This window comes from Plectropomus leopardus, chromosome 3, assembly GCF_008729295.1.
Source record: "Plectropomus leopardus isolate mb chromosome 3, YSFRI_Pleo_2.0, whole genome shotgun sequence".
Taxonomy (NCBI): domain Eukaryota; kingdom Metazoa; phylum Chordata; class Actinopteri; order Perciformes; family Serranidae; genus Plectropomus; species Plectropomus leopardus.
The window spans coordinates 36147448-36219536 of NC_056465.1; the positions used below are offsets into that span (position 1 = coordinate 36147448).

General features: G+C 39.3%; 1 protein-coding gene across 1 annotated transcript; it reads left to right on the forward strand.

Annotated features, from left to right (window-relative positions):
• Positions 1-201: 201 nt before the first annotated feature.
• On the forward strand, positions 202-34351 carry znf644b (zinc finger protein 644b). The gene is made up of 7 exons (XM_042512029.1): positions 202-248; positions 5924-5973; positions 24466-27054; positions 28368-28937; positions 31999-32097; positions 32405-32501; positions 34174-34351. Exons 3-7 carry the CDS (start codon positions 24471-24473, stop codon positions 34349-34351), a joined length of 3528 nt encoding a protein of 1175 aa, XP_042367963.1. The 5' UTR covers positions 202-248; positions 5924-5973; positions 24466-24470.
• The last annotated feature ends 37738 nt before the right edge of the window (positions 34352-72089 follow it).

Consider the following 72089-nt stretch of genomic DNA (forward strand, 5'->3'; position numbering starts at 1 on the left):
CTTTAGTGTCGCAGCTGTAAGTTCTGCATGCGCCGCTGTAACTGAGATAAAGTGAGGATAAAGGGTCGGTGTGCAGTTCGGCTGACGCTCACTTCGCTCCCTCCGCCGTGAACATCTCTCTCTCTCCTCTGGACTCTTCAGAGTGCAACCTGCGTGATTTTAAAGCAAAATGGCGACAGTGTGAGCAGAGGGGGAGTAACCGGGTCAGGCGCAAAGACAAACTTGAGGACACGAGTGTCCGTCCTGAGGTAGGTGTTCAGTGTCTGCTGTGTGGTTTGATGTGCGCAGGGATACGGCGTGTCCAGGCGCGGTCATTAGTCAGCGTGTGTCGCTGTGCGGGAGAAAAACACCGCAGTGACCGAGGAGCGGAGCTGCAGCCAGCCCTGAACTTCACCTGCCTCAGTGTCGCTGCTCAAAGACGTGAGAGTGTCTGTGTTTGAGGCTGAGCGCAGAGCAGCCGGCTGTCGCTCAGGCTGCCAAAACCAAGGCACAGATGGTGCAGGCGGCTCCACAGTCCGTTTGTGGAAAAGAGCCGTGAACTCTGAATTAGAGGAAGTTGATTTGTACATCGATGATTTTCTGCTGATGCAGAGCTGCACGCCTGCATAGTAAAAATTTAAGTTTTATATATCTGCCTTCCGTCCAACTTTAACCCATTGAAACCTGAGGAAAATTGGTTATAAAAAAGGATAGTCAATAAGTAACTAGTCAATAAGCTAAAAAGTTACCTGAAAACAAGCACAAAGAAATGTGAAAAACAAAAATAAACCAGAAAATGACCCAAAAAAACTGCTGAAAATGGATAAATTAAACATAATTATAAATATAGTTTTCTTGACAATTTCCTATTTAAAAAAAATTCAGGTCATTTTCTTCTCACCTTTTACTAATTTCTTGCAAGTTTTGGGACATTTCTTGTCAAGTTGGTCATTGCTGGTCACTCTTCCCTCATGTTTGAAAGAAATCAAACCAGCTTGCTCTGGTTAAACAGCTTATGAAAGGCGTCTGAAGGCAGCACAACAAACTGATGTTGATCGAGATTTGAAAGGGTTAAATTCCCCATTAGAAACACAGAGTGACTTTGAGAGTGAGGTAATGTGTGGCCTGTATTGTAATTGTATTGTAAGACCTGTATTGTATGGAAGCTGTTAAATGCCAAAAGTATTGCCAGTGGCCATGCAGGGGTGGAATTGAGTTTAAGAGGTGAGACGGACAGTCGGCGAGTTTCCATTAAACAGATGTAAAAGTATGCACGCAGGTGCTGAACCAAACATGAGAGAAAAGTAAAAGGGCAAAAATGTGTGTATATGTGTATATATATTTGACACTGTGGAGGTTGCAGGACATCGATTGAATGTTTCATTGCATATTTTTTCATCAGATTATGAGAATCAGGTACGATACAGATGTTTATACACATATTTACACTTTTTGTGTGATTATGCATTTATTTATTGATATTTATTGATGTACCTTGTTCATGTAATTGGTCACATGACTCTTCACAGACTTATTTGAGATGGCGTCTGGCAGTGTTAATCTACTCTGATGAAGAGCGGTTGTGCTTGAAACATCACTTTGGTGCATTAATAAAGGTTTCCATTAACCCTCGAATTCTGCTAATAGATGTTACAAATATGAAATACGCCTAATGGGAACATGTGAATCTCAGATAAACTCCCATTTATCGCAAAAAAAGTTTTAACCCTCAGTTGAGGTGGTATTTCAGGCAATTCGAAAAAGCCATATTTCGCAAAGCTGCAATGGAAACACTTTTTTTTTTTGGCTTTAACAGGTCACATGATGTATAACAACGAGTCAAAGAATCACTAAGACAGGTTTTATTGCATCACATAACTCTAAGAAAGTTGAGCGGGTCATCTGGAAGTTTTGAATCCACATTTCCTCTGTGAAATGGACTACATTTCACAGAGGAACTACTGGTGGACTACATCTCCCAGAAATCCCTCATACGTGGCCGCTCCCACGTATAAGGAGCTCACCTTTCCATCATAGCTCCATAACACGTCTACGTGGCCTCGGATTGGAAATAATGACGGCTAGCACGGTGGCTGCAATAGAAATAAAGCTGCTAATGTTTTGAACATCCGTCGCCATGGTTACTGGGATGTTATCATGAGAGGAGAAGTCACACAGCATCACAGTAAATATGAAGTATATGTTTGCTAAAATGTAATGTGCCAACATAAAGCAATTGGGGCTGCACGTCTCTATTTTGTTATGTGCAGTTCAATGTTTTGGTGCAGCTGTTCCATCAAATAGATTCTTGTTGTCACATGATATTAACCCTTACAGACTATCTGATGCATTTTATGCGCTTTTCATTCTTCATTTTTTGATAATTTTGGCTGTGTTCATGCAAATGGCATACATTTCTGGAAAGATTGTGTGTTTTTGTTTCATCCGTGAATTTCCAGCTCAGCTCCTGCAATAAGTCTAAAATACACTGTGGAAACTAGATAGTTAGATTCTGTTCTGGAAATTTGTAGTTAAGTACAACACTGAGCCAACAGTTGTCTTTCTGATAGTTTAATTCAAGCGTTTGCAAACGGACCCCTGCTCTCTCCAGCATGAGACCACACAGTAAGGAAGGGCCCAGAGCAGAGGAAATGCAGGAATAAAGTGCATTATCTTGACCTGGTTACTCTTTGTCCTTCAAACAGGAGAAAGACAAACAAAGACATGGTTTATCACACAGTATACGTCATCATGCACAGTACAGAGAGAACAAGGATTTACACCAAAAGATCAACACACAGTGGTTCGTCACAAGACACTAACAATATGAAAAAAACAGTTTTACTCATTATGATATAATAAAGAGAGAGATGATGATGAGAAATGAAAACTCCCATTACAATTCAGACTGTTAAGGTCAAAAAATGCTCCACTGAAACCCATTCAGACTAACATTTTTGATCCCACAGCCATCAAAGATAAAAACATGACTTGTATTATTTCTGGGCCATTCTGGGCTTTTGACTTGGAATTTGTCATTTTTACAATTTTCCACCTGATAATGTCTTTTTTTAAAACTATATTTAGCATATGGAGAAAGTACACGTTATTTCCACTAGGTGACCTGTCACTATCAATGTTGCTGCAAATCACTGACATATCCCAGGCTTTTTTTTTCATCTAAAAACATAGCAGCTTTTTTTTATCCTTATTTTGAAAAATGCATTTTGTGTGCAGAGCGATACGCGTGAGTATTTGCCACTGCACAAAAAATAATAATGTATAAAAATCAACATTGCTGTTAATCACTGACAGACTGAAAGATGAAAAAAGGAATAAACTTATCATGAAGTATATTGAAAATAATTCTTTTTTTTTCATCTAAAACACAGTGGCATCATGACAAAAAAAACACCCTTGCATTTAAAGGGTTAAAATTCTGAAAATTACTGAATATTTGATATTCATGATTAGGGATAATGTTGCTTGAAAAATAGTTAAATGAAAGTAGAAAATAGTATTAATAAATGATATTTTTATTGCCTGATTTTGTGCACAGAGTGATGTAAGTGTGTGTAATATTAAAGCAGGCCCTAAGGGTTAAAATAAAACATATATTGTGTGCATAAACTGCATTTTCTGCTCTTATATGTAACCTGTCTGCTTGGATTTGAGACAAACTCAGTCAGCTATCTATTTCAGTGTTGTCCACTCATCATATCAATAATCTGTAAAACATAAGTCACCTTCCTTCTGTATCTTTTGCAAAAGCCTTTATGAATTTCATCCACCATTAAACAAAGTAATCCACCGCCAAGATAACAAGCACAGCAGCAGAATTAGGAATGTTTCTCCTGCACACAGCCAGTGTGTATCATAAACTCATATCCGGGTTATGAGCTCAGGAGGTTTTGTGAAATCAAAGTGCGGACCTACATAAGTGAGTCCACGGCTCCCTGCAGGAGTCTGAGGACGAGCTTACACGGATACAGGAAGAAGTCAGTGGCAGCTTAACAGGCGAGTGCAGGTTTTACTGCATCCGTGTACCACAGAGAGTAATGGAGTCAACCGCTCCACTAAATAAATCAGATGGCTGAGGCGTGTTATCCACAAATTGATTATATGTCACTTGCCAAGGTCAAATATTTTAACCAGGACGCCTGAAGTCCCTGAATGCTCGGCATAGCAAACAGTTCTGTGTCCTCCGTCGGCCCGGCCGGCTGCTTACACAGCTATAAATGAAGACACCGGGGACTACTTAAATGGGAGTACACTGTCCTGAATTAGCAGCTCAGCTGAGGAGCAGCTGCAGAGATGAGATATTTTAGTAATCAGGTGGATCTACCAAGAACATCGAGGTCTGCAGGAACACATCAGAGGTGAGGAAATCAGGGCGGCGCGTTTTCGTGGAATCACACCGGCTTAACTGCAATTCATTAAATTGTCTGCATCAAATTAATAGCTATCACAGTTGTTTCTCCTGGTGATGAACACATTGAGATGTTCAGATTCTCACTCATATGACATGAAAATATAAATGTCAGTTCAACTCAGAGCTGCGAGCAGAGATTATTTTCATTATCGTGTTTAATCGTCGGGAAATAGTGAAGAAAAAAAAGTTGTTGCAGTTTCCCAGAGACCATGATTATTTCAGTAAATGCTTGTAAGTCAGTTTACTACAACAGAAAATCTGCAACTATGAGAAGCTGATACCAGAGATATTTTTGGCATTTTGTATATAATGTAATCTTTCATTGAACGAGTAATTGATCTTGTAATCTGTATAAGGTTTACCCTGGACTGCTTTGTCAGGCCTGGTGTTACGCACCGAAAAAACCCTAAAACAGACGCCACGCCTGCTTATTGGCGTGGTTGACTTCAGCCTGATGCACCGGGGATCAACAATTTCATTATTATTTGTGTTCAAATTTTTGTTCACTCTGTATATTAACGCTAGTAGTGAACTCGAGGAGAGGATGTCTGAACAAACTGTGTTTAAAAAACAAAGCACTTTGTGAGCAAAGTGTGCAGATTTCCCTGCTGCACTCTCACCACAGCATCATTCTCCTCTACAATCTTTATTTTGGCTCAGTTGAGAAAAAAGTGAACATATTGCATGCGTGGTACACAGGTTTTTCTTTTCAGATGGTGGCGCTGTGGTCATTTAGCTGACCTTTGACCTTCTTTGCCTTTTTTTTCGCTGTAGTCATTTAAACCTGCTCTCCCATATTCTGGCAGTGAGAGTGAAAACACTTTGGACACATCCTTACGTCACAGCTCGCCATAGTTGATTGAGGAAAACAAAATGATCTGCAAAAGGTGTTTTATTTTGAAATTTGACAGGATTTGCTGCCTGTGACTTCCTGCATGATTTATTTGCAGCTTGAAGCAGCGAGCCCCTCCCTCACCGCAGCCTCAGTCTGTGATCGCCGCAATAAAACGTCACACAGCCGACACAAAATGACTTATGTCCCCATCAGTCATCGGACTTATAGCTGATGGGACTGATGATGAAGTAAGACAAAAATAACATTTAAAAAATAAATAAAAAATAAATTAATAAATTCCTGTAAATCAATTAAACAGTTAATCAACTGTTCATTTCTAATCTGATCTTGCTGGAATCATACTTTCTTGTGTCCTTGTGTGGATGTTTTTGGGGTTTTTTAAATACTGTCCTCAGCTCTTAGTTTTGGATCCCAAACAGAATCTGAATGTGGAGGGACAGATTCCCCGAGGCGGGGTGTGTCAGATGTGATCACGAAATCTCACTGAAACCTAAAATGTTTTTAAAGAAAGTCACACTGATCTGTGCAGCGAGCAGCTTTTTACTTCATTGGCCAAGTTTGGGAACACATACAAGGAGCTTGCCTCCTTTTTTTCACTCTCATGTTTGGAAAACAAAGTTAAGAACATTTTCTTACTATTTTTCTGTCTTTTGCAGGTGTGTTTCCTCAGAGCCATGAGCTGCACTCAGCGCTTCATCACAGACCGGTAAGCACACATTCCCTATTTTCCACTTCATCTTGTTAAACTTCCTGCATAATTACTGAGATGCACTCTGTCGAATCTGACAAACACAGGTGGAGTTAGTCGGATATTTTGTTTTATTAGAGGTGTTATGATCCAGACAAGAATCACAACAAGGTGACCCGCCGTGAAGCGGCACAACTCGTCTCAAATCGCCGCTGAGCTGAAACGATGAAAGGTGAAGTTTTTCAAAAAACAAGTGTTGATTGTGTTTTAACCGAAAAGCCAGAAAACGCGTGTTGCGTGTTGTCTGATGATCTCATTAGTATTATCGTCATTATAGTCACAACGGCAGAGCATAAACCCAAAATGTGACCGGCTCTGAAGAGGTGTTATCACTCAGAGGCACAGTTGTATGTCTTCTTACCGGCTTAACACCTGAAACTGTAGCTCAGACGTGTGAAATGCTCTGAAACTATAGCTGGGTGTGATTACCAGTCAAATTAAATCTGAGATGTCAGTTACACGTGTCAGTGCCTCCACTCCTACACTTGGCAGGTTTGAGGGAGTGACAAGCCGGCTGTTGATTATTCTCCTGTGTGAAACAGAATCACCGACTCACAACGAGTGTTTACCATTCGCCGCTCTGTATTTTAATCTTCTGAAAATGAGAGTCACTATTGTGATTTTTTTATGCTGAAATTGTCAGCACATTGAAACTGAACCATCATCATCAGATCAGTTCGAGCTCTTTCGAGGTTTTACAGATTTTATTCACACACATCATTCTAGATAACAGTTTTTCAGCCTAACTGTCTTATAGTTTAATGCTGGTCATTTCTTTACTTTTCACATACAGGTTTATAATGAACGTAACATGATTGTTATTTTCCACTCAAAAGACTGATATTTAACCCCTTGAAACCTGGAACGACATCATTTTTCTCGTGCTTTTGTCAGATGCCCTTCACATGCATTTAAACTTTTGTACCTTGAGCAGATTTGTTTGATTTATTCTAAAAAACATGGATAAAATGAGCAATTTCACCACAAGACAACTGAAATTTAGTTCTATGAGAGAGATTCTGAGAAGATAATATTAAAAAATAGGGAAAAATTACCAAAAAAATAATTTTATAATTGTTATTATTTTAATTATTAAGTATTTTAATATGCATTTATTTGCCTTTTTTAACCATTTTTCTGGTGGTTTTTTTTGCTACATTTCTTGATTTTAATTTTTTTTTATGTAGTTTTGGGTAATTTTCTTAACTTTTTACCAGTTTCTTGCTATTTTTTGGCGATTTCTTCTTTCTGACTTGTATCTGTGCAAAGTGTGTCAAGTTTGGATTTTTTCACTGCAGTACTGCAACTATCACTGCCAAAAAAAACATCTTAGCAGATATTTTATGTTTCATAAACATTTACGGTGTGTCAGCCACTGACAGTTAACCTACAAGCTAGCATGCTAACAGCAACATGAACAGCTTATTGTCGTTTTTGGTGCACGACAGACTCTTTACCAGAGTCCGGGTCTGAGACTCAAACACGTACGGCTGAATCTCGCCAGTGTTTCCTCTAATGCTAATGCTAGCCTTCTTTATGCACACTGCTCTTTTACTGGTCTAGCACAAGACGAGACGAGAAAGCAAAAACCCACTACGAGCAGCAGTGGTGGTGATTGGCGGTCAGAGGCCGGATCCAGATCCAGAATTTCTCAATGAAAGAAAGAGTAGATCTGCTTTTAGCCTTATGTGGTTAAACCATGTGAAACAAAATATGAATCATATCAGAGTATTTTGACATGCAAACGAGTTAAGGGGGGCACTTTAATAACAGTCAACGAATAGTTAACTATTTTAATTATCATTCTCAAAGAAATATGCCAAACATATCCAAAGTCCTGCGTCTCAGTTGTGAAGATTTGCTGAATTGTTTTTCTCATAGTGCTGACAAAGAAAGTGATCTGTTCTGTTCTGCACCATAAGAGACCGTGACAACATCTCCTCCTGGTGTGGGATTTCTTGCCACTTTGTGCACATGACGTCACATTTCGTAACCTGGCGAGTTTCATTTGAACGCAGCACAAGTGTCTCTGGATTGGACAAAACAAGCTGGAAGATGTCCCCTCGGGATACAGCCAATTGTGATGGTCATTTTACTGTTTTGTGACACTTAACTGACCAAACAAATCAATTAATTAATCCAAAAGATACTTTTACAGCTGATTAGTAAAAGTAAAGTAACCATTAATTGCAATCTTGTTTTTGTTTTTTATCCTATTTTACAGTGCAGAATAAATTTAACACACTGCTCACTTCACTTTTTACACAAATACAAATACATAAATACAGTGAAAATTTAAAAAACAACAACATTTAGTATGCTGCAGTAGTATAAAATGTACATGGCATGCAGTTTAAAGAGAATAGTACGACATGGACACCCTAATATGTTCACAATGCCAGTATAGGACTCCTCATTTTTTATAGATTTGGACTTTTGGAGCCTTTTTTTGTTCGCTCTGTTTCATAAAGTTACACATTTTGAATCCACATGTTGCATGAGGAAGAATCAGGTTTAAACCTCTTTTTCCTGTGCTGTATTCAGACGCCCTGCACAGTATTTAAACTTTTGGAACCTGAGCAAAAAGGTTTAATTCTCCTTAAAAACACGAGGAAAGGCAATGAACAAATTGGCAAAACGTAAATTAATAATGTAACGGAAATTAAATTAATGTAAAAAAAAAATAAAAAAGAGGGAAAAATATTAGAAATTAGCAAAAAAGGTGTGTATGTATATATATTATTGATATTGTTATATTATTATTATTGTTATTTTTATTTTCAAGCATTTTTTCCAGGTCATGTCCTTCTTTGTTTATGTTTTTTACTTTTCTTTTTTTTGTGCTAAGTTTCGGGTAATTTTGCTCATTGCCTTCTTCTTGTGCTTTTGAATGAAAACAAGCTGTTTTTCTCAGATTTCAAAGGGTTAAGAATCTAAATGTAAGACATTTAATTGGCCACCACAAGGATTAATATCAGCTCACACTAAAACTTCAGCTCTCATATTTGTTTGCATTTTCCTGCTTCAGTTTATATCAGTGATCATTCACTGCTGCTGCTGATCACACACTGCTGCACTCCCTTCCTTAATTTGTGACAGCAGCTCTACAGAGCGGGATTTGCAGAAACATATTTTGGATGAATTTACAGGGATCAGGGTTTATTCTCTGGTTTTGATTCTCTGACGCACGATGCAGCCTGATGCGAAAAAAAGCTTCTGAAGCCAGTTTATATCATGACAGCATCCAAAAATGTTTCTATTCTCTTTAGTTTTGGATATTTCTCATGCTCACAAACCCTGAATTTACACGTGAATTTAGTGGCGCTCTGCTTTTCAAAGAGTCATGGGAGTGACTTCTTTTTTAGAGGGGAATTTGTTTGAAAAGAGAGGCAGATTTCAGCCTTTTAAATCTCCGAGGCCGGCAGGTGAGACTGCTTTGGTCCATCAAAGGATGAGCGAAGCACAGAGTCATGAGCTGCAGATGTCCACAATCCGTCCGGCTGCTCGGCCTCTGCACATCAAGCCTCCTGTTTCGCTCCGGTTATGGACCGTTTCCTCCACTAAGGGGCAGAATATGATCACTGATGCGCTCAGCCGTGGCTCAAAGGAGGAGGATGCACTGAAAAGCAGCTTCAGTTTAAAGTGGCCCGTGTTATCACATTACACTGAATAGATGCTAATAAAAGGATTGACGCATGCACACAAAGAAAAACTTTCAACTACAAGGAAAAAACAAAATGTATCAAAATATATATGCAGTGATGACTAAAAATGTACCGCTTTATTATCATAATGATAATATATTTTGATAATTGCACCAAAAAATGAGTAAACTCATGATCAAATCTAAATTTCAGCCGTTTTTGATGTATTTTAGCTCTGATCCACCCAGGACCGTCAAATCTTATCCCTCTGAACATTTCACAAGTCCAAACAACCTCTATCTTTGAGGGTTCGGATTAGCGAGCTTCCACAGTACACGAGCTGCGAGGCGGCTAACCCTTTCTGTGATACCTATCTGAGGTTGAGCTCAGCACTTTCCTCATTAATTTCCCACTTATTCTCGGAGTTGGATGTGATATTTTAGAGATTTGAGCGCGCGGGGCACAGGTTAGGCGCAATTATGCTGACGGAGGGCTTTTACAGCTGTGCTCAATGAAATGTGGAGTGTAGGATTAGACATGTAGAAAGTTATATAGTGATTAACCTTCATTTGAGTCCCCTCGGTGATCTCCAGAAGGCAAATCCTCCTGCTGTCAGGTGTATTTCTGCACCTTGATAAATGACCTTCAAAATGATAGATCGAGGCATTCCTGCTTCGTCTTATGCTTTTGAAGCATTTGTTTGCCCTTTCAGGCGGTTCAAATGCTTCCTTAAACTACATACCGCTTCGATTTCTTTCAGCTGTTCTGCCGTATTGATTCACAGAGAACCTTAAGATCTCCCGTTTAGTTTTTGACCACTAGTCTGCGCTATGGAGCACAGCACAGCTCTACAAGACACCTTTAACATACTAATATGGTATGTTTTGTTGCCTTTAACCCTTTATAACCTGGATTGATATCAGTTCTATTGTGCTGTGTTCAGACACCTTTAACAAGCATTTAAACCTTTGAAACTTTATTTCTGTTGAAAACATGATAAATGTCAGGAAAACTGGGGAAAAAATACAATAAATGGTTAAATGTGACAAAATGACTGTAAAATAAGCTGTGAGGAGATTATTAGATATTAACCCCAAAAAAGGCAAAAATGTCCAGAAAATATAATTCTATTTTTTAAATTATTTTACAGAAAAAAAGTGCATTTTATTTTATTTTATGCACTTTCCTGTGGTCATATCCTTGTCCCTTTCATTTATTTTTATTTTTTTATTTTTCCTTTTTTTGGGCTTTTTTTTTCTTAAGTTGCTTATTGCCGTCTTTTCATGTTTTTGAAAGAAATAAAGCCAATTTGCTCAGTTTTCCAAAGGCTAAAGGGTACTCAGGTCAAGTATCTGTCACCACCTTGTGGAAACTTGTCATGAAATTTTGGCTGCAGGTGTCATCTATTGATGATTTTTGGTGTTTGTTCGCAAGAAAAATATTCCAGTTGGTGAGATTGTTTACATTAATTTACTTTTTTCACAGATTAAAGTTTTTTTTAATAGTCAGTGATCAGACAGTTGTTAAATTTTCTGCCAATTTTTTGTATTTTCATCAGGTTTTCACGTCTCCATGTGCCATCTGTTGGTGATATTTGGTACTGTATGAAATTGTTGTGCTGTATTTATTACAGTATTGCATTAACTAATGAAATGACTGAAACTACTGAAAAAACAAATCTGTGTTTATAAAGATTTTTCTGTTGGATTTCTTTAACTGGTTTGTAGTCACCAGTCCAAAATTTGAAATAATATATTATTTGCTTGCATTGCGGTGTGAATGCAGTTGTGGCTTCATCTATACAGAATAAGATGTTTGTTCAGGTACAAGGAAACCAGAAGTGCTTTCCGATACTGCAAAATAATCTTCATCTCAACAAGTCATTAAGGCCCTAAAATGTAGATATAAGTAAAAACTGCAATGTTTGACTAAAGTTAATAAAGTGAGGAGAAATTTGTTTTTCTTCTGCAAATTTTTGTATTTTTAGCAAGTTTCCAGCTGCAGGTGCCATCTGTGGGAGACATTTGGTACTGGAGAGGGTTTGTTGTGCTGTTTTTATTATAGCAACGATTTAACAAATGCTACAAATCAAATGCTCCAACAAAAGTAAAATTTAGATTTGTTAAGATTTAAAGGGAAAAATCAACCCCTAAAAAGGGTGTTTTTTTATGCAAGAAAACAAAAAGTGCATTCAGGCAACACAAAAAAACCCTCACCATGTTACAAATGACTGTTTCTCAATGAGTCCTAAAAAATTATTTTTTTTCGAAGCAAAAAAGATTTGATTTTTTTTGACATATATTTCTGCTCAAATTCTCTTTTTTCATTAATTATCTTAAAATAATTGTATGGAATTTAAAAACAAGACACAATCAAACAGATTTCTGCACCAAAATCAAGAAACAACACTTGATTTTAGAGTTCCTGACACAACCTTTTATGTTAAAAAATAATGTTTCCCCATTAACTGATTTTTTGCTTATTTAAAATAATAATAATTTTGTGGGCAGGAGGATTTTCATTGTGTGTTTGAACACTTTGTCATGTAGGTTTGTTTTGAATGTGATGTCAGCTGCTGAAGGGAAATCCTGACTTCATCTTCAGTAAATGTTCTTTTCTACCAAGAAACTGAGAAAAAAACTGCTAATTATGAAGAAAAAAATAATGAAGCTGAATTGTCACAGTTGTTAGGCACCATTTAATTCATTAAATACACTGATGCCATAATTTTCTAGTTATTATGCAAAGATATTTAACACTATTATGGTTTAAATTTATATTATTTCATGTCACGACATCCTAATCACCGCTTTTCCTCAAATGCAGCATGATTGACGAATGCTGTCGTGTTTTTCCTGGGGTTTTTTCTTGATGCTGCAGAAAGCTCTTACAACAATGGCGCGTCCCTCCCTCGCCCCCTCCAAGAAAGGACATTTTTGAGCCTCTTTGATTTGGCCCGATTTGTTTTGATGTGAGGAGTGAGTGGTTTTTAAAATCTCCTTAACTCCCCAGGCCTGGCCCAGCCTCCCACAGGGCTAATGACCGCAGCCTGGCCCGTGTTGAATAATACAGACGCTGGCGAGTGTTAGTGGGGAGGAGGGCAGAGGGGTTAGACGTGGGCCCTCCTCCTACAGTACACCTCCATTGATAAGATTGTATTAATTGGTATGAATAGAGAGGGTTTTCTCCCTCTCCTTGTATACATTTACCATTATACTCATTAGCTTCCCGTTGCCTCCCAGCGAGTTTCTCCTTCACATCCCCCGGGGTCTCCTGGGAGGCAATTTGCATCTCTCCATGGTGTCCCTCTGGGGTTATTGAGGAAATATTAGCCCCTTTTCTTCTGTGGCCGACCCTTTGATTTATTTGGAGCTGGGGCTGATAGAGTGGCACTCACATGTTAATGACTGGCGCCTGATACAGGCCCCCGGTGCAAGACGACTCATTGATCGGGGTTGAAAAGGTACAATTGACAAGCAGCACTGAATAATCGTCTTACATGCGCGTGTGTGTGTGTGTGTGTGTGTGTGTGTGGACCTTGGGAAATGACAAGGGAATCCCACTGCTGTCAAGGCTACCGCGCTCAAGCTGTCCACTTTTCCTGATAGAGTTGGATAAATAGGCTTTTGTGGGCCTCTGAATTCCTCGTGACTTTTTGACAGCAGCAGTTTTGGCATTTTCTCGTCAGAGGTTTCTTTGTTCGCGACACGCCCTGCTGCTCATGTCATCTCTTTGACCCCGTGTGATCATGGCAGTGATTATTTTAGCTACTTCTCGCTCTCTAAACCCAATCAGAAGCCACTTTCACACTGCCCGTTCAAGGCGGGAATATTGCACCATTATGCTGCCGGTTCTGCTTATAACAGGATTCCCTCAGTCATGGAAAACCTGGAATAGTCATGGAACCAGTAAAAGTCATTGAAAGTTATGGAAAAATCATGGAAATGTTTTGAGTGAAATTAATCAAATTACATTGATGTAACATAACGGTAACTATATTTTGGACAAAAGACAGGCCTAATGTGGGTCAGAGTGTGACAATGTTTGTTTATGTTATGTTTTTGTTTATTTGTTTATTATGAAAGTTTCTTCATTTTCTCCCCACGTTCCATCTCTCCAGTCATGTTTGCCAAATATAATTTTGGCTTTTTTTTTTTGCAGTTTTTACAGAAAACTGTTTTTGTTTGTTAGAAAAATTACTTTGGAAGGTATATTGTCTTAAAAATTTTTCAGTGATTTTTTTTACCTTATATTTCTGAGAGGCATGTGAAAACAAATCACAAAAATGACACCATTTATTACATCCAGAAACTGTAAAAACAGAAATTACTGTTGGATTTTCACATTTTCAGCAGTCCTTGAACATATCACATGACATGATAAAATTCTGTTTGCATAGAGTTTGAATCTTACATGTTAAGAAACCGCTAGGCAAGTGGGGCAAGAAAAAAACATTTTGGGGTCCTTGAAAAGAGCCTATGCTGCCGCCTACACGCTTGGCCACTCCGTTGTGAGCATATATACTTGTGCAGTGGTGTTTCTGTGTGGCTCAACAGTCAGACCTCCAAAACGGTGGTCGGCCGAATTTCTGTGAAGGGCTTTAAAGTTTGATTGATTGAAAACACTCCCAAAACACACTAAACAAGGCGTAAAAGTAACAACATTAAGCTGTAGTGCACAAATTGGCTTAATAATAACTCACAAGATTCACAGACGAAACACTAATACCAAACATGTTATGTCAGCAGATTCAACATGCTAAAGTTATTAGCACAAGCCCGTGGAATTTTACATTGTATACATTTGCCTAGCAGCTAGCAGAAATTTTCTCTCCTTATATGAAGCCAGAAACAACAGCAACATTTAACAAAGGTGCCATTACAAACATTCTGCTTAATTACAACTCAAGAGGTTTACTGAAAAATGAATTGTCTAATACTACACACATTTTCTCAACAATTACAACATGCTTAAGTTATTAGCATAATCCTATGGCAATTTACATGGCATAAATTAGCCTAGAGGCTAGTTGAGATCACACAGGAGACCTAAACTGCCATTGTGTGGGGGCTTTACTGTCTTCACAATTCATTGTGTCATATTTGTCATATGAAAAAAAAAAGTGCTGAGGGAAATCGTGTTCAGCTTACCAAAAATATACAGGAGGTCTGTGTTACCACCAGTGGTAACATTTTCTTGAGAGATGCACGGCAGGCTACAGTTTGTGTTATGGTGCAGAGCCTATGCTGTTAGCAGTTAACAGATAACTCAAAGAAGAAAAACAGCTGTTGAAAACATCTGCAAATTGGAAAAACAATGAGGTCCAGGAGCGTCTTACCCTCCGAGCAGTGGACGAGATCAGCCGTAAAATAAAAGGGACGTTAAAGATTGTTGTTACTGTTTATAAAATGCTGCAGACGGTCTGTTATATGTCACGAGAGGTCAACACAGATGTGTTTAACGTCACATCTGTCACACCTGTTTTGGTTGCTTGCTATTTAAAGTGCGATATACATGAGATTTTGGGCTGTCTCAGACTAAAGATGACCATCGTGACAGAAACTTGACGATATCTTTGGTCGTGGCTCTAAAACGGTGGTCCTCACGCGGTGAGAGGTTCAAGGACGGCAGTTGTCACAGTCGTGATAAAGTTATGACAGTATCAGAAATTTAGTGTTAGAATCTCGCTGTGTGACTTTTGTTACGACCTACATCTACTAACCAACCGATAGAAATGCAGCATGAAATGACGCACTGATCAGCACGACTCTGCTAAATGTTAGTCGATGTTTAGCAAAATTGGCTTCCCAGGTTGGCATCTTTTCCCCAGCAAGGACCGCACATTTCCTCCTTTTAATTCGACTTTTTCCGACTCGCATGAAAGCCACTAACGCGAGGGCTCCATGATGTTTGTTTACATTTTTCTCTGACCACTACAGCGGCGAGAAAGACTGACGCATGATGAGGATGTTTGTTGTTGAGTATTGACATCGATGGACGTGCGTCGATGGTGTTGTCTTCGTGCAGTCTGCATACGTCAAACTTTTTGTCATACTCACATACTATGTCGCAGAGTGTAGCTGCACTATACTTGAAATATTGCAAAAATCTCACATCTGTAGGAGGCTTGAAATCACACAGTGGAGCAGAACGATGCCGCTGTCGTTTAGTTTGGTGTGAAAACGCAAAGGAGGCGTAAAGACGGGACTTTGTAGCAGCCATCTCCATTAACGCCACACTCGATCCACTCTCTGTTTCGACTTGTTTGTCCCGCTCTAATAATAGAACTCAAGGTGACTACTGAGGACTCACATTGGCTGCCATCACGAGGCCTCTGCTCCCTGCGTCTCCTCCCCTCTCTGCTCCTGCTGAGGCGCACTCATATTATGTTTTAAAGAAAGATAATGAGAGATTTCATCCTAATACCTGCGATACTTGACATGCCTCCGAATTTAAGCTCACTGATGTCTGCTCAGCAATGTGGAGCCTGTCCTCAATTTGGAGAGCAGTTTGACACCGACTCCCTTTCATCTGAATGGTCACATGTCGACAGCAAAGCGGCGGCAACAAAGTTTGATATATATTTCTTTTTTTTTCTCCATCTCGACTGAAGAGGGAAGCCTAATCATAGCAACAACTCCTGCCTTGCTCTGTATTTGTGTACTCTCAGTTATATGGTAATAATAACATTTAATAAAAGTCAACATCCTAACCGCCACTAAACCAAAATACCCGCCGCTGCATCTCCTCTGCATACTTATAACAGATTAGAGGTTATGTATATCAATTGCGTGGCTCATGCATATTGTTATGAAGGAGAAATGCGAGAAATGGAAATGTGCCATTTCAACGAGGCGGCGCAGCTTGCCAAAAGTGGGCAAGTGGGTAGCGCTGGTGGAGATGGCCGGGTTTGTTTTCCTCTCAGTGTTGGGAGATGAGAAGTCGTGTATCTAAACAGAGCAGATATGATGTTTATGAGAGCCATCTGCTTTGGCAGCCCTCCTGTGCCCGCTGCCCTCCTCAACGTGAGAGCCGCCTCATTAAAACCGTCACATGCCTGAGAAATTTCCAACTGCTGTTTTTTTTCTTCTTCCACCCCTTTAAAAGGAGTAGAGTTTAAAACTAACAAAGCCTTGGGAAATCCCCATCAGACATCCCTCCCTTAATCCATTTAATTTTGAAAGGTATTGTTTAAAGCTTTAAAGTTTATATCGTTTAATCCCCCTCCAACACTACGGGCAGCAAATGAGGCCGTGTCAGCAGCTTGAACAGATATAATCTACTCCACACAACAGAAAATCCTCCTTCAAGACAAGGTTGCATGGGTTTCCTGTGAACTCGCTGTTTGATGTTTCTACCTGCTATTGAACATGACTTCTGTCTTAACCCAACTGTCACTCGCTCCCTGTCCCCTTTTATCACTCCGAATGTTCTCGCTTCACCTTTTTTCATCACTAAATCTACCATCACAGCCATTTCACTCATTCTCCTCTTTCGGGGGAGGGGGTAGAGGAGAACTTTGTTGTGGGCAGGTTCAGGATGTCTTTTGCTGGTGTTGAAGCTCGGACAGAGGGCAGGGTTGGTTTTTTTGGTTTGTGATTCTGTCTCGTGTTGTTCAATGCACGACTTGCTGGACAGTTTGTAAAATACACTTATTCATTTTCTTGCTTAGAGTTACATCTAAATATCAATACCACTCTAACGAGCTCAATATGAAGCTACAGCCAGCAGCTCGTTAGCTTAGCTGAGCATGCGGCCTGACTCTGTCCTGTGTTGACAAAGTATGTGTATCACATAAGGCTGGGCGATATGGCTTGAAAATAATATTGCAAAACCGTGAGGATTAATTCACTGTGAGCGGGCAACAAACCAACAGCTCTCCAGTTCATATATTACTAATATTTACAAGTTGCACTGGTGCTCCGTGGATGCAAAATGTGACTAAATAGTTGCAATGGGAGCTCTGCAGATACAAAGACACGCCTCCCCTGCTCACGCTACCACCACTACCACTCATTAAAATAGACTGTTTCCAGCGCAATTAAATGTGATGATTGATTCTTTGTAAGCTGGAAACAAACAAACAACTTTCCAGTTCAGATATTTATAGTATTTTTAAATCGCACTAGTGGCAAAATGTGACTAAATAGTTACCGTCTGGAGCTCTGCAAAAGCCCTGTGTGTGTGTGTCTGTTAGAGGCAGAGAGCCATAGAGGAGAAAGCAAGAGAATGGAAACGCTGGTGGCTTATAAATACGACATGACAATTCATACTCGATGTCTGCGATATAGTCATTTTATATATCGCATGTATAACAAGCAACAAGCAACAACTAACACTGCAGCTAGTACTCTTAAATGGGGTCTCCACTGGAGGGTAATAGTCGTATCGCTGCTTCTTCCAGCTTTCTCTGTATTTCCTCTTCACTGACGTTTTCTTCACCTCATTGTATACTGTATGTAGTAAATTGAAAGTAATTCATTTATTGTGTTTTTTTTTTTTATCTAAAAACATAGAGGTATCATGAAAAAAACTGGCATTTCTGAAAATTAATGAATATATATATAAAATATTATTAATGTATTTTTTTAAGCTTGATTTGGTAAAGCACATTTTATGCACTGAGCGATACAAGTGTTTGTTATATTAAAGCGGGCCCTAAGGATCAGATACCATATATAGTGAGATTATTTTCCTGGATTTTGGCTGGATTTTTTTGTGCAGTTACAAATGTCAATTGGATTTTTTATTAGATTTTCTTGATCTCGGAACACAACATGGAGTTTCCTGTTTCACTTAAGTTCTCTGTTATGGAGACTGCCTGTGTATCCTGTTCACATTATTACCAAAACTCTACTTTTCTTTTAGGCTTGGCTAGCTGCTGGCTGTAGCTTCAAATTTAGCACGCGTACAATACGTCTCCTCACCTAACTCTTGGCAAAAAAAGTAATTGAGAGTTTTTTCCCAAAATTGTTAAAATATTCCTTTAAGTTGCCACTTTTTGTGACTCTTCTCTTAAATAGCTTGGCTGGACCCAATATTCTTAGTGTTAAAGCATGCATTAGCATTTAATTTTCTTCACATAAAGAAACCAATTTTCTTTGCAACATGGCACTCTTCCATTTTCCTTTAGTGTATAATTTGAGTCGTATAACGAGTGTATATTTTCACTCAAGCAGTAAATTACATTGTTTAGTTATCAAAGGCTTTGTGTAATTACATTTGTGCAATTCAGGATGACAGGGCTGATAGTGTCTGCACAAGACGCTGGCATACATAATCACAGCCAAAATCCCATTAGGGAGGATGGAGACCATTATTATGGAAATGACCTTTGGGTGACAAGAATTCAGCGGGATAAAAGAGTGCGTAATCCAGACAAAGACATCGTGTGAAGCCACACGCTCTCTGTTTTCTTGTGCAAATTTAAGAAATTTAGTTTTATGTTTCTGCTGTTGTTTTTTTTTTAGTGTTTGTCACATTGATGAAAGTGAGATTTGGCGTGTTACTAATTTCTTCCCGCTCCTCTGCTGTTTGGCACTGTGGGTAAAACTGCAGTGCTAAGACAGTAGAAGAAGAACTTTTGTGTTTTTTCTTGCAGTGGCACCTTCTCTTAGAGAACACACTCACCGTGGGATTACTCGAGTGTCAAGCTGAATCTCTGTCTGTTTGTTTTGAGCCACGCTTTGATACTCTCACACTTAAGAGGCAGCTTCATAAATTCACATTGTGTCAAATAAATCAATAGATCCCATTAGCCGGGGAAGTTGTGTAGTGCGGTACTTGAGGGACCCTGGCTCCCCTTGTTTAGACGTTTCTCCGGCGAAGGCGATGGCAGAGGAATGGAGGGTTGGCTGTTGATCCGTACAGACAGCTCCAGCAGTTGAAATGGTTTGGCTGACTGGTCCCAGTTGGTTTTTAGCGCTGTCTCCACTGTGCTGCCAGCCTGGGTCTTCAGCTGAACACGAAGAAGGAATTTGCTTCGACATTCACAGCCGCACAAGCCTACAGCGCCGAGTTGTTCCTCCTCGATCTGTGTATTGCCCTCAAAAGGCTCAAAGTTTGAGTATTTCAGCTGTTTGCATGAAATTATTTTCTAAAATGAAAAATGCCAAAAAGAACATACATCTTTATTTTTGTTTTTTTTTTGAATGGACAGCAGGACTGTCTTGGGTTGGTTTTGAATATTAATTAATCTGCAGATCATGTCAGTCAGACATTTGTTGAAAATGTCCATCGCAATTGGTGACTTTTTTGTCTAATGGTTTGTTTTGTTCAACCAACAGTCAAAAAAGATTAACTTCACTGCATGGACAGAAAAAGAGCAACAGATTCTCACATTTCAAGCTAGTGTAGGCAGTTTAGTCTTAGCATCACTGGGCAAAAATACCGTAGTAACATTTGAGCATGTAATTCAACCCCAAAATAGGAAGACTAAATTCATCAAATAAAGACAATAGACACAACTAACTATTGTCAGTATTGGCAGTTATCAATGTGAATGTGTGTGTTTGTCCCTTTTTAATCATTCTGTGCCACCTCTCAAAGTGTGGATATTTTCGGGGGTCTGTGAGCACAGCACAGGCAGTTCTCATTTGAGTTAATGAGTCAGATTCGTGTGGTGGATAACTGATCTGTTGATCCGGTCAGATCGATGGACGAGCAGCTGCACAGAAGCGAGTAAAGCAAACTTGTAGACCCAACGCAATGAACGGTAAAGTTTCACTTTCACTGCGCCTGATGTTCTGCTGCTCCATCTGTACCCAGAGTAGCTCTGTACTCCAGAATATTGTAGCAGCCTTCCACAAATAAATACATGTGTTGTAAACCCTGTAAATATACAACAAATATGCATTTACACAAAAAAAGTTGGCACAAAAAAATTCAGATGTTTTAGAGCTCCGCCTAAATTTCTCAGATGAGGCTTTTGGGGGAGCTGAGCTCCATGTAGTTTTCCATATGTTGGACCCTAATGTCACGTTACATTACTTTTATGTAGCAGGTTTTTTTTGTCCTGCATAAAGGCCACTTCAACATGTGAGACATTTGAACCAGCGACTCTACCCCCAAGCTCCTACATCATATGAAGTCCCATGACTTAGTTTTGATAGAGGGTTATTTATATTATACTGTATTTCTTAACAATTGCAGGTTTTTCAGCACATTTCTTTACTGTAAAGAATATATGTAAATACCTATTTAACACAGTTCTAGACTTTAATGAAGCAATTCTTTCAGTTTTTCCAAAGTGTTTTGGGATTTTCATTTTTCATTAAATTACATTGTGAACAGTAGAGAGTAAGTGACACTGAGGTTGTGAGCCAGACTCCAAAAAACACTGATGTGAGTACATGGCCTGATTCCCAGCCCGCCAACTCTCAGAGATCCTGCACGAGATCATTTTTAACTCCATAACTCGAAATGATTACATTTCAGCTGCTGGTACAATTTTTGTATTGCTCTGAACCTGCAGCACACCTGTGCCATCTGATACAATCCAAACAACAGCCCATCAATAAATGGCATCTACACTTAACTATATAAGCTACATTAAGATAGAGCTCAACAGGCAGAGGATGTCCTTGAGGCTATAACTAATAATTATTTTCATTATTTTTTAACTTTTTTATTATTTTCTCAATAAATGATTAGTTGTTTGTCTATAAAATGTCTAAAAAGTAGTGAAAATGTAGACCTGTGTTACCCAAAGCCCGAAATGACGTCCTCAGATGTTTACTGTCAAAGAGGAGTAACTAAACCAGAAAATATTCACATTTAAGAAGCTGGAAGAGAATTTTTACATTTCTGTTTTCCTTAAAAAAAACAAACAAAAAAGAAACCAACCTTAAACCGATTAATTGAATATTTAGGCTATCAGAGACTTAATGATAATGAAAAGCATCAAAATGCAGCACAAGACTCATGTTGATCTGGGTGTTAAAGAGTTAATTAATTAGCTGTTTGGTGAAAAATGTGGACGTGTGTTTCCCAAAGCTCATTATAAACAGTTTTTAAATGTCTATATAATATTCACATTCAAGAAGCTGGAATAAGAAAACTTTGACTTTTATTTCTTCAAAAAATACTTGATAAATTGTATATTAAATTAATTGGCTATTCATTTAATAGTTGATAACGAATCAATTCATCAGTGCAGCTCGAGACTTCAGGCTTGTTCTATTGGATTTGCTTTACATTTTACCTAATAATGGCCACTGAGTGTATATTGACTGTTTCTTATATTCTGTCCACTCAGGACAGATTTTAAGAAACGCCTTTTACTATAACTTGTAAGCTTAACAAAGATATGTTTATTTGCGTGTCTGATATTTTGAGTTACATCAAATTTCATGGATCTACATAATAAACCTCGAGTTGTATCGTAGCAGAAGCTCACAGTATCTTGAGAAATCCAATTTGCAAACAGAAAAGGAAGTTAAAAAAAAATCAAATAAATAGCTCAATGCAGGACTGTGAGTTGTTCTGTTTTGTTTTCTATTGTCAGAGCACAACAATGATGACGCTGTTCCTAAATCTCATTTACCAAACGGAAAAACGAGGCGAGCGTCTTGGGGAAAAATAGCAGACAGGGTTAGTAAAAGCTCATAGCAGATTGATCTGTGCATACAGCTTAACTGTATTAAAGCTCATAATCCCTGTAAATATCTCCAGGCAAGGCAAAGTCAGCCTTTTAACATTGACTAAATGAAGTAAATAGAAGCAAATAAATTCATAAAAAAATTACATTTCTGTGGAACCTCTGTTCGTTATATATAGAAGCGAGTTGTGTGAGTTGGCTGCTAATGAGGCTTACACATTTTCAAGCAAGATATTTTGATGGTTTTGCCACCCCGCCGTTTGGGGGTAACAGTGAAGTTCACTTTAAATGGAGAGCGTCTGTTCCCCCTTCGAACCTCTTACACCACAACAGATGGGGAGAATATGGAGCTCGGAAGGTTTTACCTCTGAGGTGGTAACAGTGAAGCCACTCATTAACACTGAATTTACCACTTCGTTAGCAACGCGGCTTCCTGTAGAGAGCGACCAGCCCTGGATGTCAAATCCACCGAGCATACATTTTAAACCACATCAGCTCTGGACAGCAACATGCAATCTGTTATAAGATGTAGCACACACATGTTAAATTATAATATAATCCCATAATCAAAACCTTTTGTCCAAATAAATATGAAATAAAAGGTGCAAAAGGCTTGTGTTTTCTTTGTGTGGGTCTGTGTTTGTGTTTCAGACAGATTGTGTGCCTGCCAATTTGTCGGGATTCGAGTAACAACAGTCTCATGCTGGGATCCGTGTTGGCACCATCACGGAGTGATAAGACGCAATATGATCTCATTGGAGGTGTACTTTGTTCCCATGGAAATTGGTCAATTTTAGCAGACGACTGAGAACTTTAGGTGGAGACGCAGGAAGGTTGAGTCCCGGAGGTACGCGCACATAATTAAGCATCCTCGCCAGGGTATTCAGGGCTAACAGCAGGGTTTGTTGTGAATAGAGGTGGCGAAAGAGGGTGTTGGAAAACCATAATGTGGCACAGAATAATACCACTCTCATTTTATGGAGAAAAAGGAAAGAATTTTTATTTAACAGTGCCAGATTATCAGTGTGAATGAGGAAAAGGAGCTAGACTTTCGTGCAACGGTGATTTGTAATTTGCATTATTTCTTTGTGGACGCTTGATTCTGCACTTGAGTAAAGAAAATATGCTTTTTAATCCTTTAACATCCTGCTCAACTGTTTGGCAGAGCACATTTTCAGTCACTTTATCTTTATGAAAAATGTGTTGAATTCAACTCAGCGTGGTTGAGCCATCTCTGCCATTCAGTTTAGGTTTGTTATGCACAGAAAATCCACTAGATGTCGCTGTGCCCTTAAACAGTCTGCCTTTTTAGGAACAACAAAAATTACGGCAGACGAGGGATTTTCAAAGGTAGACATGTTCATTTGACATGTTAAAGTTTTAAGGTCTTAATAACATTTATATGATTTTGAACAAAAAATAAAAATCTAATAAGGGTAAAAAAAAAACAAATTTAAAAAATGCTTTACCAAATGGTTGATTCCTCTCTGGTAAAGGTGGGGAAGCTAAGCTAATGAATTTAAAATTAAATATTTGCTAAGCTATAAATTGACTTCTGATCATTCATTATGGATAAAATGATACATTTATGGTGAAAACAAATTCCTAAGTATGATTTTTTACGGTCTAAAATCATGTTTTACCAAACAGTTGAGTTGGTTTTTTATGGTAAAAGAATTCAATAAAAAACAATTAATATTCACTTTTTTAATACAATATATTTAATGTTAGTCCATTATATATTTGGTGAAAGAAATTGAATTAATATGTTTTTTTGACACCATTTCTGAGACATTTTCAAAGTACTGTAATGACAAATATGTGTGGAAATAATAATAGTATTGATAATATTCCTAAATCTATGGTCACAAATTTGATTTATGTTGGTATACTAACAAACTATTATAACAGTAAATTATTTGTAATTTTGATCTTTTTTTCTTATAGTTTTACCATGAACGGCCATCTCAGCTGCTCGGTAGAGGCCTTTTTTTGAAAAGCTATGGAGTCTGTTAAAGAAAAAAACACAATGATTTTTGCTATTATAGCCCAAAGAAATTAAAAACTGTTAAGAGGGAAAAAAAAGCTTTTTTTTCTTGATGAAGACTTTAAAAGGTTTTGACATTTCTTGCTTTTCTTGGCTTTCTTTAAATTATTAGAAAATATAGTGCGCGCTCAATAATTTAGTGATTTTCTTTCATATTTCAGAAAGTATGTCTGATCTGGAGCCAAATGCACAAGAGGACAAAGACGTGGAATCGGTGTCTGACAGCCCAGGTCGTACTCAGGAGCCATTACAGAGTCACACGTTCTCCCTGAAGAACAATGCTGCAGGTCTGTCCTCAGATGAACACGAAAACCCTTTAAATGGAACCCAGCCGAATCCATTTGTATACAGCAGTGTCCCTGCTGTTCCCCATGCAGGCAATTCATTGCCTTCAGGAGCACTTGTTAATGGACCTGGTTCACACCCCACCTCAGAGGTACACTGTGTCCTGAACAAAGGCGCTGTTTTATCCAACAATGTCCTGGATGCCGCGTGGCAAGCAGAGAAGGACACGAGCCCCGAGGTGTTACCACCACCTAGTGAGCTTCAATCAGACGCTTGGAAGAACACAGCGGGGCCCGCCGCAAAAACACTGGCCACACAGCCAGGTGTCAACACGCCACCGTCTCACTCGGAGGAGAATGAGTCCAAACTGGCCCATTCCACACTGTCAGGTGCAGACAGCGCAGAGCAAATGCACATTAGCCAACCTTTGACAAAACAGACAATGGAAACAAGATCTCGACGGGACGTAGAGTGGTCCGAGAGCTCCTCGGATGATTATGATGATGCTGAAGCAATCAGATGGGATTCGGCATCTTTGCACAATGACAGAAGGCTGGAGACCAAAGTGATGCACCAACGAGACAGGAAGCACAATACACATGTAAAAAGCATGTCAGGCTCTCTGGAAAAGGTTAACCACACGTGCAGACGTTCCTGTTTCTGCAGTCGCGGTGATGAAAATGTTGACATTGCCAACAAAGAAGATTCTTCGGGTACACGGTATGATATTAAATATTCTGCCGTGCCACTCAAAGATCTTTCTAGGAACAGAGCTTCAGACCCCGAGCGCCGTATTTATAGCACAGCGGCGCAGGAAGGCTGTAATGAGGAAAATGACCCTGAAGATGAAGACAATTTTAGTTCAAAAGTGGAGCACTTGAAGACGGAACAAATCGAACAAGATCCACTTTTCTTTTCATGCACAATATGCAATGTTAATTTCAAGGAAGAAAGACATTTCCACAGACATATGATGTATCATTTAGGGAAGCATAATCAGGTGAACAGCGTCTCGCAGCCCTTTATATGCAGGGAGTGTGGGCGTTTGTTCTGTGATAGCAACTCTCTCACGAGGCACATCATTATTCACCAAGACAGGCTGGAAAAACTTATGGAGGAAATCAAAGGTCTCAAAAACACTGGAGCGGGGGACAGGGGCAACGCAGTGCAGTGCTCGGAAATCTCTGTCCAGCACGCCAAAACGCACGATAATCTGAAGCACTACTACTTCTGTGAGGAGTGTAACTACATCACACTGACACAACAGGCACTTGAAGCACACATACATGTCACACACCTCAGCACACGCACACCTAAATACGGGAAAATTACTAATGATGCAGAGGAAGCAGACCAGTTTCAGCGTAAAATGGGTTTTTTCACAAGTGGGGACAAAGAAGACATTAAAAGGCGATCACAATGCGGTAATTATAAAAAGTTTGCTAAACCAAATCTGTTGACACTTGTAGAAACAACCCATTTCCCCCAGTGCTCCAGTAAAAAAGGGAACATTTACATCCAAAAGTCCACTGTCAAAACTGTAAATTCACCTCGGTTCAAGTGCCGTGTCGGCTGCACCAAAAACACGCTGTCACCGTCTTTGTGGAGGGTCGACAGGCATGGAAAATTACTCCTACAGCCGGTGGAAGAATTAAATGTGGCAAGTGATCTCACCTGTGTGGAGGCTGAAAACAATGACTGCGAGGCTTTTGGCAGCTCAAAGCGGGCAAACTGTCCTGCTACCGCCGATTTTTTACTATCAGCCAGAAATCTTAAATTAGAGCAGATGTTCTGTCAGGGTAGCGAGAACGACCCGGAAAGTGGGAGTTTACAAGCAAACCAAAATTCTCTGTCAATGAGAGACATGTCAACGCCCCTGCATAGCACTATTGACAGTATGAATGGTGATAAATCAGCGAGGCTTAGCCAGAGGCTCCAGAAACAGTGTGCAGATGAGGAGTTGGAGAAAGGCTGCGAGGGCAGCGATAACTTGAGTGATGATGCCGGTGAAGCTACAGGCAGCTTCTTGGAAAGCGAGAATGCCGTGAAGCCGTTTGCTCGGAGGTGTTTGAGAAAGAGGCAGAGCTTTTCAGCCAGAGACCAAAGCCCTTGTGCACTCCGGGAGGAAGACGATGCAGATGAAGACTGCAGCGACATCGAGCAACTCATAATCAAGGAGGAGTTCATCGAAACTACAGTGTGCGATGATTCCTCAGAGTCGCCGCGTGCGTCTGCAAGCTGTGACGTTTTCCCCACGCCAGCAGGAGACCTCAAGCCCTGTCCGTACTGCCCTGCCATGTTCGAGTCCGGAGTTGGTCTGTCCAATCACGTGCGAGGGCACCTGCACCGAGTCGGCTTGAGCTACAATGCTCGGCACATGGTTTCGCCAGAGCAAGTGGCGCTGCGGGACCGCCAGCCGCGAATCCGCAGAAGGATCCCCTGTAGCAGCAAGAGAGTGAGAAAAGGTACGAATGTTAGTTCGACCACAGTCATAGAGTCAAGGTTCACGTGGATCCTTTAAAAAGTCTTAAAAGGTGTCAGATTCGTTCATCTAAAAATAACTGGTAATAAAATGCCTTAATTAAATCTTTTAAAAGTCTTAAAAATCCTCTGGTTGATGCTCTGCCTGCGAGCTAGCTGCCACTGTACTTTGGAGGACGTAGAGAAGTTTGAATTCTACGAAAACTGACTGTTTAACTAAGATTTAGCAAAAACGGTATAGGGCGGGGTACATGAGATTCAGAGCATTTTATCCCAAAAAAAATACAAAAAATTAACATGGCACCATGAGTAACTAACATCGGTTCATGTTTTGTTTTTTCACACTTTCTTTAAATTTAATTTTAATTTTAATTAGTGTTTAAGGACCTGTTATAATGTTACCACTATGGTATCAATAATGTATTATTATTAATAATAATATCTTTATGGCAATAGAGTTGAGTTATGCAGTAAAGTTTTTGCAGTACTTCTGTAATATCTTTACTAACCTGCAATTTTTGAGAACACAAAACTGACATGAAAGTTGATATGGCAAACGTTCCACATCCAGCGGTTACTATTTTCGCTCTGTTTTTGGTCTTTACCAACTTTTCAGGGAAATATTCGGCTGTTCGGCTGCTAAATGCTCACCAGCTGGTCTCTGAGTGTGTGCGTTTGGTGCTGAGCAGGTGGTGTGCAGTTGGTTTTTAGAGTTTTCTGGTGAAAACAGTTTGTCTGCGGAGGCTTAACACAATTCTCTGAGAGGGCTGATAGTGAACCAGTAACAGCTAAACAATGAGCTCTAACCCGAAATAAAACTCCATAAAGCCAATCACAGCTCCAAATAATAAATAAATGATACATCACGTGATAAATCTCTGTAGGCAAGGTGAGGCAGCTGTATTTTTACAGCACATTTCATACAACAGGAGTGCTTTACAGAGTAATAAAAAGATAAAAACAGAAAAAAATTACAATAATAGATTAAAGAGATTAGATATAAGAGGTAAAATCAGTTACTAAATGATTTAAAATATTTTAAATAAAAATCACCATTAAAGATAGCAAAAGTGCAGACTTGAGGTGCAAAGATAAAAGGATTATTTAAAATCATTTAAAATCAACTTTAAAATAAGTTGGTCACAACGAGCAAACCCTTTCTCTTTGTGTGATTTGATTATTATCAGAAACATATCAGTTCTGTTTGTGCATTATGAAGCAATCCAAAGCAGCACACTTTTATGAAAATATGTTCTTTTATTTGAATTTTTGTAACAAATTTCCTCTGATATTACAGCTGTGAAGCCAGAAACCCAAAGGGAGCACAGGTGTCCCCTGTGCTGGGGCTGGTTTGACACAAAGACGGGCCTCTCCAACCACGTGAGGGGACACCTGAGGCGAATCGGCAGAAGTGTCACCAGCAGCAGCAAGTCTCCGCTGTGCATCCTCAACGAACTGTTGCAGGACAAAAAGGAACATCAGAACATCCTCCAGGTCCTCAACAAGAGCCGGTTCCCCTCACGGTCCTGCGTCTCCCAGAAGTTCATCAGCGGCAGCGGCCTGCTCCTGATGCACATGGGCATCCCGGTGAAAATCCAGTACCAGATGAGGAGTCCACGTGCATTATTTGTACCAAAACAGGAAGCAGGGGCGTTCTCGGAGAAGAAAAATCTTCAGGTCGAAGCACAAAGAGACACGAAGGCTTCCTCTAGCACTTTAGTTGAGCTGCTCCAGATGAGACAGGACAGTTTGGAGCTCGCAGCGAGGAAAAGGCAGGAAGCCAACGCACCCAGGACACTCTGTGATTTCACCAAAGACTACAAGGAGGAGACACGGAAGACCAAACTGGAACCAGACTGGACTCACGGTATGCACGAGGCTTGATAGTAATGTCAGGTTTAAAGGAAAAGGTTTCTTAACCTTTAGGGATTGTTTGGAGCATTCTGCGTGCTTTTCAGTCTTTATAATTTTGGCTGTGTTTATCAATATGGCAGAGATTTTGGATTTGTGTATTTGAGTGTAATCAGTGAATTTGCAGCTCAGCTCCTACAATAAGTCTAAAATACACTGTGGAAACTAAATAGTTACATTCAGACTGTTCAGGTCAAAAAATGCTCCATTGAAACCCATTCAAACTGACATTTTTGATCCCACAGCCATCAGAGCAGAACAACAGGACTTGTATTATTTCTGGGTGTCATTCTGGGCTTTTGACTCTGAATTTGTCTTTTTCACTATTTTCCACCTTTTTTTTTTGTTGTTGTTTTTTTTTACCATTAATTGCATATAGGGAAAATACATGCTATGTCCTAGGTGACCTGTCACAACAAATAATTATCATCTATAAACTTGACATCATGACAAAAACCTGGCATTTAAAGGGTAAATATTCTGAAAATTAATGAATATTTTATATTCATGATTCTCTATGAACATGAGTGAGTATTTGACATGGCACACAAAAAAGATAATGTATAAACAGAAATGCTCCTGCTAATGGATGACATACTCTAGGCTGTGATCATCCCAAATATTTTTTGCTTAACATGTACTATATTGAAAAAAACAACAACACTGTTTTGTGTATTTTTTTAATCATCTAAAAACATAGCAGTATCATCTTAAAAAAAAAGGAATTTAAAGGGTTAAAATTCTGAAAATATATGAATATTTCATATTTATGATTCAGACTGATGTTGGTTTAAACATCATCTAAGTAGAAAATAATATAAATGTATAATATTTTTAAAGCTTGATTTGAAAAGTGCATTTTGTGCGCGGAGCAGTTAGAGAGTGTGTGGGATAATAAATTGGCCTTAAGGGTTAAAAGGATAAGCATAAATATATACACATATATACACTAACTCCGATCTTGAAGATTTAGCTGTGACAAAAGTTGACAATGATAAAATAACTTTTAGCAGAATCAAACTCCATATGTTTCTCCCTCTTTGCAACAGCGGAGCAGCATTTTTACTTTTGTTCTAACGCTGGAAAGTCCACTGATTAATGTGTAAACACTAACGTTCAGTCCTCTGATTTCCATCAATATTTTATTATAACTTTTCAGTATCTCTTTACAGAAACCCAGATTCTGCAGATGGAGGCCAGTTAAACAATATGAGAATAGTTCACAATCATTTGATTTATGGAAAAAAAGAAAACACACAGTAGACTGAACGTCGCCAAAATGCTTTTGAAGCTCAGATTAAAAAATCATGAGTTCCTCTTGATGTTTTGCTGGAAGCCCATCATCCGTGTTTCCACAATTTTGTTTAATGTCTGTCCAAATCAAACTTTTAGTCAGGTACTGAAAAAATAAGATAAAAAGATGAAGATTTAAAATCAAATTGCTCTTTGTTGAGTTCGATTTTAAGGCGAAACGTATAGTGATGCACAGTGATGTTCTCCAAAGATGGCTGATGCTGTTCAGTTTATGCCATCGGGGGTTAACAACGATACATTTTCATTGAGTTACAGTTCATGTTGTGTCAGTTAACAACAGCGCACATATTAGATTAAAATTCTAAATTTTCATTAATATTCATAGAGATTTTTGTATTGGTGGGAAAGTTTTTCTCGAAGCTAAAACTACTTTGAAAAGAAAAATCAGGTTCTTTTTCATTCTGAAAGCTCTTTGGGGATACCTACTTAACAGATATTCTGGTTAACAGGCAGCGGTGCTCAGCGCTATTATTGCCAGTTTTCTGTCACAGGACTAACACGGCTGTGATTTTTTTGTGTACTTTATGGATCCTGTGTGACTCTCATGAGGTGGTGGATGTGAAAATCGCCCCCCTGAAGACGCAGGATTGTGTTAAACTTAACCAGTGACACTTTCCAAACAGGAGAGTGCAAATCAGATGCTCACAACGAAGCCAGGTGGAAAAGACGTCGGAGCTCACTGGGAGTAACAGTTTTGCTTGATAATAAAATTACTGCACGAACTCAAAACACCATCCCCAGTGCTTTTCTCTTTAAATGCTGCAGAATCTGACTTCTGATGATCAGGCTTTAAAAAACACATTCATATTATTTTCTTTTTGTCTTTACATTTTTCAAACCAACATCAGTCCTAATCATAAAAATTAAATATTCATTAATTTTCAAATTTTAATCCTTAAAATGCCAGGTTTTTGTCATGATGCCACCATGTTATTAGATGAAAAAAAATCTATTTTAAATATGCTACATGTTAAGTATAAATTGTTTTTCTTTTATCACAGCCTGGGATACATCATTGATTAGCAGCAACATTGATTTTATACATTATTATTTTTTGTGCAGTGTCAAATACTCACACTCACACCGCTCTGCACACGAAATGTGCTTTTCAAAATCAGGCTGTAAAAATGCTTTACATTATTATGATTTTCTGTTTTCATTGACATCTGTCAAATATCAAATATTAATTTGTTTTCAGAAATGTAACCTTTTAAATGTCAGGTTTTCAATATACAAAATGCTTAGTAGATCCTTTTCTTGTTGTTTTGATTGTTACAGTCTGGGATTTTTCAGTGATTTACAGCAAAACTGATTGTGTCAGTGCACCTGGCGGAAATATGCCAGATATAGTAAAAAATGGCATCATCAGGTGGAAAATACTAAAATTACTGATTACAAGGCAAAAGCACAGAATGACACCCAGAAAAAACATATATTTATATGTATACTTTTCTGCTCTGATGGCTGTGGGATCAAAAATGTCAGTTTTGATGGGTTTAAATTGAACATTTTATGACCTTAACAGTCTGAATGTAACAATTTAGTTCACACAGTGTGTTTTAGACTTATTGTAGGAGCTGAGCTGGAAATTCAAAGATTAAACAAAAATATGGCATATGGAAAATATAATTACATAATTTTAATGTGGACAGTTTGATTCATCTTAGTTATCGTCTTTGAGATTAATTTTGTGATTCTTTCAGGGGAATGTGATATGAATGAGATTTGCACTCAGTGTGACGGCACCTTTCCTGGTCATCTCAGAGCCTACGCATACAGGAAGAGGATCGCCATTTTTGAAGGTTAGTTTCTGCTGTTATGCTACTGCGAAATGTTAATATATGTTGCTATAAAAATGGTAGTTTAAGGATAGGAATGAAATGGTTCAATCTGTGGAGCCAAATTCAGAAGAAAGTGAACATTTGCACTGGATAAAAGTGGTAAAAATGAGATGAATTAGTCCCGACATAGTAGGTCTTATGAAGGATGCTGACTAGAATCGTCAATATTGGACAATAGTTTGACTTTTGGATTATTCATTCATGCCTCTTATCAGTGATAACTTAATACATTCCCTCAGATTAAGCACCGCAGTGTTTTGTCTTTTAGGCGATGATTATAAACAGAAGAAGCCGAGACCAAGGCCTGGGCTAAAGAAGAAGGTTTTACCCTCCTTGAATGCTGAAATATACACGCTCACCTGCAGGTACAGAGAATTAAAGGTTACTCACGTAACCATGGATCTCTCAGTGAAGCACTCTTACACTTCGAACGTCCTCAGCCCATTAAATGGACGTTATCGGTTGATTTAAGGAGCATAAATTTGAGGTGGTATGTCCCGACTCTAACTCTTATGTTAGGCTGTGACCTCTAGTGGCTGTAGTAATTATGGAGGTTTTCCACCTCACAACACGAAAACTAGAGCGTAATCTACCTGCTCCGTCTGCCAGGGTGATTCGGAGCCCGACCGATCATGGATCTGCTGGAAGTCAGCCATAAGACTTTGAAGCTAATTTGACATTGTGACCGAAAAATGTAACTACAACTTCCATCAGTCCCCTTGACGTACTTATGACAAGAGACGTTTTTTGAGCTTCACACTCCCTGCTACTGTGCTGTGATTGGCTAGTAAACATGCTTGAGAAAAAAAACCCCAAAATGCCTGGAGCAGATGATCATATAGAGAAATCTGTCACAAGCTGAAAACGTCAGAAACAGAGTGGTTAGAATGGTCTGAAACCTGCGTTTTTCTGGATTACTTCACATAAGTTTATCTGAAACTTTTGTCTAAACATCTCACTCTGTAGCATTATATATCGCATACGACAGGAAATAAGAAAAAGTGTAATTGGTCCTCTTTAAGAATAGCTACCACTGGACATCTCCGAGCACTCGGCCCCCAAATAAAGGGCTTGCAGCCACACTGGGATTGGCAGAAGTGTTTAACTGTGGACGGGACAGACTCAGTGGGAGCAGAACACTGTGACATGATGCCCATTATGCTGTTATGCCTGCAGGTGAAATGTGCCATGACAGCTGATTGCAATAATACACCCTCATCCACACTGACCCTCTGTGTACTGGTCCCAGTCCAGTGAGGAGGGCTGGCCGTTAACGGCGGTGGACGCCCACATAGTTCAGTTTGATAGAAATAACTGGTCTGTTTATTGGGGGGGGAATTCAATTAGTGAGCCAACCAAAAAGTTATGAAGGACTTTTTAGGAGAAATATGGATTTTGCCATATTACCACCACGTCATCTTTGGCGTTTCAGAGACCTCCCAAAAAAAAAAAAAAGCTAACGTTAAGGTGGCGTGATTTTAGACAGCATGCCAGCATTGCGGAACAATGGTTAACACAACAGCATCTTCCTCTAGTGTGACATGTAACATATGCATCCGCAGCACTTCGGAAACAATAACATGTCAATAACAAACATTTAGTGTGCCGGTTTTATGGCGGCTGATCTTATCCACCCTGAATTTCATTGTTTTTACCAATTTGCGGACATTTATGGCCGCCATTCTTCGTCTTTGAGTTAGCCGCTGTTAGAGCCGTATTTATGTTAGATTAATATTGTCACAGGTTGCCGAATTTGCATAGAAATGTCTTTTGTTTCATGACGTGATGCTCAGCTGTGAGAGAACGGGTCGGTCTGAGTCTTTGTCTCTTCAGCAAGCAGGTGTGTAGACGAGGGCATCGGCACAGTCTTTGACCTCACGGTAAACAGACAGAGATTTTGTCTCTAAGTGACAATAATAAATCAGCCGAATGAAGGCAACAGAATCAGCGACTGCAGTGTTGTGATTTGGACTGTTTTTAACGTGCGAGTCCAGAAGCGAAGCAAACATTCACTGTTTTCTCCGCCTGTTTCTGCAGATTCTGTGACCTCGTCTTCCAGGGTCCACTGTCCATCCAGGAGGACTGGATCAAGCACTTACAGAGACACCTTCTGCACACCGGCGTGCCCCACTCAGGGACGGCGATGGTCGAGGTTTTGGGTCTTCATCACAAAATACAAATGAGTATGTCTGGTGAGCACATAGATCTTGAATAGACTTTATCTGTTGTTGCCTGAATTTGCACATTGTTTCAGATTAACTCTGCAAATATTTAAAGACATATATAATAGTTAATCCAGACTACTTATTAATATATATATTAATTTTAGTGTATATGTAAGAAAAGCCTTTATATAGGATATTTTAATGTTATGCTTTGCCTTATCAGCTTAGCTTATGCAACTTATATAGTGAATCTTTAAAAACTAAGTTAGTCACCACAACTGCAGTATGAAGCTGGTCTGCAAATTGTGGAAAAAGCATTTTTCTCTTACGTTTGTTATGCTAAAGAAAAGTGCCTTGTTATGAAACATTTTGATATAACAAGAAAATATTTTCATTATCAAATGAAAAAAAGAAAATACTAATATCTTTTTAATGTCACAACCAGAAACTTTCTCATTATAAAAAGAAAAGACTCTTTATGAGAAACTTTTTGTCACAACAAGAAAAGTTAAAAGGAGATTTATTGGGCAAAAATACACGCGCCTGAGCATTTCAATTAAGTTCACGTCTCCCTTTCTTTGAGAGACGACATAAAATAGTGCTCTCGTTAAGCAGTGTACACGGGGCTGTCATTAGTTTTTGGATGCTTTGTAGGATTTCACCTCTCGGTGGCTGTATCAGAGAGAGCTCCTCTCTTCATCAAAGCCACGTCGTTGCGTTACGTTGGGACAGCTTGTTCTGTCGTTGTTCTCCTGCTTAACCTTCAACCATCAGCGCTGGTTCTCGAATCCGACTCTCACAACGTCTTTTTATAATGAGAAACCTGCAGTCAGAACAACATGTTGGGAGAATTATTTTTTCTAATTGTGGCAGCTCTGTATTTCGGAAGGTTTGGACCCCAAAATGGGCTGTTTTTATTTGTCACGAGTTAAAATGTTTTAGTGACATCAGGCTGCAGATCAGTGAACATTTGCACGCCTACAACCTGTTCCCTAAATTTATCCCGATTTGTAAAGTAGTGCTTATTTTGCAGGGTAGCACAGACCCAGTCCGGCACTGTACGTTACTGCAAACCACAGATACGTTCAGTTTGCACGTTATTATGTCGCGGACACATGAAAACTGTGCTGTGCTGTGGTTTATGTTTGTATGTTTGGGTTTAGACACAAAAACCTCTTGGTTATGGTAAGGAAAAGATCAGTTTTTAGCTAAAAAATACCTGTTTTTGGAGGCACAATCCAGCCTGGAAAAGTATCAGTGTCTCAGCCTGGGCGATATGGGCTGAAAATGATATAGCGATATTTATAGGCTATATCTTTATATTTTTAGATCTCCTCAAAAGCACTTCATTAGTGCTTAAGTAAATTCTCTCTTTGATGTGCCAATATTGTAGGAATGACTGTTCGTACTTTTCGTAGATAAAATGACCAGGTGGGTAAAGGCAAGTATTAACTGTCAAGTTGAACTGTCTGATTAGTTGAGAAAAGTACATCACCTTACTGAAATGCAACCGTTAGAATCAGGAAAAAACACTATTTATTCCATATTATGATATAACGATATCCAATATCTAAGAGGATATGTAGTCTCGTATCTCGATACGATATAATATCTTTATATTGCCCGTCTCTACTGATGACTCAGTAAAACGCAACCGCTTTTCCTGCCACAGTCCCTGCTGGAAAAACAGCCAGAGGTCGCTACAATAACGAGCTGGAGAGTCTCGATGGCGGATGGGCCAAATAAAAAAACCCGGACTCACTGAGGAGCCCGCTGTTTGTTGTTTCACATGGAAATGAACGTAAATACGAGGAGTTTTACCAAGTTTGTTATGAAAAAGAGCGATGTGTCAAACGAGCAGACATCGTACATTTTCTATGAAAACGGAAATATATTTAGAAAAGATACAACTCATTTCACAGGCATAATTTAACACGGTGTCCCCGAATGTCAAAAACAGGCGCAGGAGGATACCAGGCGTCATGTAGAGGGTCCACTGACCCAGCGGCGATATTTAAAGAGGCGGGATGAGGGTGCGTTAACACAGTATCTTTGGCGCCTAACACATCGCTCTGTTGAGTGTTGTTCTTGAACATTGGACTGTAGACGGTTTTGGGGACACAGTCACTGGAAAAGCAGTCATGTCTTTGTGAAAAACAACAACAGGTCGCTACAAAACACCCACGCTTTGTGCCTAAAAAGCAAATAAAAACAACGAGGATTTGCTACATCACAATCAGTTTTCGTCTTGTTCTGCAGCTTGGTTTAGGCGTCTCGCTGATGTGGCTCCTCATCCACCATCGACCTCCAGGTGACAGTCAGCTCATATCCTGCAGCACTTTAGAGATGTTGATATGATTTGTAAAAAAACTTAGAAATGTAATCTGTGGTTTGCAGAAATGTACATGTGAACATTTTCTTCTGGCGTCGGGGCTGGATGCTTTCAGGCAGAAAAAGAGCTTTGCAGTGTGCAAAACTCTTTTCTTTTTAGAAGACAGAAATTTGTCTTTTGCCCAAGACATTAGTTTTGTCATACACAGCTACAGTTTGTCCTTCTTTGACCCCAATTTTAGCACCCAGTTTGTGAAACTTTCAAATACCAAAAGCCACAACTCACACCTCAAAATCTAAATTTTTATTTAATTTCAGTGTTAGAAAGAAATCATTCATTTATACTATCACCCATATTGAATAAATATGAATGTATATTTTTATTCCAGTAATGCCTGTCACATGATAGTTTTCCATATTATTATTAAAAGCCAACAACTATACTGCAAGAAAAAAAAAAATATATATTTAGCTTTAATGACCAAATGTAATGTATTTAGTTAACTATTTTTTCTCAAAATATTAAACTTTGTAAAATTGTAGACGTGTACTCTTGAGATCCTCAAAATATAAGTTATTAAATTATAAATTATGAAACATTTCTATAAAATAAACCTCACATACTCAGGCTTGATAGTTTTTAGAGTTAATATTCGAATACAACTTTTTGTAGATAAATGTTGGAATAGAAATTCATAACAATAATAATAATAATAACTTTGCATGATAAGAAGATATCACAAATTCTTATAATTAAGTGAATTATTCTTAATAAGCCCAATATTCTAAAGCTTTTATCAGTGATGCCATGTTAAGTATATTAGATGTATATTTGTGAAAAATTAGAGCATGGCACCTTCACACAACAATTTTACCACAAAACGAGGAAACCCCCTGCAGGACTTGGCAGCATCTGATGGGTCGGTAATTATTTTGGTCGAGAGGACAAAAAGTTTGACTTGAGTGGATCATTTAGGAAGCTGTCTGAGTATTAATAAGATTTCTGACCATCAGATTTTTATTTTTTGGGATGTCAGTATGAGGAGAAAAGCCGAATCGTAGGAAGGACGAAACATTGATGTTGTGACTGTTTGGCCCCCAACTCTTCATAAACTGAGCAGAAAAATCACAATTATTGTGATATATGATCTGAGTATTTATCTATTTTATCTTTAGGTCTGCCATATCTGTATTAAAATCATAATTTCGTGTCAGTGAATGATTTTTGTGCTTCCTTCAGTCACTCATCGATGTAAAAATCCTGAGTTTAAACTTCATCTTTGCTGCGACCGTCAGATAGAATAAAATCTGCTGCACAGTCTTTTCTGATTTGGGCAGCAACATTTCAAAATTATCATCAAAATAAAGAAAAGAGATAATATGATAAATAATCTGTAAAAAATAGAAATGAAATAACAAAGATCTCAGCAAAACTGAAGCAAGTTGGTGGATTTTATAGAGGACAGTTTAAAGGGACAGTTCAACCCAAAATCAAAGATACATATTTTTCTTCTGTCCTGTTGTGCCGTTTATCAGTCGAGATAGTTTTGACTGTTAGAGATCATAGATAGTTATCTCGACTGATGAACAGCACTACAGGTAAGAGGAAAACATGTATTTCTGATTTTTGGGTGATCTTTCCCTTTAAGTTTTCCCAGCGTTTATTATGTTAACTGTGACGCTTTGTGGCCACGCTGCCTCTCTGTCTATGGCTGCGACGATGGCTTTGGGTTTCAAATGCCGAATATCATTTAAAGAGTTCACTTTAACCCTTTGAAACCTGGAGCAACATCATTTTTCATGTGTTGCTCTCAGACGCCTTTCACGAGTATTTAAACCTTTGAACCTCGAAAAAACTGATGTGATTTCTTTAGAAGATTAGAAAAATTTAAAAAAAACATGGGAATGCTCTGCAGTTTGTACAAAAGTAATAGATTTCGAAAAGTATTTTTTCAAAAGCTAAGGAAAAGGGGAAAAAGAAATAATCTGTGGTAAAGTTATATTTATTATTATAAATACATTTTTAAAATATTTTATGAAATTGTTATAAATTTACTAAAATAAATAAAATCACTTTTTTCCAAGTAATTTCCTTTTTGATTGTTTTTTTTAGTTTTTTGCTCTCTTATCTTTTGAATATTTTTTTATTCATCTATTTATTTTACAAATATTTACGTAATTTTTGCTCAATTCTTGCTAATTTTTGTGTCATTTATTTATCGTTGCTCATTGCCATCTTCCCATGTTTTTGAAAGAAATCAAGCCAGTTCGTTCAGGTTTCAAAGAGTTAATCAAACTGTGTTTCCAGAGCACAGAGCCAACTTTTAACAGTTAACCCTTTCATGATGGTCCATCTCCTCCCTGCAACACACGGGCCCGTTTTATTTGTTACTCGGTTTGGGTGAAACATTCAGATCTCAGTGTGATGCTGCACCATTATTCCCAACAGGAAGTAATTTTAGGGCTATGTGCTATTTTAAACTCCAGTTTTTAGCGTTCCAGGCTGACTATTTGATGTATCCAGTGCTCGATAGCCACTCCTGGGTTTTCTACTTACCAGTGGCAAAGGGGGCTAACCCTGCAGTTTATCTTGGGCAGTATTTAAAGCAGCGATCAAAGCTGTACAAACCAATTGTCATCATGCTTCTCCGGAGGGAATTTTGAAGTACATTAATGCTCCTTCTTTGGGAAATAATTGTGCCACTCTGTGACTTCATTAGGTCTCCTGGCTGTTTCAAAAGATGTTCTCTCTGGAGGTTGAAAGCCACATCGCTGGCAGACAGCATCCCAAGGGGCCGAATGAATAAAAAAGGAGAGATTATAATGAGATTGAGTTAGCCATGACCAGAATTGGGCTTTTCATTATTCCACTGGCTGAAGAGAGAGAGGGAGAGAGAGGGACAAGGCTGACATAAAGAAATGTGTTGTTGCAGGACCCACACTCGCCATCTGCCATGGGGGTCCGATGGTCGGCAGCCAATGCATGCTGATCACTGCCACGGGTATCAAAGGGGCCTCCTCTCTGGAGATTGCTCCATTAAAACTGCAAAAACCCCAACCTGCATTTCATTCAGAGGTAACACTTGCTATTGATTTAGCAAATTAAAATGGGATCAGACATCAGAAACCTCAGATTTCTTTGTATTTCTGGTGTTTTTTATTAGCTAACAAGGTACGATTTTGGTTCTATATGCAGAGATACTCAATTTAGCGTGCTAGGTAGGCCCCCAAACATTTTCCAATTCACAATAAAAATAAAGTCATTCACACTGGGGACTGTTTTTGTGTACCAGAGTGCATAAAACAGCATCAGAATAGAGCTTGTTGATCAAAAAAGGAGCCAGTGAAGGATCCCCCACACCCTCCCAATAGAGGTCCAAGCTAAGACCCTTATGTCCTAAAATCTTAAAAACCACCTAAAAACCCAGAAACGTCCTTAAGTCTTTGAAACGCCCTAAAATCGTAGAAATATCCTGAAATCCAAGAAATGTTCTAACATCCTAAAAACGTCCAGAAATCCTACAAACGTCCAAAAATCCTAAAAACATTCTCAACATCCTAAAATCATAGATATGTCCTGAAATCCTAGAAATGTCCTAAAAACTTAAAAATGTCCTAAAATCCTAGAAATTGACTAAAATCTGAGAAATGTCCTAAAAATCCTACAAACGTCGAATGTCGATTTGATGTCAATCCAAGTGTCAGTGAGCATCTTGAGAAAAAATAATCCCAAAAAATATCAAGAAATTACTTAAAAAAAAAAAAAAAAAAAAGAAAACAATAAAATTACCTGAAAATTAGCACATAAAAAGAGCAAAAACATCCCAGACCAACGAAAACAACGGGAAAGTTTTACAAAAATAATTAAATAAAACAAAAAAAAGAAAAACAATTAAATGACCTGGACAAAAATTCCCCCAAAATATAATAATCCTGCAATATAACTTTAAATATAAAATAATGATCATTAGAAATATAGTTTTTTTGGACATTTTCTCCTAGTATTTTTTAAAATAATTTTCTAAATCCACTAATTTCTTGCAATTTACTGGACATTTCTTGCCCAGTTGCTTCTTTAAATACTTGTGAAAGGCATCTGAATGCAGCACATGAATGTTGATGTGACATCAATCCAGCTTTCACGGGGTTAACTAACTTTTTTTTTTTTTGTCAGCTAGTCTTGTGTTTTTTCCTCGCTCGGTGTCTGTGGCAGCAGCGACCCAGAGATCAGGACCATTGATCATGACCCGTCCTCCTGCCAGTTACTCAGAAGTGCCGCAGACTTCCCGCGTGAAAGAAAAAAAAAAAGCTGAAAAATCAATAGGTTTCCATTATGTGGTTGTGCAGTGTCACTGGCCTGTCAATGATCCTGTTACAGCGGCGGTACAAGGGTGACACGGGCCCACACTCAATCGCTGCTGACACGAGGAAAACATGCTGACAGGCACCGGGAACAAGTTGGAACACAGATTTGCACTTCAAGCAGCCGTCCGAGGAAGTATCGTGCAAGGCCACCGCGCGGCGAGGGGTGAGCTCGGCTGGGTGGGGTGGAAGGGTTGAAACGTTGGGGGGGGGGGGGGTTCCCAGCCAGCCTTCTTCTTCTACTGTCTGACTGTCTCGCTCTCTACCACAAACGCTTTTATCCTCCTATAAATTATTCACCTCTGGATACACCAAAGGAAACCGGGCTGCACTGATTGTGGCTGAGGGGAAATTCACACAAGACCCGGCCTGCGTCCGCAGCTCGGACACTCCTGCAAACTCACGCAAACCTGCAGAATACGTGAAACGTGCAAACAAAAAGGCCCCCGATCATCTTTTGCAAATCAAATTTAGTGCCGCTTTTAAGAAGAAACGATTGTTTTCATAACCGACTTATTATTTTTAGCTCTTCTCCTACAAAGAAAGCCCCAGTCTCCCCTCATCAGTCAGTCCAGATGGCCAGTCAGAAATTAAGGAAGACATCAACTGTCTCTTGAAAGAACATGAATCAATATATTTTGACAAGGATCAAATGTGCTTCAGATGAACCTTTTGGCCCTCCCAAAACACTGTTTTTCCTCTTGTCAGACCTCTTTATTTTTGTGATCGCATATCCCATGACTCATGCTTTTTTTTTCTAGATTACATTTAGCAACAGATTTTTTACAGTTATGACTGCATTAACCCTTTAACACCTGAGCAGATTGGCTTGATTTATTTCAAGGGCATGAGAGGAAGAAGGGCGTGAGCAACTTAACAAAAAATGGCCAAAACATTAGCAGGAAATTTACAAATACTTACAAGAAAATTACCCCAAAATAAGCAACAAGCCTCAAAAATGACCTTGAAAAGTGCTTTAAAAAGAAAAAAAAAACATATTTTAAAAATATTTCTTTGTAGAATAACTCAACAAAATATATGAGTTATACTATATATATATACTATATATATAACTATATATATATATTACATTTTCTAATGATTTTTGATCCGAAAATGTAAACCAAATATAAGTTGTGGTTCATTTCTTTCCAATTTGCCTTATATTTCCAAATTTTTCAAAATAAACCAAACCAGATTTCTCAGGTTTCAGAAGTAACTAAAACCAGCACAAGAAAACTGATGATGATCGAAGTGTTTAAGGGTTAACTCCTCTCTAAATATCTTCATTTCACATTTGAACCTAAAAATAGCTAAATAATTAATAAACAGATGCATTTCAACATGCAGCTTGCACATAATGGTTTCCGTTCAAGCTTCTATTGTCTGGACGGGGCCCTGGGACATGATGTGACGTCACCGTGTTGTTATTCTCCAGAAAATACATAGCCTACTTTTTTTTTTTCAATTACACACACATATGTGTACATTTTTTTCTCGTATGTCGGCGATTCAGCCTATAATGACTGGGGAATTCAGGTTAATATGTTGACAAGGTTTAACAACAGCGGGTCATGTTGCACAACACGCATGGCTGCCTCCGTTCACTCCAGCAGCTGACAGGTCCTAATCATGCGCTGCCCTAAAGGCACTGGGGCAAAGAGGGTTTTAATCACTGAATTATAGACCAGCGCCAGGCTCCAAATTGAGACGTAATTAAAGTCAAAGTTGTAATAATTGTTTCAGCTAATTGGGCAGACAAGTGCGTTATGGCGCGATTACATTATGTGCTGTAATTACATGAGTCAGAGGGCTCATTTTTCTTGGGGAGATGAAGAAATATTGTGTGTTTTTACAACTGATAGTGTTGATATTGCATGAAAATCTATGTTCCAAATAAAATAACAAAAAAGCAGAGGATGCACCCAAAATAAAGCCAATATTTTCACTTTCTAAATAACTATCACAATCTGGCTGAGCATCATCGTCAACATCTATGTGTCATTTTGGAGCAGTGGTGGTGACGGTGCACGAAAATATATGTGTCAGTTCAAATGTTTAAAAAGAAAAGGGTCACTGCAGCTCAAAATCTGATGAGTGCATTTTGTTTTACGCTTTTTATGCCAAAATGCACCCCAAACAGCCAATATTTTGATGTGTCAAATTAAGTTATAGCTTTAATTTTTCATCACTGTGCTCATGGTGATGATGGTATGATTGCTTCGGGGTGCATCTTTTTCAGTTTTGCAGGTTTAATGCCAAATGCACCCCCAAAAATGCCAATATTTTTACCTTTCAAATTATTAAAGTTATAATTTTCCACCACTTTGCTTATTAATTTAGCTGAAACACCTCCATCACAAACAGGCTGAGCATCACTTTCAGCATCAATGTGTCCTTTACAGTAAGAAGCTGTGATGTTGATGATGCATTAAAATATATGTCACTAATAAAACAATAACTTAAAAAAATGATCAGACTAGCTCAGAGTCTAATGGGTGCAATTTGGCATCAGAATCAGAGATTTGTTATTGATCTGTGGAGGAAAGCATAAAGTTTTAGAAACAAGCAAAACTAAAAAAGCATTTGTATTTTTGCATCTTTTGTTCCAAAATGCACCCCAAAAAAATGCCAATACTTTCACGCTTTTAACAGCAAATAGTATAATTTTGCACCAATTTGTTTATAAAATCAACTGATGCACCTCCATCACAATCAGGCTGAGCATCATCCTGTGTCTTTTACAGTAAGGAGCATTGGTGCTGATGGTGCATGAAAATATATGTTCCAAAAAAAAAAAAAAAAATTAAAGGATCAGTCTCACTCAAAGCCTGATCAGTGCATTTTGATTTTTGCATTTTTTAATGCCAAAATGCACCCAAAATGCCAATATTTTCACATTTTTAATAATAAATGCTATTATTTTGCATCAATTTGCTTATAAAATCCACTGATGCACCTTCATCACAAACCTCTGACCATTATCCTCAGCATCCATGTGTCATTTACTATAAGAAGTAGTGGTGCTAATGGTGCAATAAACCTTTTGTTACACGCATTTTTTTAAGGATCCATCTAGCTCACATATGGGTGTATTTTCATTTCAGTATGTTTGATGCCAAAATGCACTCCAAAACACAAGTATCTTTACGTTTCAAATCATAAACGCTGTCATTTTTAACCACTTTGCTTATCAAATCAGCTGAAGCATCTCCATCACAAACAGCTGAATATATGTGACAAACAAAATAATTAAAAAGAAAAGGATCTTTCTGGATTTTAATTTTTGCACATTTGATGCCAAAATGTACCCAAAAAATGAAATTATCTTCACGTACCAGACAATTAATGGTATCATTTTTCACCACTTTGCTTATAAAATCAGCTGATGCATCTCCATAACAAACAGGCTGAGCATTATGGTCAGCATGTGTCATTTGGAGCAGTTGTGTTGATGGTGCATGAAAATATATGTTACAAACAAAATAATTAAAAAAATAAAGATTTAGAGCTAGCTCATATATGGGTGCATTTTAATTTTTGCTTGTGTAACACCAAAATGCACGTTTTATATAATTAAAGCCAGAATTTTGCACCACTTTGTGTTAGAATTCAGCCTCTCCATCACTGAGCATCATCTTCAGCATCCATGTGTCATTTGGAGCAGTTTTGTTGATGGTGCATGGAAATATGTGATGCAAACAAAATAATTAAAAAGGAAAGGATCTGTCTAGCTCATACATAGGTGTATTTTGGCATCAAACATGCAGAAATTAAAATGCACCCCAAAAAATGCAACTGTTTTTAACGCTTCAAATCATTAAAGCTGTAATTTTGCATCACTTTGCTCATGAATTCAGCATCTCCATCTCAAACAGGCTGGGCATCATCGTCAGCATCCATGTGTCATTTACAGTAAGGAGATTAATAATGCAGCCAACAATATGCCCGGTCTTGACGTGCTCGGTAGCGATGCCGCACCTTCGGCAACATCATTATTTCCTATTAATTACTCGCCAAGCGAATGCCTTTAGAAACGGAGCTGCAGTAGGTGTGACGGGGGAGCTGGTCAGGGAGCAGCTGCCCTGCATCCCGCCGGGCTCACTCTGACCTCCTTTTTTTTTTTACATCACTAAACTGGAGGCTTGACAAGCGCGCACAGAGGCTTTTGATTTGGATGAGGGGAGAAATGTAGAATATGAGCCAGAAATGACGAGTCAGGCAGGATTTCGGGTACAGCCAAAGAATAAATTGACGGAAAAAAAAAAATCTTAACGTGTCTGTGTTTGGAGTGTCTGTAGTGATACATCATGTTACACCCAGACTGCTGAAACCGCTTTAATGTGGCCACATTTTGTCCATTTTTCCTCCATTTCACTTTTACGCACACGCAAAAAAAAAAAACGTGCTTTAAATCCTGCAACCATTTACACACACACACACACACACACACACACACAAAAAAAAGAATATTTACGGTTGTGATTGTATCCAGTGATCACTTAGAGGGGTGTGAAACGGCTCTATGGGATTAAAAAGTGTTTACTAACCACTGGGCCCATGAGCTTTATGTGGCACGGTGCAGTTTGACCGTTGGACGGCAGGGGTCGCTGCTCATTTCGTTCTGGGAGCCAGATGGAGAAACACAAAGAAATTGATAAACAATAATAATGAAATAAATTTAAAAATAAAATAAAAGCAAAGAATTAAGGTGGTAATTTGACTAAATAAAAGATGAATTTTGCAGATATTGGATTTTATTTTTTGCTCTTTTTGCACATTTAAAATGATTTTTATTCAGTTTATTGTATTTTTACTCATGCAATATTCCTGGAATGATCTCTCGCTTCACAGACCAATGCAGCCTGCGTGGATTTCCATTATTTTGCAGATGCAGCACCCAAGACCTCCTTTAAGGCCTTTTTCTTTTGCAGGCGATTCCTCTCCGCTTCCATCAGTCTGCTGTGGCTACTGCAAGCTCACATCCCCGCCAGTCTGCAGGAGGAGAGGTGCACACGATGTCTCAACATCACATCAGCAATCAAACACATCCCAGAACAAAAAAAAACACACAAAAAAAATCTTTGCCTTTGTCGCATTTGAGGGAGAAATTTAATTACAACCGCGGGTGTACGCAGGCATTGAGTTAAAAAAATAGCAGGCGACAAATGAATATACAGAGCAAATGACAAAACATGAGGGGGAATAACTGACAGATGAAAAGACAGAGGATGTGCAGCTAACAGGCAAAACGCGCCGGTACAAAGCCGCGCGCACCTTTGAGAGCAAGAGTTTGTTTTATTGCACTTCTCCCGGGTTGCATCTCCTGTCGATTTGCAGAAAAAGAAGGGGGGATAAGTGAACATGCCCTGTTTAAGAAACAAACATGCAGATTAGATGGGATTCTGACAACACACGGCTCAGACTTCATGTCCCACAGCTCATATCTCAACAATGAGGAGGAAAAAACAAAAGAGGGTTGAAAATCCACTCAGCGCGGTTGACAACATTTACCTTCACTCTGCAAAAAAAAAAAAAAACAAAAAAAAAAAAAACAGTAAATGCAAATAATGAGGTGGCATCTGGAAATAAAGAGTGGAAGTTAAAGAGACACTGATATCAACTCTGGTCCGCTTAAGACCCAATGGATGGGAAAGAGAATCTTTATTTAGGCTATAAACACAAATATAATAATAAAAAAAATCAATATGATAAATTTTGACGGATTTGGCACACAGATGATATTATTTTTTATTTCTAAAATAGGAAGTAAACCCCCCTAAAGTCTGTCTTCACACGCGGTGACGCACGGTGGATTTGGGCGTCGCCAGCAGGAAGCCTTTCTAAAGAAGAAAGCCCCCCCCACACAAGGCGTGTGTAACACTGACTTCAAGTGCAGGGAGATGTCACCTGTTCAGTGCTACCAGGCTGCATGTCAGCGCTCACAGCCTCCGCGCAGTCTCGCTGCTCCCCCCGCGCCGCTCCACTGTGGACCGGCAGGCCCACAGCAGCAGCCTGAACACGCCCACACTCACCTGATACACCTCCATCCTACAGCAGCATACACCTCCATCCTGCAGCGGACACACCTCCATCCTGCAAAGGACACACCTCCACAGAAGCCTGCATCAAGGTGTGATGTGCGCGTGCAAAACAAACAAACCGAAATTATGATCCAATAATGTTCTAAAATCATAACTGAGTATCATTTACAATGTGCATAGGTTTGTAATCACTGTGGTTATTTATGCATGTGCATGTTTCAAGTTATGGCATCCAATGAGAACATACAAACAAAAAGTATTTTGGCTATACATTATTTTAGATGATGTTTCTGTTATTTAATATGGTCGTAAAGCCAAGATTTAAAAGTAAAAAAAAACCCCAAAGGTATATATCAAGTGCACAATGTCATTGACTCTTTAGACACGGCATCAAAAACACATAAATAAATAGATAAATGAATTCTGAATTAAATAAATATATTTGAAAATAAATAAATACATGTAAAAAGGGGGGGAAAGCTATTTTCATTTTTTAAACTAAGTTTTAATGTTATTTACAAGTACAAATAAAAAATAATAACTTCAGTTGTAAGTTATCAAGAGCACAGTGTTAACGACTCCTTATACATGGCAGCAAATAATTAAAGAAATGAATATAAAAATGAACAAATAGCTAAGTATTTTCTTTCCTTTTAAAAAAACAAACAAGAAAAAACACACCAACAACAAAAACAAAAATCGCAACAACAGCAACAAAAAAGGGAAAAATAGTTTAATATGGTAAATATTACATTTGTATGTGAAGTGTATTTTCAATTTTCTTCTTTAATTTTGTCTCTTTTAGTTTACGTAAGGTCAAAAGTCACGTGACGCTCCATGTCGTCGTGACGTCGTTCAGAAACAGGAAGCACAGGTATCCTGAAAAGGAGGGATTTTTTTGGGCGTCGAGCAAAAAAAACATTAGCGGAAATAGAAGTTTGTGCGACTGTCGCGTGATGTATTTTAGGATTGTCGACGGTTCGTTGCGGCCGCGCTCATCTTTAATAATCCATCCGAGAGTATCGCGATACCTTCCACAGTTTGGAGGCTGAACGTTGTGACAGAGGAGATAATTTGGAGCGCAGCGCGCGGAAGTTTGATGGGTTTGTTCACGTGGACCCTGATGGCGCTTCAGACCGAGCGAAAACAGAAGAAGGTAAAAAACCAAATTTCACCTTTTTCATGACAAACACTGATACAGAGCAGCTCTCTGCGGTGTGAAGGGGTTAACGGCACAACAAAGACCATTTATTATTACATCTACAGCTGTCTATGGGCCCGGTGGTGTCCAACCCCTGGGTCGAGACCCCCAACAGGTCTCAGGGTAATTTTAAAGGGTCACTAGCTGATTCAAGTCAGGAAAAAGATAAATCACACAGAAATGACATTTTTGTTCAGTTTTTTTTTATGTAGTCACACTTCCAGTTTATATGAAAAAAGACAAAATACCCCTTTTTAGTTGAACTGCTTATAAGTTTTATGCTGCTTTCACGTTTCTCAGAAATGTAGTATTTAAGTCACGAGCACATTGACGGCCCTCCAAAGTCACGATTACGAATGGGAAACTGGGAAATTTCGATGATACCACAGTTGCTGAGTTGTGACGTTTGCTTGACGTTTCAGGGCAGCAGAAATGATGGAAAGCATGAAAACAGAGTCAACAACTGATGGTAAGAAATGAAATATTTCATTATTTTGTTCCTGGTTGCTCTTATTTACTTTTAGTAGATCCACATTTCAGTAAATGCATCTATTAGCTGCGGCATGTAAGCTAACTTTGAACTCTACGAACATTGAAAACAATGATATTCTGTGACGAGTCGACGACTTGATGTCATAAATGCATAAATATGGCGGCAGTAGTCAATGTTTGGTCAGTGATAAACGTTTTTATTAATTCACATATTAAATAGTAAATACTAAATTAAATTATTTTGATCACATGTAAAGTGTACTATGGTATTAATGTTAGCTGCTGTATATGCAGAGTGACCTAGATTAAATTAAAAGATATATAAAATATAAAATACATAAAAATAAAATAACATATAAAAATACAAATAAACTGGAACTCTATTTCCACATGTGTCTCTGTCTAAGTGACCAATAGAGACAACACATTTAAAAAAATGGTCCAGTATTGAGTGAGACTGCTGCAGATGGCAACTTTTGTTTAATGAAATTTGGCAATTTTTGGACATTTTGTTATTCTGACAGTGACAAAAACAAACGCTTAAAGTGGACGTAAAGTTATGGTGCGAACATGCCCAGAGTGGTTACATTGCAGCCTATTTAATCTAACTCATATATAATAATGGATCAGTTTCAAAAAATGTTGCTTAGTCACAAAAATACAGTTTAAAACCTGGAGTAATGAGTACGAGTTTGTGACATCACAACTATTTTGAGCCAATCGTGGTTCAATAAGTTGAAGCCTGCAGCGCACGTACACTGAGGGTTAAAAAGCATTTATTTTATGTCCATTAAACTTTTTATATGAGAAATATAAAAAAATAACAGATTTCTGAGCTTTCAGCGAAGCTAAAAGGAGTGCATGTTTATTTTAAATTCTTATCTAATTAATTGAACTTCTTTGTGAGGAAAACTATCAGACACAACTTATTATTTGATGTATTTTTATGTTTTCAAATGAGTCTGCAGAGAATGATTAGCCAGGCATTTTGGTAACTGCTGCTCCAGTCTGTGAGAATAATCTCTAACACTTCAGAGAATAACAAGCTCTTAACTGTTGATTTTCCAAAATAAGAATGTGAGATTCTCTCAATTAACAATCCGTTTTCTTGCACTAATGAAGCTCCATGAACATTCAGAATTATTTCCTCGTAATTTGCAGACCAGTGTGAAATCATCGTCATACACTTTAAATCAGGGACTCTCAACCTGCTTTGCTTTGGGCCACTTTTGCAAAACAACAGGAGGACAGGGGCCAATCACAGCGACCACATACATGCTTCAGGAGCTTTATAGGATTTTAGGAAGTTTATAGGACTTCAGGACATTTCTTGGATTTAAGGACATGTCTTGGAATTAAGGACGTTTCTAGGATTTTATGATATTTCTCAGATTTTAGGACATTTCTAGGATTTAAGGACATGTCTTTGATTTAAGGCTGTCTATGATTTTAGGACATTTCTAGGATTTTATATAGTTTCTATGATTTTATGGCAGTTCTAAAATTTTGGCCATTGTGGATTTCGGGATTTCAATGATTTGACGATGTTTCTAGGATTTCAGGACATCTTTAGAATTTCTGGGAATTTTGGACATTTCTAGGATTTCAGGATGTTTCTAGAATTTTAGGACATTGGAGACTGCCAGGACCTCTGTTGGGGGGGGTGACCACCCACTGACTTTTTTTTTTTAATAAACAATCTCTATTTTAATGCTGTTTTATGCACTCTGGCATCTTATATGTTTACTGAAAGTATAAAACAGTTCCCAGTGTGAATCACTGTATTTTGATTGTGAATTAGAGGGGGGCGGGATGGCACCTGGCACTTTATTGTGGGCCAAATTTGTCCCGCAGGCCGTAAGTTGAGTATCACTGCTTTAAATACTGTTTTTTTGGGGGTCCAATTTGGCACTCTGTGAACTGTCCCGGTACGTCGTGTCAGCGTCCCCACAGGCCCGAACATTACGTGCCGCTGAGCATCAAATCTCCGCGGCAGCCTCATTATTCCATTCTCCTCCACTATCCAAGGTTGATCTAATCACCCGATCAACAAGCGGGATGTGTGAGAGAACAAATAATGGAGACAAAATGAACAAATGATTAGTATGCTGTGAAAAGTACAATACGTTTCTTATTTAGCATTTAGATAACTATCTATCCTGAGGAGCAAGCTTCAAAGTTGAACTCAGTTTAGGCGAGGGGGATTAATTCTCTCTACTGCATGCTTCATTGAATCTCTCATTACCAAACTTTGTCTGTATTGATGTTAGATTTGATTGAAGATTAGAGCATTTAGCAAATCTTGCTTTTCCGCGTGTATCAGGCTTTTTCAAGCGCGGCACACTGCTCGCTGGTCAATACCCTCACTTTTATCCAGTGTCTGCTTCATTTAAACTTAATCAACTCCATCAATGAACTGGAACAGCGAAACGTCCCCTGGAACAATAGCTTTTGTTGGATAATGCTTTGGTCTTATTCCCAACCGGGTGGCGATAAACCTAAAATTACACTATGATGAACTATTTCAATCAATATGATAATGGAAATTGGCTTTGGTGACTCTTTGCAGGGCTTAAGGAGGCAGGCTAAAGCCTATGTGACATTAATACATCTCCATGCTCTCTCCCTGCTGTTGCAACCCCCTACCTCACTTTATTGTCCCATCTTTTCAGTGACATTGACTACACCATATTGCAAAGCGCCTGGTAGTTTAATGATCTGTCTGCACCGGGGAATGCTTGTGCCGAAATGGATGCACGAGCCGACGGTCTCATGCATTGTTTTCCAACTAAATTATAGGCTCTATACTTTGTTTCCTGTAGTGGCTCAGCGGGGCGTAGATCAATCATTGATGGCACCGTTGTAAAGCAGCGACAACATGACTTTTGCTGCTCATTTGGACATTTTGTCCTTGTGTGGGATCCAGTGCCTGTTATAGGCTCCAGTTCATCATATTTATACTGCCACCAAAAGACCAATTTCACCAGCCATAGCACGGAAAACGCGTGCTCCCCATCTGTTGCATACTAATAAATATGCCACCTTCTGGGACAATCCAGGAGTGATCATGATGATCAACTGCCAAGTGATATGACTTACCATAAACCTGTTTATTTGAAAAGTTTCCCCTCAGCCAATAATTGTCAAATTTATTTCAGCATCTATTATCATCCTCTGAAGTGATTTATAAAACCGACGGAGTTGTTTTCCTCCGCACCTTTTCACAGACGTTTCATTATCATTTCTGAAGCCGGTTGCTGGCACGCGGTATACGAGACGGATGCCTTTTGTGTTGCTTCACACAGAACTGAGCAGTTATCAGTGGAGCTGAAAGTCACAGCTGTCCTTTAGCCGGCGCTCACTGATCAGCTGCGGCACCGACGGAGGCATCGCTTATATATTTACAATCACAGGAATCTATTTGTAAGTGTATTTAAACTGCAGGCGTCCAAACAAAAGCAGTATCCGTGTACACAGATCGCCGAGTGCTTCACGTATTTTCTCAAATAATGGCCCGGGCCCTGAGGACATTTTCTCCTAATAAAAGTTTTTTATTTTTGAAAAATATAGTCTCACTAAATGGTTCGAAATCGTTTTTAAATTACGACAAAAACATGATTTTGTCCTAAAATAAAAACCTCCTGGAACAAAGTCTGTTAAATTCAACAGAAAATATGAAAGTTTAAATATGGCAGCACTGTTTTTCTCCAAAAAAAGTTTTAAAAAAAAGCTGAATACGACATTCATATCTATGATTCAGTGCCATCTCAGTAAAGAGTATAAAACCCTCACTAACCCTCAAATACCGCAAATAGAAATATTGAATGTAAAATACGCCTAATGTAAATATGTAAATAAAAATGACAATAATAATAATAAAACATAGGAAAATGGTATTTAGAAGTTTTAAAAAAAAGAAAATTATTTGGTGAATGAAACCAGAATTTCCCGATTTTTAAGTTTTTTTTATAGAAAAGTAAAATATAGCGATATAAATCTGTTGTTAAAGTGTCATTATTTTAAGGTACAAAGTCCATATTTTAAAATTAAAATCAGTATTTTGTGATACTAACTCATGATATTGAGATGACAAGTCATGATTTTTGGGTTTTTTTTGTATAATAAGTCAATATTTATGTGTCTTGAGAAAGTTCTTTGTTATTTTGGATTACTAAGTCATTTTGAGATAAGTCAATACTTCAGAAAGTATTGACTTTGCTTTTATTTGAAATAAAAGTCATAGTTTTGAGAAAAAGTCTCATTATTTTGAGATACTAACTCATTACTTTGAGCATGTTGATCATCATCTCGAGATAAGATGTCATTATTTTAAGTTACTAACTCATTATATTGAGAAAGTTTCTCATAATTTTAAATTACTAAGTCATTTTGAGATACATAAGTCAATACTTGAGAGAGCTTCTCATCGTTTTGAGACAACTAAGCCATGAATTTTAGTTAATAAGTCAATATTTAATTAAACATTCTGATCATTTTTCTCTATTTTGAGATACTAACTCATTATTTTGAAAATGTTGATATTTATTTAGCGCTAACTCAGTATCATAAGATAAGAAGTCATTATTTTAAGATACTAACTCATTATTTTGAGGAAGTTTCTCATTTTAATGACTCACAGAATCTGTTTTTTTTGGCATTAATGGGCTTCCATATATTTGAGCTTTCTTTATGCTGGTAAATGTGAAGCTTTTAACTATTTATCCACACGGTCTAATTAGAGTTAGTTTTTCTGCAGGACAGTTGGTGACAGAGGTGGATACTCGCCGCCTCTCTAACCTCTCGCCTCCTGCAGCAGCCAGTGTCAATTAGCCCGTCCTGCGTCTTAACTGACTGAAGCTGCCTCCATGTCGCCGTAATCCAGCGAACATGAAACGGCAGATGTGTCGTTTGACACTTTTGAATATGTTGTTTGCCTTTGTTTCCGTGTTTTACTCCCAGTGCTGGGAATGATTTGAGAGGACAGACATGCACAACAGATACAGCACCTTGAACATCAAAGGCCCGCGCTGCAGTATTAGTTACTGTGTGTGTGTGTGTGTGTGTGTGTGTGTGTGTCTGCTGTAACTCTGCACACACACACACACACACACACACACACGGGTAGCTGCTGTGAGTTTGCGTGCACGCCGGCGTGCCTGCCATAGGAAAAGCATCCGAGACAGCCCAGAATATAAAAATTTACAGGCCTTTTTCCTGCTTTGTCTGTCTTCTTTCCCATTCTCTCAGGTGAACGAGGCCTGAGCGATAGAGCCAGAACCTTTCATCTCACCCAGTGAGTGTAAATAGCTGTCATGTTTGATTGACGCTCTGACGTGCACATGTGATGCCCTGGAAGAGGGGAAGAGACTCAATGAGAGAACACAGTACATGATGGCTGTCCTGTCTTCAAACCAAAGATGTGATGAATAATTACACAAAAACCTACAGTGTTGCCCGTTTCCTCAGAAGAGATTTCAGTGCAGAGATATTTGCATAAATTCCACAACAGCTTTTACTGTGCAAGATTGGATCCATTTTATTGGTGTTAAATGTTATCATAGTAATACAAATTTTTGCATTTTGTTCTTAAGAAACAGCATAATGTAAAAAAATAAGCGGATAAAACAGAAAGTTTGCTGTTAGCCAATCACCTGCTGACGTCCGCATGCTCAGCTCTTAAAGGGATAGTTTTCAGATTTTCTGTTTTGTATCAAAACAATATGTGCAGTATGTGTAAATGAACTGTAGTAAACTTCCCTCCATATCACCAGAGCCTGGATATCCCTCCGCCTCCTAAAGCAAAACTCGGCCATGTGACGCACATTGATGCAGAACTTGTCTGTTGCTCAAACTGCTGGCTGTACTTGTGCATTTTCAGATTTCCCGCCAGACATGCCGCCACCGCGGACACGAGTATAAAAGCAGATCGATAGACAGACCCGCCCCTTTCTCTCTAACACTCAGACCAAACTGGCGTTGATGGGCTTCCGTATGTTTGAACCATCTTTATAATAGTAAATGTGAAGCTTTGTACGATTTATCCACACAGTCTGATTAATAAGTTTTGCTGAAAAGTCCTTAGTTTCTCATTATTTTAATGTACAAAGTCAATATTTTAAAATTCAATGCCATTATTGTGAGGAACTAACTCATGAATTTTAACTAACAACTCATGATTTTTAGATAATAAGTCAATATTTTGAGAAAGTTTCTCATTATTTTGAATTACGAAGTGATTTCGAGATAAGTAAGTCAATCCTCCAGGAAGCTTCTCATTAATTTAAGACAACTAAATCACTGTTTTGAGAAAAGTTCTTCATTATTTAAAAAATATTAACTCATTATTTTGAAAGTATCGTCATGAACACCTTCAAACACACTCTGTATTCGTTTTTTAGTTTAAATCCAAAGTGCGACATCAACACAACAACACGCCGCTGTCCAGAGACCTGCTGAACGCACAGCGCTGTGTGTGTTTTGATTTTAAAGACTTAATGTATGGTTTTAGTATACATTATGCAGCGAGCATTGTGGCGGCTGTGTGACGCTTTTCTTTGTTTGGCCTCAGAATAGTGACTCTGATGCATTTTACAATGTGCTTTTGCTTTGATTTAAAACACAAAAAAGGCTCTCATCTGCACTCCAATGGGCTGGAGCTGGCGAGAAGAAAACAGTTTAACTAAAGAGAATATATGCATCAAATGAAAAACAGATGAAAAAATATGCAATTATGTTCCTGATTGGGTTAAGTATTTCTCTGCCAGCTTCCACTCCAAACCTGTCCCAAATGGGCGGCTTCCAGGCCTGGGCGAGGCCCCAGAAAACGTCACATCAGAACGGTGCCATCTCCCGCTACATCTCCGTTTCCTCAGATCCGCGGCCAGTCCGTCCCCCTCGTCCCCCGTCCTCTTTGCTGCGTTCAGCCTCTCTCTGCGTCCCAGATAATGGAGCTCAGCGTCTGTCTGCCAAAGGGTCCGCGGCTGCCCGGGAGTAATGACCTGAGGGGGTACTTTGTGACAACCAGGGTATAATAATGCCTCCAGCCACGGACAAAGCAGACCCTTGGGGTCAATTTTTAAATACTTTTATGTTTTTCACCGAGGGTGAGAGTCATTTGTTTTTACTGCGGACCGTGCACAACGCAGAAACAACGCATTTATTCCAAACGACCAGGGATTAAAAGTGTGCTTAATATTGTTTGTTTCAACAAAATGCGGTTAAGTTTTGATAGAAGCGGCGCTGACCTATCGCGTCCGATGAAACGTCTTCCACTTTTCGACAGAATTTCATCCGGCAAAATGTCTGCAGGCCGTAGTCCCTCAGATCAAAATAGTGTTATTGAGGCACGCAGGGGAGCGAGGAATCACCTGCCAATGAAAGGCTTCTCCTAATAGGTTAATTGTAACAAAAGCGCCGGGGCTTGCCCCATTGAACAGAAGAGGATTGTGGAACACAGGCCTGTGGAAATGATGTCAAGCAATGTGCTGCCTGCTCTCCCCTGCAGGGCCAGAGTTTGTCTGTCAGCAGTTAAATGCTTCCCTCCCTCCCCTCCCCGAACACTCAACAATCAATTTACCTCCTCGGGGTCTATGAACCCAAAGATTTGACCTCACAGACTCGAGCTTTGTTCCCCCCTCATCTCTCGCACCTCAAAGGCTACTTATTAGAACACAGGCGAAAGGTATGAGGAAGTGGCTTTATAAACACGAGGAGCCGACGCGGTCAGATGACAAAAACACAAGAATTAATGTGGTGAACAAAACCCAAATTTCCACTCAGATCAGTTTTGTGGATGACTTACACACACAGCAACAGTCTGTTGTCAAAGTTCCAGATATAAATCTCGTCTCTGATAAAATGTCCTGTTTTGCTGCAAAGAATATTGCTGCCTTCACGTGCTCCTCAGAAATATCGTATTTATGAGTCAGTGAAATTGGGAAATTTCATTTACACCCACGTTGGTGAGTTGTGACGTTTGCGTGGCGTGTCAGGGCGGCAGAGATGGTGGAAAGCATGAAAACAATTAGATATTTTGTTATTTTGTTCCTGGTGGCTCTCATTTACTTTTAGTAGTTGCACATTTTAGTTTCTGCATCTGTTAGCTGCAGCTAGAAAACAAACTTTGAACTATAAAGCAGCCAGGTGAGTATATTAACCATGCGGTAACAGTGGCTGTTAAAGGGTTAAAAGAAGTCACTGACTGGAACCCTGTATGTACCGTGCAAAACCATAAATATCGCCCAAGCTCAGGCGAGAAAGTGAATACTCTAAAATATCAGACTGAATGTAAAAGTTGCAAAGTCTAAAGCATGCGTTTGTTTTTGCAGGTTGTGCGGGACACTGAGATGTTTCGAGTCTGACTCTGTCGCCGGAGAACAGGTAATAACACACGATCAGACAGAAACACAAACCTGACAAATGAATGCTGCTTTATGGGTAATGAAGTTGTAATCAGACACGAATGAATCTCACTGCCGAAAACAACAAGTCAAAACAAAAGAGCATCTTTTAGCACCTGTTTATTTGACTGTTGATGGGTACACAGCCCGGGGACGTCTCCGTGTCAATCAAACACTGCAAATCCCAAGATTTATTCAGTCCCCCTCACATTTGTACAGTAACCAATGGAGAGAGAGCACACCCAGCGAGGGTCTGGCTAATTGGGTATACTGGGAATAAAAAAAAGAGGAAAAGCAGCACCTTTTCCTCTTTTGTGATATTTATTGAAACTGTTCAGCACAAAGCTTTTTTATCAGGGTGCGGGAGGAGAGCTTTGTATTTTGTATTTGTTTTAAAAAGATTATCTTTATGGTATTTCAGTTAAAAGCAGAGAGGAGGACAGGAAATAGCGTGAGAGATGTTGTGTCGTACCAGTGGTTCCTAACTGGTGGTTCGCGGCCCAAAAGTGTGTTGTGGGTCTATTCTGGATGGACCTCTGGACTTCTGGTTTTAAAGTTTCTGGCTGTGCTAAATGATGTCATTTTGGCGATTTTTATTCTGTTGTTATCTAATATTTCTAGAGACAAAAAAATTCCAACAAATTTTTAAAAATTACAAAAAAAAGGTGCCAAAAATTTTTAAAAATTACAGAAAATATTAAAGGAAAAAAAATCATCTAAAACTTTACAAGAAAAAAAAAGCCAATATATCTCTATATATCCATATATCTATATCTACATCTATATGTCTCTCTCTATATCTACATATATAATCTCTAATTATATATATCTATATCTACATCTGTATCTCTGTATCTCTATCTATGTCTCTATGTTTCTTTACATATATATCTATATCTCTATAATAGCTCTATCTTTACATCTATATATGTCTATAAATATTTCTATCTTTATATCTATATATATATATCTATAGATACAGCCTACGTGCCTTAAGTTTTCTCTGCTGGTGTAATTGAGGTGTTGCCATTAAACTTTGTCTGACTTGTAGAGCAATGATGAACAGCAGCGTCCAGTGTAGCGGTGGATGTATAGCGGTGGATGTATAGCGGTGGATGTATAATGGTGGATGTGTAGCGGTGGATGTATAGCAGTGGATGTATAATGGTGGATGTGTAGCGGTGGATGTATAGCGGTGGCTGTATAATGGTGGATGTGTAGCGGTGGATGTATAGCGGTGGCTGTATAGCGGTGGATGTATAGCGGTGGCTGTATGGTGGATGTGTAGCGGTGGATGTGTAGCGGTGGATGTATAATGGTGGATGTGTAGCGGTGGATGTGTAGCGGTGGATGTGTAGCGGTGGATGTATAGAGGTGGATGTGTAGCGGTGGATGTGTAACGGTGGATGTGTAGCAGTGGATGTATAATGGTGGATGTATAGCGGTGGATGTGTAGCGGTGGATGTATAGCGGTGGATGTGTAGCGGTGGATGTATAATGGTGGATGTGTAGCGGTGGATGTGTAGCGGTGGATGTGTAGCGGTGGATGTGTAGCAGTGGATGTGGAGAGGTGGATGTATAATGGTGGATGTGTAGCGGTGGATGTATAATGGTGGATGTGTAGCGGTGGATGTATAGCGGTGGATGTGTAGCGGTGGATGTATAATGGTGGATGTGTAGCGGTGGATGTGTAGCGGTGGATGTATAATGGTGGATGTATAATGGTGGATGTGTAGCGGTGGATGTGTAGCGGTGGATGTATAACGGTGGATGTATAATGGTGGATGTGTAGCGGTGGATGTGTAGCGGTGGATGTGTAGCGGTGGATGTATAACGGTGGATGTATAATGGTGGATGTGTAATGGTGGATGTGTAGCGGTGGATGTGTAGCGGTGGATGTGTAGCGGTGGATGTATAATGGTGGATGTATAATGGTGGATGTGTAGCGGTGGATGTGTAGCGGTGGATGTATAGCGGTGGATGTGTAGCGGTGGATGTATAAGGTGGTGGATGTGTAGCGGTGGATGTATAGCGGTGGATGTGTAGCGGTGAGTGTATGGCAGTCTTAGCAGTCTTTAGTGTAAAAGCAGCAGCTTTTGACTTCGTTCTCTAGCATTTGTGTCGAGGCTGGGCTTGTTTTTTTTTCACCGCGGCGTGAACCATTAAGAGGAGCAGCATATAGTTTGTGTTGGTGGAGTTTCAGTAGCTGAGGGGGAGACGGAGCGGCTGTGGATGTATACACGAGGGGGAAGAGCTGCAGTAACAGAACTCAGCTGGAGTGGGTTACTTGAGGGAACGCTTCAGGAGCGGGAACAGAGCCAAAAGAGCGAGGAAACATACTTCACTTTATTGATTTTGTCGATCGTCTTAAATGAGGGGCACTCCAGGCCAAAGGCTCACCTCTGCATTTTCTGTGTGTGTGAGCCGGCGCTGCTCGGCGGACAACGAGCCGCAGTTACAGGAGCAGGGAGATATATACAGTGTGTGTTTATGTTGTGTGTGGGAAAAGTGTGTGTGAGGCCCGTTTTAGTCAACTCCTAACTTTCTGATTCCAGAAAGCGTCGGGTATCAACCTTCAGTTGGCCGTGTGCGAGTTGCGCCGTCTCTGGTGACCGTGGCGTGAATAAGCCTATTGTTCTGATCACATGCATCATCTGTAAGTCCAGAAATGAGCCAGTGTGTTCACACCTACACCGCCCCCATCGCGGATCATGACCTTTTGCTTACCACCAGAGATCCACTCGGCTGCTGTGACTTATTCATCAACTGTGACTCGGTTATGAATGGCTTCCCAAGGCAAATATTGATTAAGTCAAGTGTAACATCACTTGGCTTAAAGCAAATGTCCATAAGCAATTACGACTCGTAGTCCCGTAGTATTTTCCATTTTTGCTTTGGCTGACATCCTCATTTGTTTTATATTCCCATACGTCCTGTCAGCTGGGACGGGATTTCTCTTTGTACAGTTAGTGTCGATAGATATTCAATAACCTGTAGCCGCAAGTTTTTACCTCCAGCCCCAAAGACCTGAGCGCAACATTTAAATCATTTTATATATATTTTTTAACTCCAGACCACAGAAATATATTTTTTTTCTGTTCTCCAGACCATACTTTTTTTAAATCCAACTTTTCTTGAGTTACAAGAATATATTTTTTTTTAATTATTTGAGCCGTTAAGAGGTGGATTGTATGGATTAAATATTCTATTACCGTATATTTAATTTTAATATTTTCATATTAGTCTCCTGGACCCAATAATGGTTTTTCCACTGAACATATAGGATTGAAATGTCATCTGTAGGCCAAATGGATGAAAATCAACTTAGTTTTTGAGAGTTGCATTTTGAGTCAATTTGTATTGTAGCACAATAAGCTAATTAATTACCAAAAAAAAGGGAAATTGCTGCAGTTTTGCCTCTGATTAAGTTAGAAAGTTGATCTAAGAGTTTAAGTCTGTATTTATGAAGTCCAGTGCAACCTTTCCTTATTAGCATGATGTGAATAAATTATGTTTAAAAATAGATGATATGGTATTTTTTGTTTAATTCAATTGAAAAGTTACGTATGTTAATACCTGCATTTGGCCAGTCTGGAGAATGGTGTGTTTTGCTTGTAACTTCACTTGGATGTTTGACTGTGCAGAATTTGACACTATAGAAGTCTGTTTCTCACATTCATCTGCTGAAGGTGGAGAGTTTGTTTCTGTTTAGCCCAAATTTCACTTTGTTTCACGATTTTGTGACTGCGGCTAATTTTGAGCCACTCATGCTCAAACACGCAACTTACACACATGTAATGTTGAGACTTAAAACCTTTAAGATTAATGAACTTTTTGCACATTTAGGGTTTTAGATATTTCACAGACAAGGAAGGTTTAGATGTAATTTTATTACGTCTTTGTTTAAAAAAAAATGTATCAGTCAAAGCAGGGTTTCTCTTTGTACCTTTTGTCAGTTGGGGATCTTTAAACACAGGACGCCTCAGTATATTTCATCACACTGCTGCAGAAATGTTTCTCTAATACTGCCATGAAACAGCCATGAAACCAATCAAAGAGCATGTTCGAACCGAGGTCCAGTGAGTGGGATTTAGAGGCATCTATTGATAAAAATGGGATATAATATTCATAATTATGTTCTTTTTTTAATTTAATTTTTATTGGCATTTCTCAATAAACATTCAATGTATGCATACAGAGATGTACAGAGATATACATGCCTGTCACAGACCCTGTAGTATTTCCAGCAGTACACACAAAGAGAAGGGAAAAAAACAATTAATTAAATTTAAGGTAAAAAAAAAGGTAAAAGGTAAAAATAAATAAATAAAACAAAAATATAACAATAAATAGATAAAATAAAATAAAATAGATAAATAGTAATAATAATCATAATAGGAAAAAATAGACAATTATGTTTTCATGAGTATAAATTTCCTGAAAATAAGAATCGTATTTTCGTTACCGTAGAATGAGCCGTTTATATCTACATACGGAGCTGGTCCTCTTCCATGTTTGGCTCCGGGGCCTTTCACGTTTTTTGCAAAGTTTCAGTTCTTTCATCTCACAGTTAGATGGCACTGAGTCCTCTACGCTGGACCTTTAAGATACTACGCTACTCTGTCAAGTATCAAGTTATCAGATATCTGAAATTTCGTTTGTTCACCTACGTTCCCGCCACTGGCTTTTTATACGAGGGCTATAGATCCAGAAATACTCAAAACATTTATAAATATATACATATTATCTATAATAATGATCGATAGGATACACGCACGTAAATATTAATTTATGAATTAACGAATGAAAACGAAAGGAGGCAGCGTGGGTTTATATTTTGTTTTATTAACGCTACAGTGCAGATATTTGGTGTAGACACGTAGATGGCATCACCAAGCACTCTGCTGTTACAAGAGCAGAATGACGGTTTTTCTGTCCTGTCCCCCTGTCCCCCTGTCCCCCTGTCTTCCTGTCGTCTGGAGTTTGTACTCCTGAGTCGAGCTTTGAACCTCCAAATTCACAAGTCTGAACTTGGTATTGAGGAAGGCCTGCTGTTTAGGTGAAGTCTTTCTCTTCTGCCTGTGTTTGGTCCTTATGTTGACTCGTTCCTGGGTTTAAATCTGTGCTGTTATAGTTTCGTGCTGCACAGAGACGCCTCTGCAGGGCTGTTTGTCGCCGTAGTTGTGGATCATGACATATTTTACAGGGTGGATGTTTGTTTTTTTCTTCCTAACAGCAGGTTGAACCTTTCAAAAGTCTGTTTCTGATCTGAATGTTGGTTTTGAATCTCCTTGTTATCCTTTACGATCAGACAATAACACTTTAGCCGTATTGAGGGAACGGATGTGATTTTTTACGGGGTCCTCCCCCTGCATCCTCTTGTTGTCGTCCTTATCGTCTTCATCTGCGTCTCTGTTATAAACTCCTTAAGCTTCCTTATCTTTTGTCCCTCTCATTTCATTACACCAAATCCCAAATAACCACTGGGCAGGATCAGCCGGTCCCAGCCAGCTCAATGGTTTTCCTGTTCTTTATTAAAGTGTAATCAAACATCGCTTTAAGTGGAAAATAAATATCCAGATCTAATAAGCTGCTCAGCCGGATCATGTAAATGCAAATTTTCAAGCTGGTTCCAATCCGTCCCACCGAGGGGAGAACAAGCCCCGGCAATCGCCTCCTCCACCCCCGATTGTAAATCAAGGAAAATAATGGCTGGATAATGACCAGTTTGCGGTCTCAAGCAGATTGAATGATAACAAACCGCGCGTGTTGCACGCAGCTTTTCATTTAACATCCTATCACGGGGAAAGCCGGCGAACAGCTTGGTGTGCCTCATTAAAGGGGTTGTCGATGCCTTGTAAATTTCGCGGAGCAAGGGGGTAGAAAATTCACAAGACAAACTTCCTGATAGGGGAAGACAGGGTTTATTTCCCCGCCCATAGGGGCCTCCTGCGCCGACGCGGGGAGCCCGAAGATCTGAGAGGGACCAGTGAGCCGCCAACTGCATTGCAGTCGTCTGTTTTCTAATGTGAAGGCGGAAGAGTGTGAATGAAAAGAGAAGAAAACCCACTTAGACAAGCGCTAAATAATAATTTATAAGACATATAAATTGCCTCGTTTTCTTGTTTGCGGAGATGCTGATTTAGCTGCTAATTGGTGACAGAAACTGTCAAACGGGTGGCAGATAGTGATTGTGGTGGCTTCTGTCAGGATTAGGTGAGAGGAGGAAAAAAAAAAAGAGGAGCTTTCTTCTGGTGAAGGCAAAGACAATATGACGGCAGTCCCCTCCCTTCCCGTGTCTGATATTTACCCAAAACACATTAAACAGATAAAAAAAAGGGAAAAGAAACAATAAGCTCAGGATTATGGACCCTGTCTCTTGCCTTCGTCTCGTGCTCTCATGTCTTCTTTTTTTTTTCCTCCCTCTCCTCTAAGCTGTCTCTGTGATTGATTAACGTGTTTGTTTGAAGAAATTCCGAATGTTTGCTCGCACAATAAAACACACAGGCGCGCGGATACATGCAGGATGTACACAGACACGAGCGCAGCCTGGCACGCACAAAGACAATGAAGAGAGCGGGGAGAGACAGCGAGAGAGAGAGAGAGACGGATAAAGACTGACTGACTGATCTCTGGAGGGCATCTTCCTCTAACCCTGCCTTGACTCTCCTCCCTTTTCTCTCGAGCATTAAAATGAACAGTAATTAGGCTTTGATACTCTGGCAAATGAACAGTAATTAGAGTGTGTGACTGTGGATCCTCAGCCTGGGCTGCTCATTGAATATTCACACCATTATTGAACGTTAAGATTAGCTCGCCGCTGTTGTGCACAAACAGTGTGGCATGGCAACGGCCCTTTGCAGATGGTGTTAGGGGGATGGTGTGTGTGTGTGTATATGTGTGTGTGTGTGTGTGTGTGTGTGTGTGTGTAGACAGGTCGCCCAAGCCCGGCGGACCCTCAGAGGGGATTTTCTGGTTATTAGATCCTTGCCAGATCATGGGCCAATTATAAAGAAAACTGTCAGTCAAGGCAAAGTGGCTATGTGATTAGCGGAAAAGGACAAAATCAGGTGAGGAGTGTGAATCTTTCTGGAGGCAGCTTTGATTTGCTAATAAGAGGGAGAGGGAGAGGACCGGGGCAGGGTCCCCAGCTGTAGTCCTGCTTTGCTCTCTTCATTTTCACTGTGACCTTCTTAGCACTGCCGGTCTAATCTGCGCTGCAGAGGAGACATAAAGAATGGCTCTCGAGGGGGTTTTCTGGGGTCCAGGCTCTGAACGAGGCACAAGGGGGTTAGCCACCAAAAAATGAGAGCAGTACCCTCTAACTCCCAACCAGAGGGACATGAGTAATCAAACAGTTCCTTCAGCGCGACAGGGGCCAAATGCTGCTTAATTACCCTAATAGTTTTAAAGACTTTTTACTCCTGATAACAAAGAAAAAACACTCGGAGAGAAGGAGGAGTGAGAGGAGAAGAGGAGGGAGGGAGAGTCGCTCGTCTCTGTGAGCATCCTCGGCACACTGTTCCTAATTTCTAGTGTATCCTAATTTAGTGGCTGGTGACCAGGGCGTACATCGAGGGGCGTGGTAGGGCCTTTTTTTCTCTCCCTGGCTGACGTGGTTTCAGGCTGAGGAGAGGCGAGCGCAGAGGTGGTTAACTACCAAAAAATGAGAGTAGTACCCTCGACTCCAAACCAGAGGGACATGAGTAAATAGCAGGGATGCCCGCTAATGGATTTTTTGCTGTGAAATGTTAATATAGGGCTAAAAATTATATTGCAGTATTTTCAAGCAGTATCACGATACACAATATATATCTCGATATATATATTTTTTAGTTTTAAACCTCCTCAAAAGCATGTAGTTAAGGCTCGAACTGAGCAACGAATCCAACATTACTTTTTCCCTCTTTGATGCAGCAATATCGTAGGAATTTAAACACAATAACATATTTGATCAATAATCATTAGTTATGAAGATATAATCACTTAACGGGTAAAGGCAAGTATTGAAATAAGTAGAACTGTCTGACAATTGAGAAAAGTACATCATTTTACTATAATGCAACCTTTAAAATGAGGGAAAAACACCATTTATTTCTTATCCCAATACAACAATATTCAATATCTAAGACAATATTTAGTCTCATATCTCAGTACCATATAATATCTTTACATTACCCAGCCTTATGCAAATATATAACAACCAGGGCTGTTAGTGTTAACACGTTAATCACAGTCCGATAAAGGTCCGTACATAATGCGTTATTTTTATTGTTTTTTAATCACTGACAGACATTCTCGTCTTTAGGAGGCTGTACCGCGCTGACTTTAAAGATATAATGATGATACTTGTATCACTTGTATCATGTATGAAACTAGAAGACCCAATAAACCAATAGTTACCAACCATGTCACGCTAGGTTCTCAGTGAGGAGGATAAAAAACGCTCCAAAGTTAGGCTACATTTTGGTGATGGACAAACTTTCATAGGAGTCACTTGACCTCTGACCTCAAAATATCGTAATGAAATTGTGTCCTGTTGGTAGCCACGAGTCACGGCTTTACAGACGTGTCCACGTGATGTTAGTCCCGTGCAGATTTTTTGTTGTCCGATTCCTGATCAAGACAATCTGCGAATAATTGCTTTACCTTTTAAAATGTGAAAAAAAAAAGTATTGTTTGACAGCCCTGATAACTCATTTGGCCAACCTGATATTGATACAGATACTTAGCGATATATTTTCCCACCTAACTTTAGTGATCAGTCTCTTCTGCAGTGGATTTAACATCATGTTCTGCATTATTGTGATATTATTATTATTATTATTGTTATTATTATTATTGCCCACTAGCAGATGGAGACATGAAATACAATGTTTTTTAATGTATGTAATGTTCATACATTGTGCAAAATAGGAAAAATATTCAAAAAAAGTGTTGATGTTCTGTACGTGTTCAATTTATAAAAAAATACAAAATTAATACAAATAAATAATTAAAATAAATAAATTATTCTTCTATCAAGTTTTTGATATTGTTAGAAATTAGCACGTTGAAATCAGCATTCTAGTGTTACATTATAAAGTCGATATCTGCCGATACTGATGACACGCCGATATTACCGTGCATCTCTATCAAACAGTTCCTTCTGTGTGACGTGGGCCAAATGCTGCTTAATTACTGTAATAGTTTTAAAGACTTTTTTAATCCTGATAAAGGATAAAAGAAAGGAGGAAAAAAGCGCTGAGAGAGGGAGGAGTGAAAGGATAAGAGGAGGGAGGGAGAATCACTTGTCTCTGCGAGCATCCGCGGCACACTGTCCGCTCCTCTCCCTAATTTCCAAAAGCGCGACAGTGTATCCTGATTTAGTGGCTGGTGACCAGGGCTGACATTGAGGGGCGTGGTAGGGCCTTTTTTTTCCTCCTCTCCCCGGCCGCGGCTGCAGGCTGGGGAGAAGCGAGCGCAGAGGGGAGACAGGCAGCACAGTGCCAGCGCTATAATGAAGCGCGGTAGACAGCAGGCCTGACAGCTCTGGCAGGTGATGCATGGGGCCCATGCTAATTCTTCAGCAAGCCAGTGATGGATCCTGAAATCTTGACCACACATCCCATTAGCCCCTGTCTGTGACAGGAGAATAAAGATATTAAAAAATCCGGGAGAAGTTGCGAGACGGGGGTGCAGGAGGGGAGCAGGGGTGGGGGGGGGCGGGGGGGACGCGGACAGCCAGTCAAAGGACCCGGACAGCCAGGCACTGGACCTTACGCAAACCTCCAAGTCCTCTGCAATATTTTCAGCAGCAAAGTTATTGATGACTTAACCTCTGGGGTGCAGGTTATGGGTGATGGATACTGTGCATCCGCAGCATGGAGCAGCAGAGGATAACAAGGCAGACAGTGAATCACCTGCCCGCAGCTGATAAAAATAGAATATGACATGTTGTGCAGCATATACGCCGCATTATTTCAGTGTAAATTCTAAAGAGATGAGTGAACCGGGCTCTCCTGTAAATAGATTAGTTCATTGAACGGGTTTTGCACGGCCTCAGCTGTTCTGCGCATCCCCACTGCCCTGGCTTTTGCATCTCAGCACTCTGAATGGAGGGACTGTTTATTAGGCTGTCCCTGCCAACTCCTCTGCGACCTCCCCTCCTTTCAGGAATAAAAAAGACGGAGGAAATAAAAAGCGGAGGAGGGTGTGGAGCTCCACAGCTATCAAGCACTTGAGGCGTGTTTACCATATATCTTTTATCTTCCTGTGCAGGATAAGGCTAATATTTTTGACAAGTTTTGTGTGAAATATAAATGACCCAGTCGTGGTACAAATAGGAAAACCGGAGCCGGATCGCAGCCGGGCCCCGCAGAATCCTTCCTATTTCTCAGGGTTGACAAATAGCACCGAGGAAGTTCCAGGGGAAACTGAGAGGTTACTGTGACAGACAAGGAGCACAATTATCACACTATGATGAAAGAGCCATGGCGAGCGCGCGTCGCACCGTTAATTACCGTCCTTTTTCCACCAGCCTCTAATGTGAGGAAAAACACGCGATGACAAGTGTGTAAAAGAGCAAGCACTAAATTACTGTCAGGAAAAATAAACGGAGGATCGCGCGGCCCGCACAGTGATTTACGGGGGCAATTAGTCACCGCCCCACGGAGATGCTGAGGACAGCAGTGCGGCGGGAGTGTGTCAGGAGAGAGAGAGTGTGAGAGACACCCCTACGCTCCACCCACACTTGTAAAGAAACGGGACGGGAAGCGGGAGAATGTTCTCTGTGCTCTTGGCTGCGTGACCTTTGTCTGGCATCCAACTTTTTCACAAACAAGTTCAGAAATAAATGATCAAGCGGACAAGAGTGCGGCGAGCACTTCAAGTCATGTTGTCATATGTATATGTATCATAATAGAATGAAAGGAGTAACATCTCTGCACGATATGGAGCAAATTTAGGTCACCGGTGCTTGTTTTATGCTGAAGTAGGTTGATTACGACACAAGTGTAAGACAAGCTACAGCGATGTCTGTCATTACACCATCAGTGGAACGCAGCCTTTTGTCTTAAGTCGAACGTGTCAGCGCACTTGAAATGCTAAACGTCTAAAATGAGCAGTCCCCCACTCCGCCATCAAACATCAATGGGCTCTAATTGTTTCTAAACGTGACACAAGTTAAGATACTTCAGTTTAAAGCCCCGTCGTCACATCTCAAAAGTGACGCTTGATTTCTCGTCTCGTCTCGGCTTCTGAGACAGGAGGTCGCGTCGCAGTCGTCACATGTCCCTCATATTTCATGCTCGGCTACGAAGCGAGCCTTTCATCACGCATTAAAATACCTGCTGTACTTTTAAGGAAGTAAAACCACTGGGAATATGCCCGAGCGGGCGGAGAGCCCATTGATTTGTAATGGCTGATGACAGATAGTGTCACATCATCTTTGTTAATTTCACTCATTCCGAGCCATTGAACAAACATGGCGTGCCCGTTTCTTTTTTTCTCATCTCTGAGTGAAATTTCTGAAGTGATAGGCTATTGTTGAATAAATTTGAAGTGTGTCTTGTTAAGAAATTGTCACACTGTGTGATATCTAACAGACATGTGATGAAATAAAGACAGAGGAGGAGGACGAGGGGAGTTTATCTTAATATATCCATCACAGCCAACTAAAGACAATTAAAGTCGAGCAGCTTAAAGAAAACCCTCAAACACAGACTCTTGACTCGCGACGCTTTTGAAGCGTTCGCTTCACTTAACGCTGACAAAATGTGTTGCAGGATATTGACATTTTAATCTGCCTTGTCATGCTCGTATACATATTTAGAGCGAGCGTTTGCACATGCATTTTTGGACGATAATAACACAGGCAGGGAGCTGAGTGTTATGGGCAGTATGAAATGAAGTCTGAGGAGGAGGAGGAGGAAGAGGAGGGGGGTTCACATTCTCCCGGCCATATAAATCCAGTAGGGGCTAGTGAGTGGGCTTGCTAGGTTGAGCCACGTTTCCAGGTCAGTGGCCTTGAGCATGCTTGGTTACAGCTGCCTTGCCCATTCTTATTGGCAAAGGTGCCATAAGACGGGGTTGCGAGGGGCCATAAGTGGTGAGGAGGAAGCGGTGGAGAAGCTAACCAGGAGAGGACCATATGCATGTACAGTAGTCTGCTCCCCTCAGGCTCTCTTTCTCTCTCTCTCTGCATCCCTCACTTCACTGCATTATCCACTCCTTTGCCAGGGCTATAAGTGCCAGGACATCAGACTTCCTCAAGCTGTCAGCCTCGCTTTTCCCCCGGAACAACACCATGTGAGATTGGAGAAGGATAGGAAAGAAAGAAACACAGCTGGTGGAGGTGGAGAGCGATGAGCAGAGAAACAATCAGGTTTTAGCTTCAGCCGCTGCCAATTAAAGGCACTGTGGCTGTCACACACCTTATTTCACATTTACGCTCACCGTCAATGTGAAAACTGTCCTAGAAATGTTGAAAGTGCACTGTGACATTTATTTTACAAATCGCTACAATATGTCACTCTTTAGTTGCTTACATTTCCTTTGATGACGCGTCCTCGACTTCACGCAAACTGCGACTCAGGTTGCAGCCGTATGCAGTTTTAAGGTAAATCAATTTATGAAAATTGACTGTTATATAGGGATGAACACAATAAATCGATGAAGAATTTGATCAAATGTAAAATTTTACCAATTAATTGACAGTAGGGATGCGCAGTATTAATTGGGACTGATGATTATGGGACTTAAAATGTCGAACTGATGATTCCAATTAAATCCGATCAATAGAGCCGATAATAATAGGCATAAATAGATTTGAAAATTGCCCGTGTTGCTCATGGTTTCGCTCCACCAGTACTGCACTGTAAATGCTGCACGTGACGTCAAATTACTACATCAGTCGAAATTTCGTCGCCATCAGCAGTGTGGGCTTTATGTTTTATGAAATCTATTTCCTTTTTGAGCACAACAGTCTTCTGTCTATCTGAATTTGTCAGCATTTTATCAGCAGCTGTTGGCTTTTGGTTTTATAAAAGCTTTTGTATTTTTTTTGAGTGATACAATTTACAGTTACTCTGATTTGACAGATTGTCGGAGCATTTCATTTGAAAACAAAAGTCAGTTTTACGAGTCAGAACTGTTGTTTTTGTTGTGTTAGCTGAAGTGATGTCAGTTATATTTGGGTAGGTCAGAGCTATAATGTTAAATTCATCTGTGCTCACCACATCTCAGCCGTTCATACCCTCAGGTAATGAAAAACAAGCGAAAAGAAATTAACGGTTATCAGTATCAGTTGAAATAATCACTATTGTGCATCACTAATAGATAACCTGTGTAACGCTCACAGAGAACATGCAAAATGTTGCTGTGAGCTTTGAGTTTTTATGTCTTTTTAAAATATAGATTAATTGATGAATCAAACATTAATTTTACCAAAAATTGATTAAAAGTTCTCACAATTTGCAACTTTACTGTTATCATACGATAAAACTATACTTAGTTTACCTTGGCGGCACCTATCAAGGCTGTATGAATCAGGGTCGTTTTGAAAAGCTGCCTGCAACGTAACAACGTGATATAAGGAGCTGGAAAGCCTCTATAGAGCAGCAGGGGACGTGATGGATCCAACAAACCCCGGACTTTCACCCGGGGCCTGCTGTTAGCTTCCAGTATGAATGTGGAGCCAAACCATTCTAATTTTTTCTAAACCCAGTCATGTTTTTATGTTGCATGAGGCAATAAACATAAATATGAGGCATTTTAGTAACATTCTAAATTTATTTTAAAAAGATAGTATGTGTCTAACCAAGAAATCGATCATTTCCTGTGAAAATGGACATATGGATTGTGCATCGATAGGATTATGCAAAAGTACTCAGAGGGCTGCTTTCTTAAACAAAAGACTTTTATTTAACAATTTACTCATTGAAAATTACACACAAACAAAAATAAAGAATGAATAAAAATAAAACAATCAGTACTGTATGTGTTCAGCATCAGTCTTCGCTGAACATTCAAATTAAGAATATAAAAATAAAGTACACATCAGTACTGTTTGGTCTTTGCTGACCATTTAAATAAAGAATAAATACAATAAAATAAATAGCTAAAGAAACATCAGTACTGTTAATTTTCAGTCAAATGCTGATCATTTCTAAACCTGCCAAGCATCGTTTTGTGCATTATATGGTCTGTAGAAAAAGTTTTCTAATCAGTGCATATTAGAAAAAATATACGCAGATGCCAATATGCTCTGTGAAAGGCTCATATCGGCTGATAATATTGGTTGACCGATATATCGGTCACAATTCATGTATGATGCCGATAACTTCTAATAACGCCCATTTAATCAAATGATAATAATCAAACCGGGTGGCATCACACTTTATAATTTCACTGGATTGACGCGTTTTTGGTTGCAGAATATAAACCGTTTAAATAATATGGAAACACCCTTTGCAGCAGTAAATGCTGAGTTTACTTTTAAAACACACTGTATGCATAAAAGATTGATATTTGGGGTCACAATAAGAAATAACAAAGAGCTTGTTTTCTGTCTGTTTGCCCAACTCTTCACAAATCTGTGTGTATTCTCAAAATATTCCCCTCAAAACCCACACTGGGGATTTAAATGTGTAATTTTTTTATCAATGTTAAGTTAGTTATCATCAAATTAATTTTTGCCAGCCTCTGTGTTGTGTTTCTCTTGTTTATCGAGGAAAGCTATTTGAAAATGTATCGGGGGCCTTTTCTTCATAAAAGAGATGCAAGTGTGAAAACACAGTCTTCCACTTTTCTTCGTCTTTATGGCTCCTGGTGTTGTGCGAAAAACAGGCTTTGAAATTAGACTCACTAACTGGCTATGAAATAACAGACAGCCAAGGAGAAGAGGAGGCAAAAAAATAGGGTCTATGAATCAATATGGGCAATGGGGGAAGGCCAAATGTAATAAATAATACAATAACAA

Bases quoted from the DNA above. Each gene is read 5' to 3' on its own strand.
- znf644b (XM_042512029.1), top strand. From the start codon at position 24,471: ATGTCTGATCTGGAGCCAAATGCACAAGAGGACAAAGACGTGGAATCG. The intron at 27,055-28,367 runs GTACGAATGTTA...CTGATATTACAG, and splicing joins CAGCAAGAGAGTGAGAAAAG to CTGTGAAGCCAGAAACCCAA. The intron at 32,502-34,173 runs GTACAGAGAATT...CTGTTTCTGCAG, and splicing joins ATATACACGCTCACCTGCAG to ATTCTGTGACCTCGTCTTCC.